At 40.6% G+C, this 72,089-nt stretch overlaps 1 non-coding gene across 1 annotated transcript; it reads right to left on the reverse strand.

The window, feature by feature from the left end:
- Window positions 1-38,802: 38,802 nt before the first annotated feature.
- TRNAH-GUG lies at window positions 38,803-38,874 on the reverse strand. The gene has a single exon. It is a non-coding gene; the product is annotated as a tRNA-His (tRNA).
- Window positions 38,875-72,089: the final 33,215 nt, after the last annotated feature.

Consider the following 72,089-nt stretch of genomic DNA (forward strand, 5'->3'; position numbering starts at 1 on the left):
CTTTGTGAAATTTAGGCCCTCCCAGAAAAACCTAGGCATGGAGTTGACTTTCTTTTAGGAATTCCTGGGTTACAATTCAGGACCGCATGCCAGACAACCCACACGTCAGTAGAAACTGGAATTCTTGCCGCGTCCTGAGTGGATCTCTGTCTAGATTCTTGTAGGCTCTGCTTCTCTCAGCTGGGCCATTTGAGAACGTTTGCTCCAGGTCACCGTCTCCTGAGTGACTGTCTCAACTTCACAGGCATGAACAAAGAGGGTCCCACAGTTTAAGGGCCGTTGATATATCCTTACAGAGCAAAGCAAGCTGTTAGAAATGAGACAGAGCAGGAACAAAGAGTTCCTGTACATGCAAAGTCTCTGCTCCACTCAGAATCAGGCTCTTAGATCAGTATCAACTCAACTGTAACATTCTAGAAAAGTCGTTCAGCCAATGTGTTTGAGAGGTAGGGATTTGATAATTTAGCCACTTGCCACATGTGGCTACTGAGTACTTGAAATGAGGCTGGTGTGAATTCAGATGTGCATGAAGTGAAAATACGTGTAGGATTTCAAAGATTTAGGACACAGGGAAAAAATGTAAAATATTTCATGTATAATATTTAAATATTGATTACATGTTGAAATCATATTTTGGAATTACATTACTGGAATTGATTTCATTTATTTCTTTTTCCTTTTTTAAAAGTGGCTACTAGAAACAAATTTAATGATGTGTGTTTATGTGTAAATTCACATTTAAGGCTTGCATTACACATTTCCACTGAACCTCATTGGTCCAGATAGTTGAACAGAGAAATAGAACACAATTTCATAGGCCAATGCAACACACTTTTAGAAATTACCTTTGCTTTGCTCTTAAGTTTGGAGTTGACAATAATATGAAACTGCTACACACACAATGAGAAAATATTTTACATGCACACGTTTGTATAGATACGTTTTTGACTAGCACTGAGTCATTTTTTTCAATTAAAAAATAGGCAAAGGATTTTTAGATACTTAAAATATCAGCTTGAAATACGGGCTTACAGATATATACTCTTTAGTTTTTAACTTTTACTTAGCATTCTCAGAGTCATAAAAAATGATTTTTCCTTCCAGTCCTCAAAAGATTAGTAAAATAAGTTTACTTGGATTAGATTTTTAAATTCTTTAAATGCAGAAGTTACGTTCAAGTGAAAAAAAAGTCAGTGTTATACATTTGGGGAATGTCACTACTCTGGAAAGAAATAAAATATTCAGCGGGAGATGTTTAAAGGTTGCATATATATTCTAGGTTTTATTGTTAGTCATAATTCAAGAAAGTTCTTGCCTTTTTGAATTAAGCAACTTGGTAAATAAATATTTAACATTTAATTTAGGCAACAGAGTATTGCCCAAATGTACTCTGTGACCAGCCAACGTGCAGGCTTCAGATTCTTTCACCCGCGTGTTGAAATCGTCTTATATGACAATTTTACCTTGGTGCATATAATAGCTAATCGGCTATAAAAAACAAGTACTAGATCAAAGCCAAGAACACACAATTTTCCTCACTAGCAAGTCCTAGGATTTAAAACTTCAGTATCACCTCCGAGGCATGCTTTCATAATGAATAGTATCACGCAAATAGCAGAATGGATTATAAACAGTAGCTTTATATTTTGTTTACTTAAAATCATTTCAATTTATACTTCTAATAAATACTTAATATTTAGACATAAAATGCTTTCACACAAGGACAGGATTCTTGCTTGATAAGTGGGCAGGGATGCTATTATTTCTTACTCAGAAAACTTAAAAATATGTGCATTCAGAAACATTTTGCCATAGTACTTGCAAACCTATGCTTCTTCATGCTAAAAGAGGTCAGTCCAAGGCTGATACCAAAGGGATGGTTTTGCAGGGAAAAAGCTCCATTTTTTTTTTTTACTTTGGAATTTTTTGTTGTTGTTTTGGCCCAACTTTGGATTGTTGAGGCATCAGGTAAGAATCTGTAAAATCACCCATCCTCCACACGCTGGGTGATACAGAGCGCAGCTGTAACTTAAGTTAAGCCATCAGCTGAGAATAAGAGCATGAGAAAGCAAACCAACCAAAACCTAAAGGAAACAACATGCTTATCACATAATAACTATTGAATAATGCAAATATTAACAGAGCAAGCCAAGCAGGGGGCCTCCATCTCAGGAAGAAGAAAAGCCAGCAAGGAGAAGGCAGTGATTGGGAAATCAGATCGGCTCTTCCTCCTAGGTAGAAAAAGTGGATCAGGACTGACATCTGCTGGCCTCGCTAATGGGATGTACCCATTGAAACAGGGTCTTGGAGAACAAAACATTCTGGTGGGGTGATATTGCATCACTGGGGTAGGGAGGAGGCAATGGCTTGGCAAAGCCTTTCTAGGGAGCCACCTGCAGAGTGGCCAATCAGCAGTCTTTCCTCTAGCCAGGAGTAGCCTCGGTTTTTTCCTCTCTGGTATTTCACCTTCGTTTGGATCCATGAATGTCTTTTAAAATTACCCCAAGAGGGGGCAAAACACTGTTTACACAAGTTTCAAGAAGTCGTGGTCAGTTAGATATTCAACAGAGATGACAATTTTGTGTCTTTCTCCAAAGGCTCATTGGAAGTTAAATTATTTTAAAAGGCTAAATGTTTACCCACAGCATGATAAGATTGGTGGTTTTTAGCAGTACCAAGCTAGTGTATCACTCTCTCAAGGCTTCATCAAGTCATTGTCCCAGCTCTGACCTTTGTCATCCCCTCTTCCACGCTCATCATTACTCCCCCGGAATCTATCTGACTGGGAGATTTTGTCCTCATGAGGCCTTGCTTCCAGTCTCCGGAGTCTTAGATTTCTGAGCACAGTGTCATCTATCATTGGGAAATGCAAGTTTCCATTGGCTTGGAAGGCATGAGAAGCCTGGGACAGGGTCTCTCTTACTCAAGTCATCTTCTGTGTACCTAGCATGGTTCCTACTACATTATAGTCACTCAACAAATATTGATTGCCTTACTTTAAAAGTTGAATATTCTATGTGCCTTCTTGTTGCTTTTAGGAATGCAATTTCTTTTCGATGGATCTGAACAGAACTAAATAGGCAAGTGTTTAATTAGATATGGGGCTTCCCTGGTGGCTCAGATGATAAAGTATCTGCCTGCAATGCAGAAGACCCAGGTTTTATCCCTGGGTTGGGAAGACCCCCTGGAGAAGGGAATGGCTACCCACCCCAGTATTCTTGCCTAGTTTTCATTGGAAGTAAGCCACGATGCTGAGTACTCTGAGTCTTTCCCCAGTGCTCATTTCCTTATTATTTCAGTCTCATCTCTTACGGGAGGCACAGCCCTACTGTTTGTAATAGTAAAATTAGCTCATGGATTATAGAAATTCTTCCCCAGAAAAATCCTTAACATGCTTTAACTCAATGATAAAAATGGGACTTGTGGGTCCGAAATCTTTCCCCCTCCACTCTTCTGTGACATCTAAAGTGTGTTGAAAGTGTATGTGACCGCTAGCATATACAGGTGGGTGCCTTCTGGTGTGTGTCTGCATAAATCTCTGGCTGTAAGCATAAACAGCTTACTTTAATTTTTTTTTATAAAACATATAGAAAAAAATGAAACCTGGGAAACTTTCCCCAAAGACAGAAGGAGGATAAAGACTGAAACTTTGACTAGCAGGGAGTTTCAGAGGCATAGTAATGACACACCGCTTTTAAAAACACTAGCAAAAACTGTTTAGCCTAGGACAAAGCTGAATCAAATTACCACCTCAAAGTGCATTTTGGAAGGTGGAGGCAAAGTAGTGCATGCAAAGCATTAGCTTTCAGATGAAAATTATTAGCTTATGCCAAATGTACACAAATCCCATTTTCCCTTTTCACTTTCTTTCAGTTTCTGTACTTTGTTCCCAGTTAATGCAAAAGAAGAACAAAATAGTTTCACAATTCTTAAGTATAGTTGGAGTAAAAGTTTCTTTTTTTTTTCAAGATAAAAACTCCAACGGGGTAATTCCAAGTGTTTATTCCAGTGGTTAACACTGTTATGGATTTCATAATTTATATAAATATATATATATATTTAAAATCCTCTAAACCCCAGTATTATTCTCAGATTTAAAATAATAGATCTTAAAGAAAATAAAGGGCTTAAATTATTGGGTCATATCATCTCAATATTTATAACTCTAACTTCAACAGTTTTATTGAAAATATGTTAATTTATATTTTGAAAGAAATCAAAGGGGGAAATAAAAATCATCTTGCTCAAAACCTGTGCAAAGCATTTTGCTTTTTATATACCATGGTAACCTAATAAAGACAACGTCACTTGGCAGATGGCGTGGCATGTTAGCCTCAAAATAAAATACTAGATGCCAAAATTATTAACTCCAACATGTTCAGAAATTTTTTAAAAATCAAAAATTAATTTTTAAAAACATTTTTCTCTTCCCTCATGTCATCCTGGAACAAAAAGTACTCAACTTGTTAAAAAAAAAAAAAAGAAACTCTCAATACCTATTTAAAGGCTAGTTGCAAATACCAAGAAGCATTTGAAATATGGAACCTGGAAAAGATCACCTGGGTTAGTAGTCTCAGTCCTATTTGAGACAATTTTGTCCAACACAGAGACTCTCCACTTTCACATAGTTTGAGCAGAACATCTCTTTTGGCTTGTTCTCACAGCTTTATTCCTGCGTGCCTCCCCATATATTGTCAGTGGGATAAAGACTTCCCTCAGCTCTGTACTCCTGAAATCTAAACCTCTTGGCTATGAAATGGTGTAGTATGAGTATGGCTGGCTCTCCAGGCCATGATGAGCCCTGCTCAAAGTAAAGTCCTGTTTCTTTAGGAAATAATAGGTTTTTACATGTGGCTTCAGTGCATTCACACTAGTTGGCAATGAGCCTATATCCTGGTTCAGGGTGTGAGAGAAGATGTGGGGTACCCTTTCCACTAAAATTTCTATGCTGTTTTGGAGGCTGACATTGTTATATTGTAATTTTTTCGAATCTTCATTCAAAATCTAAATGATATGAGTTCTTCCCACTCTCTTCCTTTTTTTCTCATCTTCCTAACAATCTCATCCAGTACATCACTTTTTAACCTTGTCTACATCAGTACAGGGTCTTCCCTTGTGGCTCAGATGGTAAAGAATCTGCCTGCAATGTGGGAGACCTGGGTTTGATCCCTGGGTTGGGAAGATCCCCTGGAGAAGGGCGTGGCTAACCCCATGGCGGGTTATAGTCCATGCGGTAGCAGAGTTGAACACAACTGAGTGACTCAGGACAAAAAAAGTGAGAGTAATGCATCTCATAACTTTTCTTGCTAACTAATACAGAAACAAAGGTTGTTTTATCTCGAGAGGGAAGGATTAAATGTTTTTGCCCCATGTTGGCTGACTGTTTTTCAAAATATTGTCATGTAATTTCAGTGCCACCCAAAATATCTACAAATGCAAACCTTTTTCTGCCCAAGAGATGTCATAACTCAGGTTCCCAGAAAGGGATTCTATGCTCAAGGGACACAAAGAGGTTCCCGTGAGAGACTCAAAGCCACTATCTTACTAAGCAGAAACCTCAAGGAGAACTTTCCAAATAAATGTGCCAATGATACGAATCTCCTCGGATATTTTTTTTTTTAATTTCCAGATTTAAATCCAGTATGTCCTTCCCAAAATAGGAAACTTAGAAAATCTTAAAAATAATCTGGCAATATTTACTGGTCTTTCCTTCCACCACTGGTATTCACTTTCTTTTCTATCATGTAGATGAATGCCTCTATCAGAAATCAGGCAGACACTGCTGAACTGTGAGCTTGCTATGTAATACTGAAGCTCTATTACTCTGTTTGATGTCTTTATAGGTTTCACCAGTCCCTACTGGCCATCAGAAGAGCCAGAAACAGATGCACTTACAATAAGAACACTTACTGGGCCAGGGATTCTTTAGTCAGTAAATATTTGTTGAGTGACAAATGGTTGGCTCTCCAGGCCATGATGAGCCCTGCTCAAAGTAAAGTCCTGTTTCTTTAGGAAATAATAGGTCATTACATGTGGCTTCAGCGCATTCACATTAGTTGGCAATGAGCCAACCATTTGTTGAGTGACCAATTACCAGACATTATTCTCGGCATCGAGATACAGTGGGGAACAAGAAAGGTCCAGATGAAGGCAACCTCAAAATTCTCGATGGATAGGAATCAAGATGATATATATATCATCATATATATCATATATATTTATGGCCTACTTTATTCTATATGTACGCATTTGTGTGTATATACATAATTAATATGTATATATATACTTGTGTATATATACATGCATACAGAATAAAGTAAGTCATTTCCTAAATTTTAAAATACTATCCTACCTGCCAGCTTGCCATTTTTGGCTGAAATTTGCATCACAGAATTGATTTCTTTGATTGAATTGATTCTCTGTGTTTAAAGAATATCTCATCCTAGGAGCTATAATTGGGGGCAGGATCTGTTGCTCACTATATGATGTAAAAATGGAGAGTTGTTTTCCTTGTCTGTTTTTCCTGTAGTAAGAGAGTTGCTACATGATCTAAGCTCAACCTCTAAGCTAACCTCTAATGTGTTTGCTCTGGCTTTGATTTGGGAGCTAGTGAGTTAAATTAACTAGGAACACACAGAACCCACTCTGGGTGTGGATGGTATAAAAATAGCAGCAACATTATCCTTTTACCGGCATCCATGTATGACATGTTGATGCTGGAGGCATTGGTGGTGAAGCTTCAATGTCCAGCCTTTAGCAGCGATGGCTATGGTACCCTCGCTTGTCTTTTGTTTGCCGTGATTTGGGCAGTGGTTCTAGTGTATAGGGGAGACTCTTTGTAGCTTTTCATCCATTTATCCATTCCTCCTCAGCATACCGCTGGACTCCATCTTTCAGTCTCCTTTCTGAGCTAGGTGTAACCTTATTACTAAGTTTTGGCTAATAGTTAAAGTGAAAGTTGCTCAGTCATGTCCAACACTTTGCGACACCATGGACCGTCCATGGAATTGTCCAGGCCAGAATCCTGGAGTGGGTATCTGCTCCCTTCTGCAGGGGATCTTCCAGGGATCAAATAAAAGGTTGGTGTCAAAAGAAAGATGCTCCCTTCTGCAGGGGATCTTCCAGGGATCAAATAAAAGGTTGGTGTCAAAAGAAAGATGCTACTTCCAAGGTGAATCCATAAAACCTCCCACCAGATCCTTTGTAATCTCTCTGCTTCCATCTGTTAACTGACTGACAATGCCCAGAATAACCTCAGCATAACCAGAATAACCAGATTATCACATGTTGAATATGGCACAACCTCCATCAGCCTGAGTCCCCAAATGACTGCAGGGAGTAGATTTTAGTAAATATGAAGCTTATATTGTATTATGCCATCATGATATTAGGATTTATCTCTATAGCAACTAAATTTTCCTAACTAATGTACACATTTGTACCAGAAGCGTAGTTCCATAACAAAAATCTAAATTCATGATTTTGGGTAAGCAATGAGGATGTGAGTGGCAGGGAAACTTCACTTTGGAGGCTGGAAAGATGAAGATCTATGTTATACAGTAGAAAAATCTTTGATAAAACTGTCTCTTGATATAAGTCAGAAGACAAGTCACGTGTATGCTGATTCTTTAGCTCTAGGGGAAAGGGTTGGAAAGCAGAATGTTAGTAGCAATTTGCAAAAGAGTGGATGAACTCAGGCAAGAATTGGCTTGCTTTCAAACAAAAATGAAACTGAATGTCAGAAACTAGAGGTGTTGAAAAGTTGGAAAAATTGACTGCTTCCAAAATTCAAACAGTAAGAAATCAGATTGAATAAGACTCAGCCCTGCAGTTAAGATCCAATCAAGGGTGTGGTCTTCCTATCTAAGCTTGATGGCCTTAGGCGGTAGATGGAGAGAGTCTTAGGCCCTGGGAAGCAACACCATAAATCAGACTTGAGAATTATGACCAGGAAAGAACTTTGGGTACAGTTACTAGCACATGAAACTAACTGGAAGCAAACAGGTTAAAAGTCTACTAGGTTTTTGATGGAATTATACTGCCAAAGAAACCATGAACTTGGACTAAAATAAGCCTTTGAGTATCAAAATAAATTTTCCGCCCCTAAATTTATTAGCAATGTATGAGCTTTGAAACTACACAGTCTCCAAGGAGGACATACTTTCTTCCAAATTAATTAGAAGTGGCCAAGGAGGGAAAGAACAAAGAGGAAACTTACTGATGGTGGAGCAAGGAGTCATGACGAACAATGGATGAGAGTTTCTCTCAGGAAGCAGATCTAGAGTTTATTCTAGAAGCTTTCCTTGCTCATTCCCAGGGTAGGGTTTTCAGGAAGCCTGCCAATTAGCATTCAACATCTTTACATACCACTGATCACTGACTATCTTCTCTTTTCCACAAGGGTGGGTTTGCCGCAACTATTTTTATTCTTGTTCTATCATTGTATATCAGATGCTTTGGTAGGAGGCAGTAGGTAATTTGTTTTTCTATGAAGAGGAAGCTGAACCATGATGAGCCATGAACCTGAACCTGATGGGAAATACTGAGCATCCTTAGAGAATCTGAGCTTTGAGCCAAATTCAGTGACAGTTCATGGCAAATAGATGGGGAAACAACGGAGAGAGTGACAAACTTAATTTTCTTGGGCTCCAAAATCACTGTGGACAGTAATCGCAGCCATGAAATGAAAAGATGCTTGCTCCTTGGAAGAAAAACTATGACAAACTAGACAGTGTATTAAAAAGAAGAGACATCACTTTTCTGATAAAGGTCTGTATAGTTAAAGCTATGGTTTTTCCAGTAGTCATGTATGGATGTGAGAGTTGAACCATAAAGAAGGCTGAACGCCAAAGAATTGATACTTTTGAACATCAGTTGGATGTTGGAGAAAAGTCCCTTGGATTGCAAGGAGATCCAACCAGTCTATCCTAAAGAAAATCAGTCCTGAATATTCACTGGAAGGACTGATGCTGAAACTGAAGCTTTAATACTTTGGCCACCTGCTGTGAAGAGCCAACTCATTGGAAAAAACCCTCATGCTGGGAAAGGGCAGGAGGAGAAGGAGGCAACAGAGGATGAGATGGTTGGATGGCATCACTGACTCAGTGGACATGAGTTTGAGCAAGCTCCAGGAGATGGTGAAGGACAGGGAAGCCTGGTGTGCTGCTCTCCACGAGGTGGCAGAGTTGGACACAGCTGAGCAACTGAACAGAAACAACAGTGACAGTATCTGAAGTTATCTTTCTCAGGGAGGAGAAGATTGTATTCTCTTTGTGGGAAGAAGCATGGCATATATTTGGTGATAAGAAGATGGGCTGGAACAGAGATCGACTAGCTGTTCCTCTTTCTTACTGGGCCCCAGCTGGACTGTATTTCCTGACCTCTCTTACTGTTAAGGGGGCTTCCCAGCTGGCTCAGTGCTAAAGAATCCACTTGCCAATGCAGAAGCCACAGGAGATGCCAGTTGGATCCCAGGGTCAGGAAGATTCCCCTGGAGGAGGAAATGGCAACGCACTCCAATATTCATGCCTGGAGAATCCCGTGAACAGAGAACCTGGTGGGCTATATAGTCCATGGGGTTGCAAAGAGTCAGACATGACTAAGCTCACACACACTTACAGTTAAGTTTGGTCATGTGACTGAGTTCTGATCACTAATATGAGTGCAAAAGTGATGGATGCTGCTTCCAGTCTTGGCCTATAAAACCTTCACACGTGGATCTCCATTCCTTCTTTTCTCCCATTTGCTGACAAAATATTGAAGCTCAAGGTGATCTTGAGAATCAGGTGTGGAAATTGTTAAGGCTCTCATCAACCCCAATTCCCTAATGATCGCATGGAGCAAGGCCTCATCTTCTTTCCTTTCAAACATCAACCGAAATTTGCATGAGAAATATAGCATCTGGTCTTAAAGCATTGAAATGTTAAAGTTTATCTATTAATACTGATAGTCTGTCAGTATTATAACTGATATACTCGTTGCTGCCTTATCATTTTTCCTGCCCATATTCTAAGCCTGGTGTGGTCTTGGCCGTCCTGTGAGCCTCTGAATATCCTTCCGATTTATTTTTTTATTTGTCACTCAGAATTGGTTTCTCTCGCTTGCAACTAAAATCTTTGATTGGTAGATTAGTGAAAAGTTAAATAGTGTCCTTTGCAAAATGGCTGATGCCTAACCATTTTACAAATGTTAAATTTCCCTTTGGTTTAACTGGAAAGACCAGTTTAAAGCTTCTATTTTGTGAGTCAATATTAGAACCAATAACAGAGTCAGATAATATTTCAATGAAATAAACTTGTCTCTGATTCACTGACCAGCCTTGAGGAAAATGTGACGTTATTGGTAAATTGTGATGAGATGGGGAGAGGAAGTCTCCAGTGTTGCTGGATTGGGGGAGACCTGATGACTAGTTAATCAGGTGCATGCCCCTGCTCAACTCAGGGGCTGAACTCAGGTTGGAATGAACATTAAAAGGAATCAGATGAAAAGCAACTTTATCCACTTAATTTTTCCCAAGAGGATCATTAATTATAAATAACACATAAAATCCAGATAGTGTATAATAAAAATTCAGAGCCTTCTCAAGATGGGAAGTGACAAGTGTTACTTGAGAATGAAACTTGATACCCAGAAACCATACTAGGATGTAGAACATTTACAAAGGAAAAGAAAAAGCCCTCAGTTCCTATGGTGTAAGTTTGTCTGCACAGCAAAATTTTAGTAAGAAAAACATGCCTGAAGGTAGGTAGAATTATACCTTTATGGTTATATTTCAGACCATAAGGTTTAGTTAGTTTCACTCCTCGTTGCAAGGGATAGCCAATTACATTAGTTCAAATAATTAAGGCTTATTATAAAGATTCACATGATAATAAGGGATATGGAATTTTCCAGAAATCCAAGAATAAGAGCCACAGTAGCTAAATTTCATAGATCTAGAACTATGAGATCATTCAGAATCTTAGTTTATCTCTAAAGATCTCTGAAACCTGATTCTGTATATCTTTCTAATTCTAAACCATGAACACATTTCAGCTACTTTTTATATCTTCCTTCCCATCAACTATGCCTGATTTATTCCATATTTCTTTGTCCTATCCCTAGGGTATAGCTTTCTTCCTCAGGGTTCAATATCATGGCTTGAGTTCCAGCCATCACATCCAAGATTCAGAGATCAGGATAGAAGAGGAAATAAAAAAGAAAAAGACAAAAAGAATATTCCACTGTCATTGTAAATTCTTGGAAGCTACCATATAATACTTTTGTTTATATTGTCTTCATCAGAATTTATTTATGGGAGGTTGACAAGTCTAATCTTAATTTTAGATGGTCATGAATCCAACAAAAATCAGATGTTTTATTCATGTGGGAAAAGAACATACTTGATTTTAAGAGGTGAGGAAACAAATGAGAATCGAAGAGGGAATAATAGCCCTTAGAATTGTAGTTTATTTTATTTAACAAACACTGAAGTAGTACTTATTAGCTTTCAGGCACTCTTCCAAAATGCTTTACAAATATCTACTCTTTTAATCCGCATGGCAACCCTATGAAATAGGTGCTGTATTATCTCTGTTTTACAGATGATGAGACTAAGACATAAAGAAGTTAAGCAATGTGCCCAAGTCACCTGTTAAATAGCAAAACCTGGCTTTAAACCAAGCCAGTCTGACTCAAGTATTTCCACAAACTTGGGATTAATAGAAGGATGCTACTAGCAATATACTGGTAAATATTTAACAACTGGTTCTCTGGTGGGGAAAAATCCCTTATTTATACTGTTGGCTGTTATCCATGGTGCAAATACTCTCATCATAGATAAATAACCTCAAGAACATAGATAATAGCAAAATGTAGCCAAATAATTAGGGAGTGGTGAGCTTTGAGTATTTATTAATGTTTTCTTTTTAATGTAATTGATTTAATTGTAAGCTTATATCACTTAATTTTTTAGCACTGGCTATGTTTAATCATAGGTTCACAAATTTTGTGAAAATCTAGCAATTGGCTCTTATGAGCAAGTGCAAGTACAAGTTACCTTCAGCCCAGTTTTGCACTGAAGATTGTAGTGACAGAAAGTCAGGAGTCAGAGAAAACAAAGAGGATAAAGGTTATGAGCAGAGAGAGGGTGTGGGTATTCCTGAGTCCCCAGGTAGATGCTGCTCTTGCCCACTAGGGGCATCCATCCACCCTGATGCAGCCATTTGGACACAGAGCAGCTTCCACTTTCTCGAACGTGACATGTCTCCTCTGATCTGTGGCCTCGAATACTTAGCTCATCCTGATTCAGATTCAGAGCACAGATGCACACAGAAAATTATGAATTTAAAGTCGAGTCTCATTAATTTTCTTATCATTTCTGTTGATATAGGGAATATCGGTTTTAACAATAACCAGTCTTTGGGACTAGTCTTTTGTTAGAGTTCTGTTATCTTGGACACCTTGCAAATGTCAGCAGTTTTTACCAGGCCTCTGATCCTTAAAAAAATGTTGATTAGTGATAAGTAAAAAGTAATGTACTATGATTCTTGGAGATGTCTGTTTCCATTTTGACAGTTATAAAAATGAGCAAAAATATTAAGATGCTATTCATTTAGAAATGTAAACATCCCTGACCTTCTATTACTTATCACAAAGTCACTGTTAAATGAAGACAAAAATAGGTTATAGTGAACACATATTACTGGATATTAGCAATTTTCGAAGATAGTTATGGGTACTGGTTCTTAGACTTTCTTGGTCTCAACATTATCCATATTTATGATCTACCTGTTGTTGTCAAGTCACTAAGTCATGTCCAACTTTTTGTGTCCTCATGGACTGCAAGATGCCAGGCTTCCCTGCCCTTTCCTATCTTCCAGAGCTTGCTAGAATTCATGTCCATTGAGTAGGTGATGCCATCCAACCATCTCATCCTCTGTCACCTCCTTCTCCTCCTGCCTTCAATCTTTCCTTGCATCAGGGTCTTTTCCAATGAGCTAGCTCTTCCCATCAGGTGGCCAAAGTACTGAAGCTTCAACTTTAGCATCAGTCCTTCCAATGAATATTCAGGACTGATCTCCTTTATGATTGACTGGTTTGATCTCCTTGCAGTCCAAGGGACTCTCAAGAGTCTTCTCCAACACCACAGTTCAAAAGCATCAATTCTTTGGTACTCAGCCTTCTTTATGGTCCAACTCTCACATCGTACATGACTACTGGAAAAATCATAGCTTTGACTATAGGGACCTTTGTTGGCAAAGTGATGCCTCTGCTTTTTAATACTCTGTCTGGGTTTGTAATAGCCTTCTTTCCAAGGAATGATAGAAGGATTAGTTCAGTTCATGCCTGACTCTTTGTGACCCCCTGGATTGCAGCACGCCAGGCTTCCCTGTCCATACCAACTCCTAGAGCTTGCTCAAACTCTTGTTCATTGAGTCAGTGATGCCATCCAACCATCTCATCCTCTGTCGCCCCCTTCTCCTCCTGCCTTCAATCTTTCCCAGCATCAGGGTTTTTCCAATGAGTCAATTCTTCACATGAGGGGGCCAAAGTACTGGCGTTTCAGCTTCAGCATCAGTCCTTCCAATGAACACCCAGGACTGACTTCCTTTAGGACGGACTGGTTTGATCTCCTTGCAATCCAAGGGACTCTTAAGAGTCTTCTCTAACACTACAGTTCAAAAGCATCAATTCTTTGGTGCCCAGTTTTCTTTATAGTCCAACTTTAACTTCCATACATGACTACTAGAAAAACCATAGCTTTGACTAGATGTACCTTTGTACTGGGTCTCAAATTTTATTCCTCCTTGTGATCTTGGTTTCTGTTGGTGGCCTTTCCCAAAGCTCCTAGGCTGGTGTGGTGGTCAATCTCCATAACGTCCTCCCAAAAACCTCTCCTGGTACTTATGGTTTGTATAATTCCCTCTTACATTGTGTCAGAGTTGATCTGTGACCGGTAGAATATAGCAGAAGTGATGGTAAGACATTTTCTGCTGTTAGGTTGTAAAAACACTGTAGCTCCTGGTTCCCACAGATCACTGATTCTGGGGGAGTATGACAGCCTGAAAAAGAGGCCCATATGTGAGGAACTGATGCCAACAGCCCTGTGAGTGAGCTTTCCTGGGAGAGGATCCTTCAGTCCCAGTCAAGCCCTCAGATGAGTGCAGCACTGGCTGACATTTTAACAGCAATCTCAGGATTGTGTCTAAGCCTGAATTACCCAACTAAGCCACTGCTTGAGTTCACTCCTTTACTCTCAAAATCTATATGAAATAATAAATATTTGCTGTTTTAAGTTGCCAAGTTTGGGGTGATTTGTTATGTAGCAGTAAATAAGTAAATTAGGGGCTTAGGTTATCTTTCCCTGTGTGTGTGTGTGTGTGAGTCACTCAGTCATGTCTGAATCTTTGCGATGCTATGGCTGTAGCCCACCAGCCCCCTCTGTCCATGGGATTCTTTTGCCATTCCCTTTTCCAAGGGATGCTCTTGACCCAGGGATCAAACCTGGTCTCCTGCACTTAAGGAAGATTCTTTATGGTCTCAGCCACCAGAGAAGCCCATCTTTCCCTATGGTCCCAGATAATTTATTACCCAAGACTGCAATCGCTCATTCATGGGTCTGACTCCTCCCTGAACCTTTTCTGCCTTGAGGAAAGGAATTTGGTTGACTGCTGAATCTCCATACCTAGAATAGGGCTTCACACAGTAGGTCTCAATAAATGTCATGGAAGAAATGAATAATATGAAATGAGAAAATGGACCTGGTTTCAGACCACACCAGGATTACCGCTAGCTAAAGAGTGAGTCAGCAGAGGCCAAGTTGGGTCATTCTCTTCAAGTGTGAGAAATTCACGCTGAACATTCATGTCCTTTCTTCTGTTTTTACTGGCCTCCCTACCATCCTCCCATATAACTCACAGGTCAAGTTCTATTTTTTGTCACCAGTCGGAGATCTTGGAGTGGTAGTCTGGGAGCAGGATTCAGGAGAAAATTACTGCCATAGTGGGTTTCTCCCAACTCTAAGTGAGAAGGAAGAGTTTCTACAATTCTCCAGACTTGGTAGACACTACCTAGAGGCTCAGGATGTGGGGTTTAGCATGAAACTAGACCAAGGGACAAGACAGAATTAAGGGTGGGACATGCGGCTTTTAGATTTTTTTTTTTTTAATTTAGGAACTTTTAAACATGCTTGTTAAGAAGAGGCGTAAAAATCAGTTGCTGCTCCAAGTGGTGTGGTGTCTGGTTACAAATGTTCTAGGACTGGAACTTCTATTTCAAGACCCGGCTCTGCTCACTCCAGGAGGGCCATGTCACAGACCAGCCCTCCTCTTTCCCTTAGACCATACCACTCTAACTGGCAGGATACACATGGTGGGAGGTTTTCAAAGAACCCCTGAATGGCTCTGAACAGCCAATTATCATCAAGGCACTAGTTTTCAGAATCTGTTGATAAAGTCTCAAGGAAATATTATGAAAATTCCAAAAAGCCTTTATTTCAAGAGGACTAAATCTCCAGTGGAGTGCGTGATAACAGAGATCCCATTTTAAGGCAGGTGGAACCTTCTTGGCGTGCTGAAAAACCACATCATTTGGGGAAAGCAGAATCAGGCACAGTTAAATACCTTCTACTTTATTTTTTCACATACTCAAGAATGTGGGGGAAAGGATGGCCCATCTTGTTATCATTTCCCATGTAGAACTTTTTGGGGAGAAATATAAAGCATTCAGCTTGATATTGTGTGCAGAGCCCTGAGCATGGAGCTGGATGGTTTGATTTCAAATCTTTCATCTGTTATTTCTAATTGTTTAACCACAGGCAGTTAGCTTTTCTGAATCTCAGTTTTTTAAATCTGTAAAGTGAAAACACTAGTAATTACCCCCAGCACTCACTAAAAACATGTTAGCTGAATCTGAATAGGTTTCTCAAGGCCAAAAGAAATAAAAAAAAAACTGCAAGTGGAACTTAGAAATGCTTGATTAAATCTAAGGCCTGGAGAAAAAAGTAAATCATAGGATGCCTACCCACTTAAGGATGTTGTGCAGCTATTTCCAAAGGTAATTTAATATCATTGCAGGACGCATAAAAACAGCATGACCCACGAAAGCCACAAAATGGTACTTCCATTGACCATGTCAAGCTCAGTCTTTTGTTTCTACAATTTCAAAAGAATATTAATAAAATTGAGAATATGTTGGTAAAAGCCACTAAAATAGAGATAGCATTGCAAATGTCTTGCCAGAGTTAATAGGCCTCAAATCCTATTTGGCCCAAGAGTCTGAGCTTCTACTGTTTCCAATCTTAACAGAAGTGCTGTTCACGTCTGTCTACTTGGCACCTACTATTATCATTAGGAAAAATACCTCTATGACGAATTCACACAGGCCCCCTCAGAAGTCTAATGAGGCCCAGGCCATGTCCAGGTTTCCTAATAGCTAGACATCATTCTAAAAATGAAGATACACGGAAGCCTAATTGGATATCAGCTGGCAAAAATAATTGTTTGCCTTTTGGGCCCCCTGTCCTTTTTCAGGTTGGATGCTTGAGACATAGTGCTCGGGGCTGGTGCACTGGGATGACCCAGAGGGATGGGATGGGGAGGGAGGAGGGAGGGGGACACATGTACACCCATGGCTGATTTATGTCAATGTATGGCAAAAACCACTACAATATTGTAAAGAAATTAGCCTCCAATTAAAATAAATAAATTAAAAAAAACAAATTAAAAAAGAAAGAGATGACCTGATAATTTTACTTGTGGGTGCCTCTGTTTCCTCATCTGTAAAATGGGGTTTTTTACAGGACAGTTAAGAGAATTAAATGAATTAATTTATATAAGCACTCAAAGTGTGACTGCTATATAGTACACACTAAATAAACAAGAGCTGTTATTCTAATGATCACTATTAATCTGTAATGGAAATGGCTTTTATGCAAATATTAGGGATGATTTCAAACACCTTCTCACCCACTAAAGTCCAAAATATTTACAAGGATATACAATGCTCATCGCAGCACTGTTTATAATAGCCAGGACATGGAAAAAACCTAGATGTCCATCAGCAGATGAATGGATAAGAAAGTTGTGGTACATATACACAATAGAATATTACTCAGCCATTAAAAAGAATACTTTTGAATCAGTTCTAATGAGGTGGATGAAACTGGAGCCTATTATACAGAGTGAAGTAAGCCAGAAAGAAAAACACCAACACAGTATACTAACAAATATATATGGAATGTAGAAAGATGGTAATGATAACCCTGTATGCGAGACAGCAAAAGAGACACAGATGTATTGAACAGTCTTTTGGACTCTGTGGGAGAGGGCGAGGGCGGGATGATATAGGAGAATGGCATTGAAACATGTAAATTATCATATGTGAAACGAATCGCCAGTCCAGGTCCAATGCATGAGACAGGATGCTCAGGGCTGGTGCACTGGGATAACCCAGAGGGATGGGATGGGGAAGGAGGTGGGAGGGGGGTTCAGGATGGGGAACACATGTACACCCACGGCGGATTCAAGTCAATGTATGACAAAACCAATACAATGTTGTAAAGTAAAATAAATAGATTAATTTAAAAAAATACTTACAAGGATATAAATACGAGGTCCCCTTTGATCCTGGCCCCCCAAGGCTAAATATTTCTCTGGAGGCCTTCTCTCATCAGCCTTGTATACGTCTCCCTATACACTGCCAGGTAAGTAAAATCTTTCCATTCATTTTCTATTGCTGAGTAATAAGTTACCATGAAGTTACTGCCTTAAAAGAATACATACTTGTTATCCCACAGTTCATGTGGGGCAGGACTCTGAGCACAGCTTGCATTGATCCTCTTCTTAGGGTCCCCCAAGGCTGCAATCAAGTCTCACGGGAAGGTTTGACCAGGGAAGAATCTGCTTCCAAGCTCATTTAGGTTGTTGACAGAAATTCATTTTACCAAATTGTAGGACTGAGGGCCCTAGTTTCTTGCTGACTGTTGCCTGGAGACTGCCCTCAAGTCCTCAAGGCCACCCATGTTTTTTTGCCACATGGACTTTACTAAACCAGCAAGCTGAGTCTCTGGGGCCATGATCGCTAGGCAGCTGGGGTCTCATAAGACCTGACATCCCACCAGCTTAACTGTATTCTGTTGGTGAGAAGATGGTTACAGGCCCTGCCTGCACTCAAAGGGAGTTGATTATACAGAACGTGGATGTGAGGAGGCCACCTCAGAGGTTTTCCATCACTGCCACAGAGAAGAAAGGCCATGCCCAACTTCCATTTAAATTCTCCAATTCATTTTCTGTTCCAACCACAGAGGTCAGGCAAGGTTTTATAGTCTGTTAATTAGAGGGATGAAACATAGGGAAGGTGAGGGAAAGTAGAAAGAATTGAGTTTAAGAAAAGGTCAAAGAAGAGACAGTTACTCTCTCCATGTAAACTGTGGAAGTGGTGATGACAATATCCAAAAACAACTCCTTAAATTCCCAAAGTCCCTCCAAGATAGCTTTGGGGAAGGCAGTCTGAGCAGGCGGGTACCTGAAGTATTTGAAATCCAGGCCTAATTCAGCCATCCTTGGACCTACAGATTGGAATCATAAGAATGGAAACTGGCCCATGACCATGAACGAAACTATTTGCCACGTGGATTAATGAGAAGATACCTTTGACTTTCTTTAAATCCTTAAAGGATTATTATCAAGATGTGTGTGTGTGTGTGTGTGTGTGTGTGTGTGTTAAGTTGCTTCAGTTGTGTCAGACTCTTTGTGACGATATGAACCGTAGCCTGCCAGGTTCCTCTGTCCTTGGCGATTCCCTAGATAAGAATACTGGAGTGGGTTGCCATGCCCCTCTTCAGGGGTTCTTCCCAACCCAGGAATCGAACCTGAGTCTCTTACATTTCCTGCATTGGTAGGAGGTTTCTTTACCACTAGTGCCAACTGGGAAGCCCTATTTTCAAGATACTACCCAATTATTCTCTATATCTTCTGAGAAGGGAATAGGGAGAAATGCTCTCAAATTTCAGCAAGAAATTTGTATAGATCTAAGGGAAAAAAGTCTTAACAGTAATGATGATTAATCACTGAAAACAGGCTATAAAAAATGCTATAAAATATCTGTCTTCTGAGTTGAAAAAAATAGGCTAGACACCTATCTAGATGGTGGTCCAAATTCAGTGAAGGAGATGGTCCAGACCTTTCCTTATGCACATAGTAACACCTCAAAAATAAACACTTCGTAATGCCTTAGTCATTACAGGATGCTATAAACTAGGCTGAGTGGCTTATAAAGAACAGAAATTTATTTCTCAGTTCTGAAGGCTTGGAAGTCCAAGATCAAGGTGTTGGCAGATTCGGTGTCTGGTTAGAGCTTGATTCTTAGTTCATAGTGGCTACCTTCTCCTTGTGTCCTCACAGGGCTAAGGGGCAAGAGAGCTTCCTGGGGTCTCTTTTTTAAGGGCACTAACTGAACTGAATCTCACTCATGTGGGCTCCACCTTCATGACCTAATCATCTCCCAATGGCCATACCTCCTAACACCATCACATTGGAGGTTAGGTTTCAACATATGAATTTACAGGGAAACATTTAGTCTACAGCAATTAAATATAATGAAAATGGTTTGTTGTTGGTGATGGTCAGTCCACTAGTAGTATTTTTAAAACTGAGATCCTTGGGCAACCTGTGTCAATTTCACCTGAGGTATTATTTAAAAAGCTGATTCCCAGGTCCATCTGTGGATATAATGAATTAAAAATCTCTTGAGGTGGAGCCTGGGCATTGGCTTTTTTAACAAGTACCCCAGGAAGTGTTTATACAAATTGAACCTTGTGAACCACTGTAAATGAAATACAATTCATATCTGAACTTGAATTCCTTCATTCCAATCTTCCAATCTCATCCTTACACCACCACCCCCAACCCTAAATTTCAAATGCACAAATATTGTCTCCTCCTTTGAGCAGCCAGAAAGCACCCTGGATCCCCCTGACTTCCATCCCAGATACAGTCAAGCAACCAGACTACATGGATGTATTCAATGCTGCTGCCATGCTGGTTCCCCAGGGAAATTACGTAATAGGTTTCTGGCACATATCACAGTTACTAGAGTTACAAATGAACCTCCATCCCATCTCTCCAGGAGACCTACGTTCTGAGCAAAGCCACAACAATACGCCTGCTGCCTAGACCTCAGGGTGGGAAGTTGGGGCATGCTTGGAAAAGTGTGTGTGGTTTGCTGCGTGGAAACTTGGGGTACACCGTCCCACCCACTGCAGAGCTGTAGTCTGAAGTGTGTCTCTATAGACTCTGCTTGAATTTTTGCAGGACCCTATTAGGGTCCCCAGGAGAGTGCTCATATGAAGTCCAAGAAATCTGAGGAAAATGTGGAGCTTACATGATGGACTAATTTCATTTCAATAAAATTCCCATATTACATTCAATGCGCCTGGCTTTATTAAGTTTTGTCATAAACGCTGGGAACACTTCCAAATTTAGGCTTGCACAATTATTTTTATTGGTGCGTTAACTAAAAATGGTATATGCATAAGTCAGAGTGTACATTTGACTTCATCTGGAGAGCTGAAATAAGCTTTAGTTTGATTTATAGTCATTTTACCCCTGTAAATGAGATACAGGAAATCGGGGTTAGAGTTTCTGATCACAGCATTCCTAAGCCCTCTGCCGGTTCCATCCACAACTCTGCCATGTATCTAATGAATTTAAATTCCAAATGTCTATCGGCAACCCACAAAGTCACCAAACAAAGAGGCTGGCTTGTTTTCAGACCCAGGGCCATCCAAACTGGTCCAAAAAAATAGAGGTTTGTTGCACTAAAGTGAGACTGGGGAGCTCTCGGTGCTTTGAAAGTTTTTAATTGCTATGGAAAAAATCCTTTCAAAGATTTTTCCCTTAACATGGGCCCCTTGGAAACTTTTCATAGGGGAACTGTAAAATATTTATACAGCTAGCAGCCCTGAAGAAAAAAAAAAAAAAGCAAGCAAGAAAGAAACAGTGCTGAATGAGAAGCAGACTTGGAGTGAGCCCTGCAGATTCAGGGCGTCCAGGGAGGGGAGGTTCCTGGGATTTCAACCCCTGGGAAATAGAATTAATCCCTTCCAGTTAGGTCCGCAGACAGGGTCGACAGGAGAAGGCCCTCTGTTTAGTTTAAAGCTCTGCCAGTGCCATTTTGAAATGTTCCGTCTTGAAACAAGGAGCCCCACATTCTCATTTTGCACCCATTTTGCACCCAGTCCTGCAACCCCGTCCCAGACCAGCCGTGCTGGTCCGGCTCACAGAACTCTCCCAGGGCTTCTGTCTTCAGGCACGTCAGTGTGGTGGTCCCTTCTCTTCTACGTTGCTTCTCTCTTGCTTTTCCTTTTCTGCAGGAATCCGTGATTCGGACCCATCCCCATGCCAGTCCTCAGAGGCATCAGCTCCGCTTCCCATTGGTCCGTCAGGCTGGCATACATTCTGCCTGCGCCTCTTTGTCACCCCAGGGCATAGGAGGTGAACCATCCATATTGAGAGTTTCTAAAAAAACATGGCATGGTCTTTGTGACTAGACCAAAAACTGGAGAATTTTAGAGTTGAAAGGAACTGTGGTGATCTCATTTTATAGAGTAAATTTAGTCCTGGAGAGAGGAAGGAAATTTGCCAAGGCTACTTTGTTTGTGAATATCAGGTTAGGGACATGGCTAGCTCATTCTACAACATCTGTAAAAAGGGGTTAGCATGGACAGAGTCTCCAAACAGCCCCCAAACTCCTGCCAACTCCTGCTTCAGTATTTTCTCAACACTTTAATCAACAATGACTTTATTAAAGAGAAGGCTGAAGAGATAATCACTTTCTCCACATCAACCTCTCAAATAATTTTACTTCCTCCCCCACACACTTTATCTTTTACTGGTGAGGATATTTCACAGTTAAAAAAAAAAAAAAAAAGCCAACAGATGTAAATTGCATGACCTCTTCATGGCTCCAGCCAACCCATCAGTGGCTGACAACCAAGTAACCAATGGAAAAGGAAAAGAAGAACCCAAGAGCTCAAAAAAATCCACAAAGTAGATAATTAACGTCAGAGAAATCAAGATTTGGCTACATTACAGTAGCTAAAGTACTAAGGGGCAAGATGAGCTATGGTCCTGAAAGTTTCTAACAGAGGAGAATGGGTTACAGAGTTACCACAATCTTGTCCATCAGAAGGGACTCTCTTATCTCAAGGCTGACTTAATTGCCATAATTCAATTAACATACTTCCACTAATTATATATAAGCTTTTAAATGACAGTTCAACAGCAGCACCACAGAGAGTAAGCCAATTTTTTTTTCGTTTTTAACTTAATCTTAAATTAATTATAAGTAAATTGCATTGATTTTTTTTTTCACATCCTGCCTTTAACTGTTTTGTTGCAGAACTAGCACATAATTTAAAAACTCTGGGTCTTATGTAAGATGCATTTAATACCATGTGAAATAATTGAGGTATTCATAAATATAGAAAAGCAAGCTTTTTCCTTCCTTCCTTTTTCTCTATAGATGACAGTTCTAATCAAATGCTAAATGAGATAATAACAATCACACCAATGGAAAGAGCATTTACTTTGCAAATTCTTGACCTAGAAACAGTATTTTATACATGTCAAGAAATATTTGTTAAATTAATATTGATTATTGGATAAGATGCTTTGGGTATGATAGAAAAAAGCTGAAAAGGCATCAAATCCCTAGTCCCTGATCTCAAAAGCATAAACATTCTTTCAGAGAATAATATGTGAGTATACGAATATGACAGGTCATTCAAAACCTAGTTGAAATTTCATACACTAAAGGAGTCCATAGCATATAGTATATAATAAAAATATAAAAGGAATGCATTGGATGCTAAGAGGAATACCTAGTATACAATATAAAAATGGTAAATCAGATTACCTCTTCCACCAAGGAAGATAAGAAGATGGGTTATCAATATGAGTTATAATATCTACATACAAATGAGAGTTGACAAATGCAGATTACTTGCTAGAAATCAGTGGACAGTGGATGTATCACAACTAGAGACATTTTAACAAAGCAAAGAATGCCATACTAGGATTGAGCAGGTGCTAATTTGAGCAGAAGCACAGATTCATTCTTTAAAAATAATTTTTATCAGAGTTTAGTTGCCTCCCAATGTTGTATTAGTTTCTACTACACAATGGAGTGAATTAGCTATATGTATACATATATTCCCTCTTTAGATTCACTTTTCAAAAAAATATTCTTTATTGAAGTATAATTTGATTTACAATGCTGTGTTAGTTTCAGGCTTACGGCAAAGTGATTCAGTTACATATATGAATGTGTGTGTGTGTGTGTGTGTATACATATATATGTATGCTATATGTATATAGTATATATATATATATATATATATATATATATATATATATATATGTATATATAGTTTTGGGCTTCCTTGATGTCTCAGGCGATAAAGAATCCACCTTCAGTGCAGGAGACCTGGGTTTGATCCCTGGGTCGGGAAGACCCCCTGGAGAAGGGAATAGCAACCCACTCCAGTATTCTTGCTTGGAGAATCCCATGAACAGAAAGGCCTGGTGGACTACAGTCCATGGGGTCGCAAAGAGTCAGATACAACTGAGTGACTAACACTAGATATAGTTCTAGCACAGATTCCCTGTGAGATACATTTAGAGTTGACTTCCAACAAAAGTATATATTCTTTGTGCCAAATTATACTCTGTTTTGTGTATTTTCATGATTTTTGATTGAATAAAAAATATAGATATGTCAGAATTTTTACAGGTACTTAAGAATCCAAAGACAATTAATTACAGAAGAATTCAAAGACATTTTTTTCTCAAAGGTTATTTGTTCCACTTTTCTATCTACTACTTCATCTTATTCAGATCAAAATTTTCTCTTATGCATTTTCCACTTAATAATGTTACAGGAAGTATGGAAAGCACAGGAAAACTCACCTGCCCAGTCACAAGATCAGATAAACTGGCTGATGTCAGCTCAGTAGGTTGAAAAAACAAGAGACATTTTTAAACCAAGGTACCTACCAGGCTATGCGAGGTTTGAATAGCAAAGGAAACGTCGGACAAAGAGGATGGGCCTAACCCCTGTCAGGTCAGACTCACCATCACTTCCTTGTGGAAACTGCCACCTCTTCCCCATTCAGACCTGAGGCCTCTAGTTATTGGCTACTTTTCCTTATAGAACACCAAGCACTTGAACTTGATTAATTATGAGCAATCATTAACTGCTAGCTCTTCCCAATAGGCCACCATCTCCCTGACTGTCAGTAGAGCTTATGTTTGCTCACCACCATATTTCCAGTCTGGCACATGGAATGTCTTCTGTAAACATTCTTAGGGAGTAAGAAAAAGAAAGTAGAGGTTTCTCGCTCTGCTAAGGTCTCTGTATTAGTTGGACATCTTTCAATTTCACCTGATAAGCATCCTTTTAAACTTTAAAAGGCAATAAGGCTTAAAGGCCAGTAGGTTCATAAAACCAAACCTTGGAAAGGCTGACCTAGAGACAACATTGCCTCACCTTCATTTCTAGACATTCCAGGGAGGGATTCCAGCTGACTCAGCGCAGATCATGTGCCTAGACCTTGGCTAGAAGGACATGGTCCTTAACTGGCCCAGTCTGGTCCAGTGACCACCCCTGTGGCCAAGAGAGAGTGCAGAGTGCAGTTCCTATCTCCCACCAGTTGTAACCCTGTGCTGTGAGGGGAGGAGGACATTAGGAAGCAGAGAGGGGAAGCTGATATGTACATTAAGCAGTGATGTTCACTGCTTCCAGAGCAGGCTAGCAGAGGCAGTGTCTCCATAGTTCTGGTTTCTCAACAAAACAGTAGTCTTGGTATAGATGGCTTTTATTTTACTTATTTAACAGCCACAGGGGTTCATGACAGCTCAAATTACCATTCTTATTTATATCAACCCTTTCTTGAGGAACAAGTATGCCCACAGGCCAATAGCAATTTCATTATACAAATTAACTCAAAGAATGCTACCAATATAACTACTTTTGATTGAATGACTTAGAAAATAAAGCCTATGTCATGTTTTGTCTTGGGGAAGACTGAGGGAGCAGGAAGTGGCAATAGGGCTAGGGGGCAAAAACCTTCTACTTCATTCTGAAGGATGCTTTATTGCATCTATCCATGAAAGCACAGAATGACCAGTAATATCTGATTCTTCCAGGACTCTGGAACTCCCAACTGTTTTCCTGTGTGCTCACGGTGTTTTCTCATGCTGAAGCTACTCATGTAAATCAATCCCGCTTGCACAGAGATGTATATGATGGGAGGATTTTTTTCTTTGTGAGTTATACTTTCAGTCCACATGTGGCTGCACATGAAATATCAATTTTTGCCCCACTTTTACTTTGCATGGAGAGTCAGGCCTCTCCTCTGTTTATACAAGGACAGAAGAAAAGTTTGAGGAAGGTAAAAGGGTCGCTGGGCCCATTATCCCGGCCAGCTACGGTTTTCTCTTGCCATTTCCTCTCATCCATCATTGTCCTCCCTAGAATCTCATCTATATCCCTTGAGATTTGGTTGTTTTTCCTAGGTAATGCTCCTTTTAAGGAACCTATTTTAAGATCATTATGTTCTCTGCAAAGCACTTTTGCCAGAACTTTCCTGTTGATACCAGTTTTCTCTCTACTCAGGTTCTGTTTTCACTATTGAGGCCGTGCAGGGAATATTTGCATTCCTTCTGATTGTGGGGAATGGTGCAGTAATTTTACACCATATATATTTTTATATTGAAAGTCATAAGATCTTTATTTTGCATTCCTTAACCATGAGCCATCATCCACTTCCCATCCTTCAAAGGGGCAACTCAGGAAGGCCTGTATCTCCACTAGACAATTCCCAGAGAAGACCAAGAATTGGGTTTTTTTACTTCTCATTTTGGCATAAGGGGGTTATTCTTGTTTACTTTGGAATTGTTGTTGTTCTTTATTGCTAAATCATGTCATTTTCTTTGAGACCCATGATGTGTAGTTCCTCTGTCCTTGGGACTTCCCAGGCAAGAATACTGGAGTGGGTCACCATTTCCTTCTCCAGGGTATCTTCCCCACCCAGGGATCAAACTCGTGTCTCCTTAAAATTTCTAGCATCTCCAAGTATCTAATTCCCAGGTATTTCGTGCTTACAATACTTATGTCAAATATGTTGTCATTAAAAATAAGTACAGGACTTAAAGAGGGTAGAGGGCTCAGTTAGGAAACAAATAAGATATAGAGATATGGGACTTCCCTGGTGGTCCAGTGGTTAAGAATTCGCCTGCCAGTGCAGGGGACATGGGTTTGATCCCTGGTCCGGGAAGATCCCACATGCCATGGGGCAACTAAGTCCTGTGCCACAATTACTGAGCCCATGGGTTGCAACTACTGAAGCTTGTGCACCCAGAACCTGTGCTCCACAACAAGAGAAGCTACCGCAATGAGAAGTCCAAGCATTACAACTAGAGAAAGTCCATGCACAGCAATGAAGACCCAGCATAGCCAAAAAAGGATAAAAAAGCTATGGATACAGTTGCCTTAACACTTTGCTTTGCTGCCTTAAGGAAGGTAAGATGCAGGAATAGAGATTTCACTGATTCTGGGGACAAAAGATTTCAGCATCTTTCATCCCTATATTCTTCAGGACACTGTTTTCAGATGTGAAAAACAGTGTTCCATGGTCAAATAGTTTTGGAAAACAGTGTTGCAGAATTCCCAGAACACATTAGTGTATTAAAGGTTCTGATGGTTTCCCATTAAATAAACCTATTTAAGTTTATCTCAGCATTCCCTAAACTTACTTGAGCTTGAAACACTCAGCACAGTTTACCCAGAAACCACCTGTAGAATGGCATTCCTTGGACCACCAATTAGAAGACAAGGAAATACAATTCTATTATCTTAAAACTGATAATGCTCTATGTAGGTACTGAAGACATGAAGAATTTAATTGCCTTCTTAAAATCATTGCATCAGTACCTCTGTCAGAGACTTCAGCCCAAGGGCTTACTGACTTAGAGGCAGACCTCTGAGGGTAGGTTCTTGGCATCTTCAGCAAGATAATAGGTGGGAAAGACAGGTGTTACAGAGAGGCAGAGGATTTTTAAAAGTTTTCTTTACCTCCAGGTTGACCCTGTCTGGGGTTAGGTCTGATGGACTAGGTAGAATTTTACCTAAGGGACATCTAGGCAGGAAGAGGAAGTAGAGAAGGGAAGTCCATTTTTCTAGGGCTGGGAGCATTTCGGGGACAATTAGAGAAAGATGAAGGGCGAACTGATCAGATCTGTCCCAATTTCCCCTCATGAGCCTTTGTACTAGAGAAGGGGGAGGAGACTGAGTAAATACCGAGTGCTCAGGTCCCCAGTCCTTACTCAGGGGAGGTGGGGCTTATCCTGTGGCAGGATCAGGCGGAGTATTTAGAATGAGTACTCTCTGTTCTGAGTTTCTGAGTGACATAGATGACCCCAAAATTCCTACTGCACCCAGATGAACAGTGAGTCTTCCATGGGGCCAGATAGGTCGTGTGATAGGGCTTTAAAAGTACCCTCAGCATCCAAGAGAGCCAAGATGTGGCAAGTCAGCCAGGAAGGCCGTGAAACCCCGACCAAGATGAGAGGAGTCAGAGTACAAGGTTTACCACCGTCACCTTCAGCACATGTCCCAGCAGGAGTGGAGGGCAAGACAGAGACACTGTGTGGTCCACCCCCCTCCTTCTACCTTAACAAGATCGTGTGAGCCCTGCTCCCTGCCCCAGCTATGTACCTGGGCCACTTTGTAGAGAATTGGGAAGAAAGGGGCAGAAAAAAACCGAAGACTAAACCACTGCTTGGAAAGACTGAGCTTTACCTATAGGGAATATCTACCTTTGGGGACTGGACTAAAATTTAAACTGAGTTAGAGAATTATTTCCTGCCTTTCCACCCATAGGGTGGGGCTTACAAGAAAGGTCAGGCTGATAATAAGCAATATAAAGAGATTACATTTTCTCTGTACATCTAGATTTTAGTGTGATTGAAATTTCAGATATTGCTGTGTCCTTTTTTGTGCATATATTCACAAAGCTTATCTCAGGCCACCTAATCTCTAGTTTTATTTTACCTCAAACTGAAGGATTGCCATAGTACATCAAAAGTTTATTGTGTGAAACTGTAATATTAGTCTGCTTGGCTGTCTGTCTTATTGGCGATGAGCTATTTCACTGCAAAGGCATGATTTCATTCATTCCCTACCCTGCAACACACACATAGAATAACACCTTACTAGATACTCAGTAAGTGTTAGTTGAAATGAATGAATGAGTGAAAGAATGAAAGAAATATGGTCAGCCTCTGCATCTCAGTTGATTCTCTACAAAGGGATCTCACCTGGGTATTCTTTTTTGTTAATTGAAGTATAGTTGATTTACAATGTTGTGTTAATTTCTGCTATACAGCAAAGTGATTCATTATATATATATATGTATACATTTTTTATTATCTTCCATTATGGTTTATCACAGGATATTGAATATAGTTCCCTGTGCTATACATCAGCCCTATGCTCTTAGCAGCACTATTCACAATAGCCAGGACATGGAAACACCTAAATGCCCATCAATAGATGAATGGATAAATAAGATGTGATTCATATACACAATAGAACACTACTCAGCTATCAACAAGAATGAAATAATGCCATTTGCAGCAACATGGATGGACTTAGAGATTATCATATTATGTGAAGTAAGTCAGATAGAGAAAGACGAATTCCATATGATATCACTGATATGTGGAATCTAAAGTATGGCATGAGTAACCTATCTCTGAAATAGATTCACAGACATAGAGAACAGACTTGTGGTTGTTGGAGAGCAGGGTGGGAGGGATGGAGTGGACTTTGGGGTTATCAGATGCAAACTGTTATGTACAGAATAGATAAACCTGGGTGTTCTTTATGATTGCAAAAAGAGAAATGAGGCTTCCTTGGAGAGCCTGGTGCAGCCATTTTTCTTTATAACCACAATGTCCTTTCTTCTATCTCCTTCATCTGTTTGCAATGGTTTACTTTCTTTTCCCTTTGCCTTTCTTCCCTGGGAACTCTTTGGAAATGAAGGTGACACTGGCCTGGAGAATGGAGAAGTTGTCTTGTCTGGGAGTGTTCCCAAATCCTCCTGAACTATGACTTAGGAAGTCTTAAATTTGTATGACAATTTTTGGCTTAAAGTAAAAAGAGAGTATTCTATTTGTAGTCTGATAACTTGCTAATCTCTACATAAATTTTCTGCCTCTGCCTTCATCTTGCACCTCCTCTCCTTTTATCATTGTAATCTCTGTAGGTCAGATGCTGGCTACATGTCTTGTCTGTAGGACTTCTGTACCTCCTCTGTGTTCCCATGAGGCTTTATGATGATACATTCTGATGGACTGCAATTGAATTTATGCCTATTTTCTCCTTTAGATTGCAAGCTCACTGAGAGCTTTCTTTTTCTTCATTATTGCATCTCCAGGTTTTATAGCATGGGCACTTAACATATGCTTGCTAAAAGATTAAACCAGATATTTTGAATCTTTAAAAGCAGGAAAAAGAAAAACTTAATTTCCATTGCATATAGGTCTTTATATTTCTAGCTGCTTCATCAAGCCTACCACATATCAGAGAATGTCCACCCTCATCCTCACTACTCCTCTAGTTGAAGAGATGCCCGGGTATTTCAGGGAGTGCCCAGGAAGACAATAAGAAGTAAGTCTATTTCCACCTTCTCACTCTGACTGCTTTTATATGTGCCTTGTTCTGGGAGCCTCCTAGAGTTCCTAAAGATCCAGAACCCCAAGTTGTTCAGTTGGGCTGGGCTCCCTTCAAGATTCACTGCATTGGAGCTAGGCTGAAAACCCAAGAAAGACAGGAACAAGGTTCCTGCCTTTCTGTTTATGCCCCTCCCACAAAAGCTGGAAGAGATGTGCATTGGTAGCTATCTCTGAAAAAGTCAATCCTTGACCCCTTTTGGGTCTCAGTGCCAAAGGGAACCTTTCTCTAGACTCCCCACTGGGGGTAAAGATCTGTGTGTACTGGTGTCAGACCTGGTGTTCCTTGACCTCATCTTATTATGCTGCATGGCCAAGTACCGGTTGACTTAATTGTTTCTTCTATTAACCTGAAAGCTTCATGGAGACAAAGATATAGTCTATTTGTATACTCTTACCATCTCTTTGGGCTTCCCTGATAGCGCAGTTGGTAAAGAATCCACCTGCAATGCAGGATACCCCAGTTTGATTCCTGGGTCGGGAAGATCCCCTGGAGAAGGGGTAGGCTACCCACTCCAGTATTCTAATTGGGCTTCCCTTGTGGCTCAGCTGGTAAAGAATCCACCTGCAATGTGGGAGACCTGGGTTCGATCCCTGGGTTGGGAAGATCCCCTGGAGAAGGGAAAGGCTACCCACTCCAGTATTCTGACCTGGAGAATTCCATGGACTGTATAGTCCGTGGGGTCACTAAGAGTCAGACGCGACTTTCACTTTCACTTTTCACCATCTCCTTACCTTCTTCACTTACCATTGTGCCTGGCATGTAATAATAGTAATAATTTAGCAGTTAGGATAATAACAGAGCTACAGTGAATACTGTACTCTTTCTGAACCAGACTCTTCGAAATGCTTTGCTTATACCAGTTCGTTTGGTCCTCACAGCAACCCTCTGAGGGACAGACTGTTAAGGCATGGGCTTCCCAGCGGGCGCAGTGCTAAAGAATCCCCCTGCCAGTGCAGAAGACAACCCAGACATTCTCTGGGTTGAGAAGATCCCCTGGAGTAGGAAACAGCAACCCACTCCAGCATTCTTGCCTGGAAAATTCCCATGGACAGTGAAGCCTGGCAGGCTACAGTCCATGGGGCTGCAAAGATCAGACGTGACTGAGCCCACAGCACACACAAACAGAGGCACAGAGAAGCTCACTAACTTGTCCAAGGTCGTCTCAAAAGTAATGAGTAGAAGTGGAATTTCAACACAGGAATCTGACTCTACAGCTCATGTGCTTCACCATTAGACCACACTCCACAGCATCAGCTAGAGAACACAGTACTATATTCTACATTGTTACCTGGGGTGACAGGCTCATTTGTGAAAGCAGATATAGTCAGACTGGCCTGAGGACACCACTTTCAGGGGGTTGAGGGGATTCCCAGCATGTCAGAGAGCATGAAGTTTATGAAAGAGATAGGGAGTCCGAACAGGATGTCATCGGAGTAGAGAAGAGTATAAAAGAGTGAATGGTTTAAGAATATAAAAAAAAAGTAAGGAAGGAAAGTAAGGGGTACAGTTAGAGGTTGATATAAATGTGTGAAATATGAAGGGTACAGAGATATGTCTAAAGGAGATTTTTTTTAACAAATTTCTATGTGAAGCTATCTCTAGAACTCCCCCACCACCTCTTCTAGAAAACCTTTAGTTAGGACCTTTGTTATTTTTTAAATTTGGCTTTCTTTAAGTAAGATCCCTTACTGAAGCTGGGAGTCTTACTACATGGAGTTCCAGAATTGACTTAACTTTATAAGCAGTCTGAGTTACGTGAGTTAACTGTTATGGCCTCAACCCTGTCTGCATCTCTTGGGGGAAGAATGAGAAATGGTGATGGTTAAAGCTTGAAAGTGGCTATACTTAGGATATCCGATCAAATTCCCTCTTGTTTTGGATTTTGGGATATGTGCATTCAAGAGACTTTGAAAGGAAAAGAGGGAAGGAAAGGAAAAGATGTGCCAAAATAAGAATAAGAGAAAGTGAGAGAGGATGTAGAAAAACCCGCTTCTTTGATTTGTATGGTGTGATTTCTGAAACTGCTCCAGCCTCTACATAAATCTATAGGATTTATGTGGCTTCATTAATCACACTTTCTTTGAAATGGAATTTTCTGCCTTGGAGCCTTTGAACATTGACATCCAAATACAATATATTCTTTTAAAATCACCTCTGGATAAAGGCAACACTGTTGAGGTAATTCCCCCAGATTGTAGGTGGAGTCTGTTTGGTCCTCAGATCTTGATGATAATATGTTGAAAATAGAACCTCCCTTCAGAGAACAGAAGATTAGGATCCCAGTTGCAGACACTCTGGGCCAGGAATCCATGGAGAGGAAAAAAAAGAAAGAAAAAGGGTTCCTTGTCTTTGATGAATAACGACAAGCAGCGCCATCTAGTGACAACTCAAGTTTATATTGGAGTCACTTGATGGTGACCTCTGCCAATCTCTTTGCTCATTATCAAACAGGCTGGAAAACATAGAGTTCATCTTTCTGATGGCAAAGTGACTTGAAATCAAAAGCCAGGGCTTAGGTGAAGACATGAGTGTGTTAAAACTTCTGACAATCAGAGTTCGCATCCAAGGCATGTTTTTCGGTTTGCTTTGGGTGGGGGGCTGACTTTTGAATGCTGTCAAGTTCAAAAAAACAACAGAGAACAAAAACTGCATTGCTGGGAAGGGACGGAAGGAAATGCTGTCATCATCACCAGGAATCACACTAGACATGCATTGCCTTCTCTGCCTCCTCATATTCCCCCTGTTCTGCTAATCAACTGAAACACAGAGAGGTCAGGTGCAAAGTCAAACTGTCAGAGCAGCAGCAGTGGGATTTGAATCCCCACCTGCCCAGAAAAACTTTCTCTCTGATTCAGCTTTTGTGGGAATTTTTCATGAGTCAGTTCCCAGGAAGGCTCACATTTCCAGGCCTGGCCACAGATTTTCAGCTTTTCAGGGTGAAATGATTGAGACAAGTCACAACACCTTAGGACAGGTAGGGGAACTGGAGAGGTGTCTCATACTTCCTACTGGCTGAGCTAGAGAGACCAGAAACAGCCCGCACGTCGGCTCTCTGTGTCCGGATCCTATGGATGAAGTTGCAGCAGCTGGTGGTGGATAAGTAATCTCTTTTTGCCGCTCCTGGGGACACTGCTGCTCCAATGAGTTGGGCCTTAAGACCTCCTGCCCCCACAGAGGAGATGGCAGTCACATCCTAGCCCTGCAAGGCTCCCTGAAAGTGAATTCCACCTATTTTGATTTGGTTCTAAGAAATCATTTTCTATAAGTTAGTGTATTTTTATTGTACAAAACAAACTACCTTCTTTATAATTAGGGACTAGATAGAGGTCCAGCCCGTTTATTGGAGACTGTTCAATTAATGACTTGACCAGAAAATGCCAATTTGTTTTATTTATGGACACTCACTAAAGCATGGAATCAAAAAGACTGGAACATAAACTCTCTTCAATTCAAAAGGTTAGTGGTAGAGATCAAGAAGATAGGGTAAACAAAAAAGAAGATCGGTCTGGCCTACTATATTGTAGAGAGCAAGAAAGAGGCATTCAGCTAAAGCCATATGCTTATGGTAATAAAGCAAGCATATGTAGTTTTGCCTTTTTAGTCACTCAACTACAGTTACACAGGTAAAATAGTTTATTTGAACAAACTCCATAGGCCACTATAGAGATATACCAACATGAGGGACATAGATAACTTATACAGAGAATTAATACTTCCTCTTGCTATTTTAGTTGATGCCCAAGAAAAGAAGTACAAGGAATTTTCCTGACTTTTCAGTGAGCAAAATCATTTCACAATTTGAATAAAAGCTATGGTTTTTTCCAGTAGTCAAGTACAGATGTGACTGTTGGTCCTTAAATAAAGCTGAGTACCAAAGATTTGATGCTTTTAAACTGTGGTTCTAGAGAAGACCCTTGAGAGTCCCTTGGACTGCAAGGAGATCAAACCAGTCCATCCTGAAGGAAATCAGTCCTGAATATTCATTGGAAGGACTGCTCCTGAAGCTGAAACTCCAGTACTTTGGCCACCTGATGCAAAGAGCCGACTCATTGGAAAAGACCGTGATGCTGGGAAAGACTGAGGGCAGGAGGAGAAGGTAGCAGCAGGACATGAGATGGTTGGAGGGCATCACCAACTCAATGGATGAGTTTGCGCAAACTCAGGAGATAATGAAGGACAGGAAAGCCTGGCATGCTATAGTCCATGGGGTCACAAAGAGAGGGACATGACCTAGGGATTGAACAATAATGAGGCAATAACACTGTCATTGATTGGTGAAAACTATAGCTTCCAAAATCATGTGATCCAAACAAGGATTCTGTTAAGAGTGTACTATTTCATCCATAAAGTTAAAAAGTTGTCAGGGACTCTAGTTTGTGAATGGCTTACCTTTGCCCTGCAATCCTTTATAGCTGACTTTTATTTTTTTAAGTTAATTTTTTAAAAAGTTGGAGGCCAATGACTTTACAATATTGTGGTGGTTTCTGCCATACATCGACACGAATCACCCATGGGTGCACATCTCCCCATCCTGAACCCCCCACCTCCTCTATCCCCACCCTCTCTCTCTCTGGGTTGTCCCAGAGCCCCAGCTTTGAGTGCCCTGCTTCATGCACCAAACTTGCACTGGTCATATAGTTGACATTTTTGAGAGATATTTTTTGAGAGATATTTTTTGAAAGATTAGATCAGAGTCACTCTATATCAGCAGGTATGCCTGCCTGCTAAGTTGCTTCAGTTGTGTCCGACTCTTTAAAATCCTATGGACTGGTAGCCTACCAGGCTCCTCTGTCCAAGCAATTCTCCAGGCAGGAATACTGGAGTGGGTTGCCTTGCCTTTCTCCAACAGGTATAGGCTTTGGTATAAAATGCAGACAATGTGAGCATGGAAGCAACAATGGGGTCTGTTGAGATATTTGTAAAATGTTTTTTAAAAAACCAAAAGCAGATATTGTCTTGAAATTAATATAACTAAAAATTAGAGTTTCTTCTGATCACTCAGGCTTTAACATTTCTGAAAACCAATTTGATATGGGTTTTGGAACTAGAATTCAATTTACTTTAACATGACCAAGAAAGTAAGATAGGAAACCCAGTGTCAGCAAACTCTCTGTTGATGAAAGCAAGCCCTGATATTTATCATCTGCAATCATGGTAACATGTGAAGAGGAATGAACCAGGATGGTAAACTTGAATAATTATCTGGTCACTGAGTGGATTCTGACTTGTGCTATCCCTGGTTCAGAGTCTATGTTATCACTTTTTAAAATTTCTGAAACCATGGCAGGACCCTGTTTCCTAATGGAAATCTCACTCTAGAGTTTCTACCAATGGAGGCTGATGGAGGAGGAGAGCACCAGGCACCTTGAATGAATAAGAATAAATATTATTTGTTACAACCCTACTACATGCCTCAGTTTGTATTACAAGCCTCAGTACTACATGTTTTTTATTTGTTTGTACATTATTCTTTTAATTCTTGCATGAACTGCCTCCTCTTCATTCATTTATTTAACTCTGAGTACTTAGGTAGCTTGCCCAAGTTCAAGGGGATTTTTGCCAGAAGACTCAGAAGACTTCATACTCACACCTGGCCAAGGTGGGAAAACAGTCAGCCAGGGCAAGAAGTCCCCCTTTGGTGGGCACAGAGGAGAGAAAACATAAAATGGTCTCTCGTTCAAGCAGTTCCTCCAACTATGTCCCTAAGCTCCAAAGCGAATCCGGAAAGTCTGACACCTTCCACTCCCCACTCCCCAACTTCTTTTCTTTTTTCACAAGTCAGTAGAGATGTTAATAGTTTGGGAACTAAACTCATGAGTTTGTTGGATTAGACAGCCACCAAATGGTGAATCAAGTAATGCAATGGGAAAATAGTGAGGTGGTTCCAGGGCTGGCAATTTCCTCACTTTGGGACTGGCCTTCAGACCAAGGGAAGGGCACCTTTTGTGCTATATCACTCTATCCCTGTGGACGTAGCTGATTGGTCCAGTAATGGACACCTGACCCAAACTAAGCCAATCAGATCTTTCCCCAGGACTTCTGTGTACCAGCACTCAGGGGCTGTCCTGCAGACAGTAATGCTGTAAGTATAAAGATTAGGTTTTGCTGCCACCTGCCACACTTTCTGCCATGTAGAAGTTAGTTTGAGAGAATAAAGATGACATGCTGAAACAGACATGGGATGAGATGGAGAGACTGTGTTTTGATCATCTTTAATAGCCTGGTTCCTATTGTTTCTGAAGCCCCATTGTTCCTGTGCCTCCATCCATGCCTCTCTTTAAATCAGTACACGTCGTGTTTCTGTCACTTGCAACCACTGAATCCTGGCTGACACAGTCTCCTTCCTCAAATAATTAATTCATTGCATTTTCAGTCTCTTAGCAGAATACAAATAACCTTCAGTCAGTTCAGTTCAGTTGCTCAGTCGTGTCCGACTCTTTGTGACCCCATGAATCGCAGCACGCCAGGCCTCCCTGTCCATCACCAACTCCCAGAGTTTACTCAAACTCATGTCCATCGAGTCGGTGATGTCATCCAGTCATCTCATCCTCTGTTGTCCCCTTCTTCTCCTGCCCCCAATCCCTCCCAGCATCAGGGTCTTTTCCAATGAGTCAACTCGTCACATGAGGTGGCCAAAGTACTGGAGTTTCAGCTTCAGCGTCAGTCCTTCCAATGAACACCCACGATTGATCTCCTTTAGGATGGTTGGATCTCCTTGCAGTCCAAGGGACTCTCAAGAGTCTTCTCCAACACCACAGTTCAAAAGCACCAATTCTTCAGCGCTCAGCTTTCTTCACAGTCCAACTCTCACATCCATACATGACAACTGGAAGAACCTTAGCCTTGACCAGACAGACCTTTGTTGGCAAAGTAATGTCTCTGCTTTTTAATATGCTGTCTAGGTTGGTCATAACTTTCCTTCCAAGGAGTAAGCGTCTTTTAATTTCATGGCTGCAATCACCATCTGCAGCGCTTTTGGAGCCCAAAAAAATAAAGTCTGACACTGTTTCCACTGTCTCCCCATCTATTTCCCATGAGGTGATGGGACCAGATGCCATGATCTTAGTTTTCTGAATGTTAAGCTTTAAGCCAACTTTTTCACTCTCCTCTTTCACTTTCATCAAGAGGCTTTTTAGTTCCTCTTCACTTTCTGCCATAAGGGTGGTGTCATCTGCATATCTGAGGTTATTGACATTTCTCCCGGCAATCTTGATTCCAGCTTGTACTTCTTCCAGCCCAGCATTTCTCATGATGTACTCTGCATATAAGTTAAATAAGCAGGATGACAATATATAGCCTTGACGTACTCCTTTTCCTATTGGGAACCAGTCTGTTGTTCCATGTCCAGTTCTAACTGTTGCTTCCTGACTTGACTTGGGCTTATTTTTTATTTTCTTAAAGTGTTTTAAATTAAACAACAATTGCAATTCAACAGTCTTCTTAAAAGCATTATTAGTATCAGCCAGCTGAGAAGTTCATTCAGACATGAAGCAGAGGCCAGGCTTGACCCTTTGGAGATGGGGGAGCAGAATTCCTGAGAAATACGGGCCTGAGGGGTGGGGTGGGTCAGGGCAAGAGAATAAACCACAGGAAGAAAAGATTCAGAGTATAAAATGGTTTTGAAAGTGAGTCTGGGAGGAAACAATAAACACATTTTTTAGAACATTACATTCTGAGGCTTATCAACCTATGTGTGTATGCTAAGTCACTTCAGTTGTGTCTGACTCTTTACCACCATATGCATTGTAGCCTGCCAGGCTCCTCTGTCCATGGGATTCTCCAGGTGAGAATACTGGAGTGGGTTGCTATGCCCTCCCCCAGGGGATCTTCCTGACCCAGGGATCAAACCCTTATCTCTTATGTCTCCTTCATTAGCAGGTGGGTTCTTTACCACTCTCACCACCTGGGAAGCCCTGGTCAATCTAGGTCCAAAATCAAATAGAAACTGCTCTCTTTCTTTTTTGTTTGTTTTGGAGGAGACAGACGGTATTTATTGCAATTTTTCTAGAATATTATTTATAAGAATTCACTGATTCTGGAAGAACTAAATAGAATCTGTGCCTACTTCTGAGCATATATGTTTATTTGAAATCCTTTTTAGTGTTACATAAATAACAAACATGAGTTTTTGATAGGCCATCCATGAAACAGAGGCTAAAGGCTTTAAAAAATACCTTCTAGTGAGCAGTAAACTTCATTATAACATGCTTACATTTGACATTTTCAGGCTGTATTGTTCATGTTTTTAAATCCTGGAGAAAGACCCATTAAAGCTGTGTTACTCACATTAATTCAACATTTAGCCATTTATATTACAAACCCCAGTCTTTTGGAAAATGTCATTAAAAAAGTTTCACCATATATGGACATTATTTATTGCTTCAGCCCCATTGTCTACTTAGAATATGCCCTTTATCAGACCCAAATGCCCACTTCAGAGAATCTCATTTTGCGCAACAACTGGCTCCTTACATTATCCAATGAGGCAGGAAAGTTAAATTACAGCCAGTTCATATCATAGAAACAAAATGTTTCCTGCAATTACTGATAAGGGACAGTTCATTTTCTCTCTGTCATCCTGAAAAAAAAAAAACCCTCCTAACAACAATTCATGCCTGGTTAAACAGGATTTCCACATCTACCGCTGATATCTTTCCAAATAATTCAGGGTTGTTATTACTGTACAGCCCTGGCAAGGCTCAAAAGCAAGCAGACTTGACGAGTCTGCTCAAAGCAGAGCTTAAGTAGTTGTAATTAATAATAATTACATGCCCACTACACTCCAGTCTTATCATATTATCCGTCAAGACAAATAAAAAAACCCACACACAACACACTTGCAACAGGGTTAATGCATTAATAAAGACACTCTGCATATGTCATCTTTCTAAAGTTTAAAATCTTTTGCAGCAGTTTCTGTTTTATTGATTTTTATTATTTATTCTATGTCTGGTTGCAAAATTTTATTGGATGGACTTCAGCTTGCAACCTGCGCTATTCTCTTCCAAAAGTTCTCTCTCCTCCTGCCGTGACTCGGATTCGAACCGAGGTTGCTGCGGCCACAACGCAGAGTACTAACCACTATACGATCACGGCAAGCTACAGGGGAGCTGAGCACCAGGCTGCCTTTAAGAGCCATTGCAATATTAAAATTTGTGGAAACACTGCCATCTATTGCCTAAATACATACATTTTCTTAACACCAGCAAAGAGGTTTCAGTAATCTCCAATTATTGAAAGGAACAATAACGAAGTGATTGAACGTGAAATGAATCTTGTCTCCTTGGCTAATGGGCGAAATTGTATTATATAAGACTCACTGGACTCACAGTCAGGAAATGATAATCAAAGTAATCGGACTGCGAGAACCCAGCCTACTGACTCATGCTTCCTACTTTTAACCAATTATGAATACAGATTTCCCACCCTCAACGGCCACCACCAATTACATTGCATTAAACGACTTATGAATCTGAGCCTCTTTTGTGGTTTCTCCACCACAAGCCTTCTTTCCATATGCTTAGGCAGCAGAGATATAAAAAAAAAATATGGCAAGAACAAAATGGGACTGAGAACCTGAGTGAGTCAGGAAGGCTTGCTCTTCTTATTAGAAGAAGCCAGGGTGAGCACGCTCTGATAAAGGAAAGGCCTTCTTTCAAATCCATTGATCCTTAAAGTTGTTTTTTTTTTTTTCCTGAAATATTTAGGTCTTGAAGTCACAATAATGCAAAAAAAAAAAAAAAAAAAACCCAGCTTCCTAATAACATTAGCTTCCTAATTTCTTCCACTCAAAGAAACTGGAGAGCTCCATGCTAAATAAGATTCAAGGAGGCATTTTTAAGAAATTTCTTTGTTTCAAAAATAAAAGTAGTCTGGACAACATACTCCCCAAAGGTTGAAAACCATAAGAAAAAACACATCAAAATCCTCTTTCTAATCACTGGAGTGTTATGGGGTGTCTCCTTTAAGCCTTCTGAATGGAGAGGCCCAGAATGGCTGGGGTAGCTGGCACTGCATATAGGGTGGCAAGAACTGAATTCATCTGTTGAGTGGGTGCCAAGAAATCCAGTGCTTCTGAAAAAAGGGTATTTCTGCAGATAAAAGCTTCAGACACAAATGGTCACTCCCTCCCTCCCCTCTGACCACCTATATAACACCTGCACTTGTGCATGCTAGTCTTTTCAGTTTTGTCCAACTCTGCAACGTTATGGACTGTAGCCTGCCAGGCTCCTCTGTCCATGGGATTCTCCAGGCAAGAATACTGGAGTGGGTTGCTCCCCTCTTCCAGGGGATCTTCCCAACCCAGGGATCGAACCTGAGTCTCTTATGTCTCCTGAGTTGGCAGGCGGGTTCTTTACTACTAGCGCCACCTGGGAAGACCACAGTCCCTTCTGTCTTCCTTCAAGCTCTCACAAGTCCATTTTCCTTCCATGGTCACGAAAGTACTGCCCTGAGTCCCTGAGCCTTGTGTAAGCAAGGCATGCTCTCTGGCCTCAACAGGAATACAGGTGGGTGAATCTGGTCAAAGGTCACTCTGTGGCAGGGTGCAGAACACGTCTCCTTGCAGGCCAAAAGGAGGTTCCTGAAACACCATCTTTCATGTTCCACCCTCAGACTCTTTGCTATGGGTACATACCAACAGAACAAAAGGGACATCTCTGATTTTGTTTTTGTTTTAATTTAAATCAACTGTCAAGAGTACAAATTGTGGAAACAGATTTTCTAAAGTCTGCATGCAGGTCAAGAAGCAACAGTTAGAAAAGGACACGGGACAATGGACTGGTTCCAAATTGGGAAAGGAGTACGTCATGGTTGTATATTGTCACCCTGCTTATTTAACTTATATGCAGAGTACATCAAGGGAAATGCCAGGCTGGATGAAGCACAAGCTGGAATCAAGATTGCTGGGAGAAATATCAATAACCTCAGATATGCAGATAACACCACCCTTATGGCAAAAAGTGAGGAGGAACTAAAGAGCCTCTTGATGAAAGTGAAAGAGCAGAGTGAAAAAGCTGACTTAAAACTCAACATTCAAAAAACTAAAATCATGGCATCTGGTCCCATCACTTCATGGGAAATAGATGGGGAAACAGTGGAAACAGTGACAGACTTTATTTTCTTTTGCTCCAAAATCACTGCAGATGGTGACTGGAGCCATGAAATCAAAAGACGCATGCTCCTTGGAAGAATAGCTATGACAAACCTAGACAGCATATTAAAAAGCAGAGACATTACTTTGCCAACAAAGGTCCATCTAGTCAAAGTTATGGTTTTCCAGTAGTCATGTATGGACGTGAGAGTTGGACTATGAAGAAGGCTGAGCATTGAAGAATTGATGCTTTTGAACTGTGGTGTTGGAGAAGACTCTTGAGAGTCCCTTGGACTGCAAAGAGATCAAACCATCAATCCTGAAGGAAATCAGTCCTGAATATTCTTTGGAAGGGCTGATGCTAAAGCTGAAGCTCCAATACTTTGGCCACCTGATGCAAAGAACTGACTCATTAGAAAAGACCCTGATGCTGGGAAAGACTAAAGGCAAGAGGAGAAGGGGACAACAAAGGATGAGATGGTTGGATGGCATCACTGACTCGATGGACATGAGTTTGAGCAAGTTCCAGGAGTTGGTGATGGAAAGGGAAGCCTGGTGTGCTGCAGTCCATGGGGTAGCAAAGAGACGGACACGACTGAGCAACTGAACTGAACTGTGGCTCTGTCACTTATTAAATGGGGGAACTTGGGTTGCTTCTTAGCCTATATGCCTCGGTTTTTTCATCTGCAAAGTGGAGATATTATGGTACCTACTTCATAAAATTCTTCCGATGATGGAATAGGTAATGACATGTCTAAAACTTAAAGTTGACCTGTCACATAGTAAACACTGTAGAGATGGTAGTTCTTTTGTTTAAATAAATATATTCTCAAAGGAAATTTTGTAACATTCCATAAATTAAGGAAAAAAAAAACAAACCGAACAGGAGCATGTTCCCCAGAGGCCATTATAAAATAATCTATGAAAACAAAATAGAATTAAATTCTGGCCAAATATTCTGAGCCCAAGCTCAGCTCTCAGTTCAAAAGGAAGGTGGGCAATAGTAGGAAAGCTGTTAAAACATAATAGCCTCTAATCCAATCTTTTCCTCAACTCATCTGAATAGCTGGGAAGAATGTGAAAAGGGAATAACTTTCCCTTCAAAGGATGCAATACTATGATGTCACAGTCATTACCACCCTCAGATTACCTCACACATTATATCTGTCAGGCTAGGTTATGCTATGGTAACAAAACCCAAATCTTAGTGGCTTAGAATAAAGAAGGTTTTTCTGTTGCTGGTGTTCCATGTTCATTGCTCTATGTCTCCTGACTCAGAGACTCAGCCTAAAGGAAGAACTTCTTCCAGGAACACCCCTCACTGTTTTACACATGGGAAGAGCTCTGCAGTGTCTGGAACCAGCAACGAAAAGCTCTTCTCAAAGCTCATTGGCTAGAACTGGTCAACAACCCTGCCTGCTACAGAAGCACCAGGAAGAGCACTGGGCCAGATGCCTGCAAGTCAGATTTGACAGTCTTGGGTGAACAGCATTCTTGACTTCCAGCCACAGTACTAGTGGAAAAGCAGCTTGGGGAAGTCTGGGAGGGTGCGGATGTGAAGACAGATATGACTACAGAACAACATTTCTGAACACAGGAGCGAGGTCCAGCCTCTGAATGGGGTTCACCACACAGAGCTTCTCTTTGGTGTGTATATGGGCTTCCTCTTAGTTAGCAATGTCAGTCGTCTTGTGGTAGACTCCAGAATGTTCCCACCTGTTAAAGTGGGGTGGGCTTTTGTACAACTACCAGGCTTTCCTCCTGACCAGCACTGCCTTGTTAGAGATATACATTCAGATTTCTTCTGTAAACACCAATATGTACAACCCACCTCAAAGGGGTAAATTGATGGAATCAAAACATGGCTTCTGATTGCCTTTTCAACTTCTTTGTAATTTATTGATGACTTTACTGTGTCAGCACGCATGTTATTATCACCCTCCCACTAACATATCTCCCACACACTTTGATTGGGGACCAGCTATAGTTCAGTCATTTTTCTGAATATTAAAGATTCAAGAGAGAATCAGAGAGACATGTATCACTATTTCATGCAGTTCTGTTTAGTGAGACAGTTACAGGTGAATGACAGATAAATAACAAGATAGAATATATAAGGTGATGTCATGAAAAGGAACACGCAAACACACCACACATGTATGTTGCTTAAAGTTAGCTAAAATTAGACTGAAGTAGAGAAAGCCAGGGAAGGCGTGGTACCACTTGGTGGAGAACCAGAGTGAAAGAGCGAGAGTGAGTGAGCCTGCTTTGTCTCATGTCCTTCCTCCAGTCCTCCTACCTGTGTGACCTTGGGCCAGTGACTGGACCTCTCTGGATCTCTATTTCCTCATCAGTAAGGTGAGGGGAATTGGTCTAGAGGAGTTGTCATATTGTTCACACTTCGAATGCAAACATACATTTAATATAGAGAAATACAGTCACAATCTGTGCATAGTCACTAAGTCATGTCCAACTATTCATGACCTCATGGATTGTAGCCTGCCAGGCTCCTCTGTCCATGGGATTTTCCAGGCCAGAATACTGGAGTGGGTTGCCATTTCCTACTCCAGAGAAACTTCCCAACCCAGGGATTGAACCCGCATCTCCTGCATTGACAAGCTGATTCTCTACCACTGAGGCATCTGGGAAGCCCTCACAAAGAGTACCCAGGTGTAAAGATTTTGAAGGGAAGAAATCAATCAAAATAGAAGCATCCTTATAACTATACTGTTTTCCTTATCACCGAAGCTGTCCTTTTTGTCAGCTTCTAAATGCCATGAACCTCATTTCCCTGCCCTGGCAACATATTTTAAATACAGAGGGGTTGGTCTTTTGATTTAAGTTGTGTGTAAAGAAGAATTTCTTGCTGGTGAGGAGCATTTAGCTATAGGTTTTATTCCCAAAGAAGAAGAAGGCAGGCCTCCCTTTTCAGGAAGTTCTTAAAAATAAGACTTTTAAATAAGAAAATAAGATTCTAACCTGCGTTGTCTCACTGTTAGAAGTGATGGAGCAACAGCCTTCCTGCCTTTCCTCTCACTGCCAGAACACAAGACGCTCTTTCTGATGGAGTCGTTACTTCCCCTGATTTTTCATAATGGATTCTAACAGGGGAGCGGGGACTGACAAGAGGCCCTGGGACTGGGGGAGGCCTCCACCTCCCCAGCTGAGTCCTTCCTCCAGTGTCGCCCCTCCTACCTTTTTCCCAGACTCAGCTCTGCTTTCCTCCTCCTCACCCCTCTTCTTAGCTTGCCTCCTCCCTCACCGGGGGTAGGGAAATGACAGTCAGATCCATCACTGGGCTGGAGGCCAGGCAATCCGCTGGGTTGGAACTGGCCCAGTGCCCAGTTTTCAGACAAAGACAGGTTGGGAACCCCCTGCAAAGAAGTCCCCTCTGTCCCCTCCCCTCCCAAGCCCCAACCACTCAGGCCCCAACCAGCCGTGACTTTATAGGGACCTTAAAACCACTTTTTTTTTCTTGGGTTCTTTCTCTGTAACTTCAGCCCCATACCAGGGAACAGGGTTTGTGTGTCTGTGCGTGTGTGTATGTGTGAGAGAGAGGAGGGGCAGGGAGGAAGGGAGGGAAAAATGGAGGGAGGAGAAAGCTGAACAAACTGGGTACACACACGCAAGGGCATTCGGGATCTGTAAGAGAAACAGAGATGGCTCGTACACACCCCTGAGAATATTTTCAGGGGGAAAAATAACAGTGGCCGACAGCAGAGGAAGACCAGGTAAATTGTAGCTGTTGGTTTTAAACTTTCATGCATGTTATCATTACTGTAAAGAATGCTGAAAGTGAAATGACCTTACATGTGACCATCTCCATAGTGTTCCCTGCATGTATCAGAAAATCTTTGATTATGAGATATCACAAAACATGAGAGAAAATGCGTTCTTTTTCATAATGCTTGTAACCACAAAATGTTTTAACAGTTTACATTTTGAAGGGTAAACTGCCTGGAGTGCTTGTCCCCCTTGCTTATTAATGAATTTGATTTAACCAAGTCAGAAATCTTGCTGTGGGGAAAGCAGGAATGGTGGGGGGGTGGGGGGGGTAGGGAGAGGAGTGGAGGGAGGGGTTGTTGGCTTAATTTTAATTTTTTTTGCCTGAAGGCACCATTAGAAAACTCCAGATGCAAAGCTTTCTAATAGAATTCCTCATCTGACACGGCCCTCTGGAATATGTGGTCTAACCTTTACGATCTGGTGAGCCAGGCCTCTGTTTGGAAACCTTATGAGGGGGGCTGAGCCACTAGTGATCATATGAACAGCTGAAGGCCTGGGGCAGCAGAAAATTAGGGAAAGTGGTGGCAACAGGACCCCCCGAGGAAGGGGGAGGGTAGAGAATGGGATTGCCTAAAAGTGGAGAGCCAGGGCATACCTACAATCAGATTTTCTTTTTCCATCATATTAGGAACTTGAGGTTTTAAGGAAAAGAAGTGTTGGCAGGATGGGGACCAGTTAGCATTCTGGAGTTATGGCCATGAGGGTTCTAATCAATCACCATGGAGCTATTTTTCTTAAAGAAACTTCAACATAGGCTGCTGAAGGTTCTGGGGCTGACAGTTTTGGAAATGATTTAATCTCTCTGTGCTGAAGTTTCCTTCATTAAAAGTGGATGGTGATAACAGTGGGCTGTGCTTAGCCACTCAGTCATGTCCAACTCTTCGAAATCCCATGGACTGTAGCCCACCAGGCTCCTCTGTCCACGGGGATTCTCCAGGCAAGCATATTGGAATGGGTTGCCATGCCCTCCTCCAGGGGATCTTCCCAACCCAGGGATTGAACCTAGGTCTCCCACATTGCAGGTGGATTCTTTACCATCTGAGCCACGAGGGAAGCCTGATGATAATAATAAATAATAATAATATCTACTTTACAGGTTTATCGTGAGGATCAAATAAACTTGCATTGTGCTTTGAAAGAGCACTGGGTATATAGTCAGTGCTTAATAATTATTAGCTATGCTTGAGTCAGACCAGACATGGGAGGGAGCCGCTCTGAGCTTCAGATCAGGATGAGGGGTCATCAGAGGAGTGGAAGCATGCCAGGACCCAGAAGGGGCTGAGGTTTACCAACTGGACTCTGATTCTGACGATTAGTGGCTTGTCAGATACCAGAAGGAAGAACGCCTGAGGGTCTGTCAGAACGGGCAGCTCCAACCCCAGAGCTGGGGACACACAGTGGGAATGACAGAGGCACAGACGCAGCATCGGAAGCAAGGGGGCCCCCATAGCGCAGCCTGCTGGCCCCGGTTTCAGACAGTCACATTGTCCCTTCTGCCCAAAGAAGCCAACATTGGGACCGGTTTAGTCAGGAGGTGAGTGCGGGGATGGGAGGAAAAGAGCTCTGGGGTGGGAGCTGGAGGAAGAAGGGATAGTTTAGACAAGTAGGAGCCTTGAGTCATTCCTCAAAAGCCCTCTGCAGAGAAAGCTCAGGGCCCTGGCTCACCAGCTGGGCCTCTTTCTCTAGATCTGTTCCTTACAGTGGCAATGATAAGTTGCTCTTTTTTTTTTCTTGTAATAACTTTTAATGGAGTTTCCAGTGGTCATGTATGGATGTGAGAGTTGGACTGTGAAGAAAGCTGAGCGCTGAAGAATTGATGCTTTTGAACTGTGGTGTTGGAGAAGACTCTTGAGGGTCTCTTGGACTGCAAGGAGATCCAACCAGTCCATCCTAAAGGAGATCAGTTCTGGGTGTTCACTGGAAGGACTGATGCTGAAGCTGAAACTCCAGTACTTTGGCCATCTCATGCGAAGAGTTGACTCATTGGAAAAGACCCTGATGCTGGGAGGGATTGGGGCAGGAGGAGAAGGGGACGACAGAGGATGAGATGGTTGGATGGCATCACCAACTCGAGGGGCATGAGTTTGAGTAAAAACTCTGGGAGTTGGTGATGGACAGGGAGGCCTGGCGTGCTGCGATTCATGGGGTCACAAAGAGTCGGACACGACTGAGCAACTGAACTGAACTGAACTGAATCTGTAAAAATACTGAATCACTATGTTATACACATGAAGTTAATTTAACAATGGAAATTCATTATACTTTAGTTAAAAAATAAAAAACAAAACAGTACTTACTACTTACTGTTGTATGAATTAAATTGTATGTACTGACCTAAATTGTTATGTATGTTAAAGGAGATAATGCAGTAAAATATTTGCATAGATCCTGAACCATGTTAAATACACAAAAAATTATTACATTATGGCATCAATATTATTACAAGATAGCCCTACTCTAAAAACTTTTAACATAACAATATTTGCTCTTATAGTGACTGAGCTCTCATACATATAAGATACTTGGCCCCGGTCAGTGTGGGGTTGGGACAAATCCTTGACACGTCTCTGCCAAGGTGTGGCCTATATCTTACTCATCTTTCTCTCTCCCCAACACTTAACCTTAGTGCTTAGGACAGAGCATAGGCTGACTAGATTAAAAAATTAGTTGGCTTGGGTGTGGATTGGAACTCTAAAGTTCGGTCTCCCTTTAGAGCTGCAGGATGAGGTACTAAATATTTAAGACCTTTTAAATTGACCTCTTTTCCTTAAGTTTAGGTGTTTTGCTATCAATGAGCTTAAGTTTGCCTTTCCTGAAATAAATTTCACAAGTACACTTATGTTGAATGGCACATGGATCTTTGTCCAACTCTGACCTCCTCTGTGAATGTCAATAATTCGGGGGGCCATAATCTCCCTGAAGTGGGGCTATGAAATAAATAAGCACCACTGCAGATCAGGAAGGGACTGCCTACCCAACAGATCAGACCTCAATAATATGGAGATTAGAAATATAGGGAAATACCATTAGCATCCCCTGATCTCAATTCTTCGATCACAAGAAAGACAGACAGACCAGGGAACTGGACAGCTTGATGGATGAACACTATATTACCTGTTCATGCTTTTTTCTGCTTTATTCATGATGAAGTTTCTAATCTGAGAATATTCATTTAACCTCCTCTGCCTCATTGACTTTAAAAGGAATAATAAATCTGCTCCTTGTCTACTACACAAAAATATTAAGAGAAAAATGTGAAACATTGACAGTGATTTGAAAGATGCTACACAGAGCATACAACTTCAATTATTTTTACTATTATAATCATTATGGTAGCCACTGCTGATGTGGAAGATGGATATTAAGTTTACAAGATGAAACCAGATTTCTACACTAGGTAGCCCTAGAATCATAAGAAATTTTGGATGAAATACCTGGCCTCCTGACAGCTTTCCCTTAATTATCATCAATTCTTTGAGTGGGCTGAAAACAAACAAAAAAAAGAGACAGAAAGAAAAAAAAGGAGGGAAAACCAGCCTAATTGAATGTAGGATAAACTATTCATTAGCAAGCTAAATAGCTACGACATTTAATAACCTATAATGCCTCATGAAAAACCAAGACATTGCCAAAAGTAATTGAAGATTGTGATTCTCTAAACTGTTATTTAAAGCAGGGCTTGGCAAGGCTCTGTGGGTCTGCACCACTTTTAATTGCATTTTTAAAATTCAGGATGGTGATTGAGTTCCAGTACTTGTTATTTGTGTGGTGAAATCCCTTCATAGTAAACTTCCTTATAGTGAAAGCTTATGCAATGATTTTAAAGTTCAAAGCATGTAGGATCCATCTATATCAACAACTGAGCTTTACTTTTTGACCTTTTAACCGATTGATTCCCAGCTGCATATAACTTCCAATCCTTTTCCTTTCTGTCCTGACTGATTTCTAATGTGATGGCCTGAATACTTATTCCTACCACGAAGTGTTGCTGGAAGGTTACGATGGACTCAACCCAGAGAGAGAAAATCTCCCATTGATGACTGAATGGGCCCTGGGGCAGAATCACCACCTAGCTGGGTTTGCCTGTGGAATAAGGAGCAGTTGACATGAATCCTAGAGACCATTAAATATACATAATGCATTTAGTACAGGTCTTTCACACAGTACATTTATGAGAGGCGTCTATGAATCCATGACCCTCATAATTACTGAAGGGCTTCTTCACTCCCTGCAATTTCCCATGAATAATTATTTTAAAATAGCTACAATTTGTTGAGCACCTATTAATATAGCAGGTACCACATGAAACATTTCACAAGAATTAGCTCATTTTATCCTCATGGGAACCTTAGGTATTACCTTGAGTTGCATGCCTGCTCAGTCATGTCCAACCCTTTGTGACCTCATGGACTGTAGCCCACCAGGCTCCTCTGTCCATGGGATTTGCCAAGCAAGAACTGGAATACGTTGCCATTTCTTTCTCCAAGGGAGCTTCCCAACCCAGGGTTCAAACCCACGTCTCCCCCATTGGTGGGTGTATTCTTTACCACTGAGCTACCTGGGAAACCCTTATTACTTTAAATGTTATTATTTTCTCTTTGGTACCAAGGTGCAGAATTGGTTAATGACCTTACTCAGGACCACACAGCCTCAGCCACCAGAGCTGGAAGTCAAACCTACAATGTGCTTTAGCAACATACTCCACTATTTATTGGGTTGGCAAAAAAGTTTGTTGGGATTTTCCCAGATGATGTTCTGGAGAAACCCAAAAGAACTTTTTGACCAACTCAGTACCATTCACATAATGCTGTGCCCCATGGGTAAAATGTCCTAACTTTCCATTAAAAATTTTATGCTTCTTTCCATTAAACAGATTTAGTTTCCTCTCCCAGAAAGGAGATTGCTAATAATGGCTTCCACAGGAGACTGCAAGGATTCAAAGAGAATAAGCAAAAAAAGTATTTGATAAAAAAAATTGAGCAGTACGCAACCATGTGTTGGTTTTCTGAGGCTTCTATGACAAAGTAGCCCAAGCTGGGTGGCTTCAACAACAGAAGTACGTTGTCTTACAGTTGTGGAGTTCTGGAAGGAGTCAGCAGGGCTGGTTCCTTCTGAGGCTGTGAGGGGGAGCCTGTCCCCTGCCTTTCCTGCAGCTGCTGGTATTTGCTGGCAAGCCTTGGCTTTCCTTGGCTTGCAGACACATCACCCTAATTGCTCCCTTCAACTCCATTCTCCACAAGTGCATATCGGTCTCTATGTCCGAATTTCTTTCTTTTCAAATGCTGCAAGTCATATTGAATTAGGATCTATCCTAGTGACTTCATGTTAACTTGATTTTTCAATAAAGACCCAATCTTCAAATAAGGTCCCATTGTGAGGTACTGTGGGAATTATGACTCCAACATATCTACTAGAGGAGGATATAACTCAACCCCCTAAAACCAAGAGCTGTTAGTTTTATTTGTAATAATGGTATTAATAATGGTCCTAACAACAAACATGTACCTTTTATCCAGTACAGTGTTTGCAACCTGCCATGGAGTGTGGCACCCCATGCTTACAGGGAGGGAGTGTGTGTGACTCAACCAATTCTGGGTGAGATGGCAGGCAGAGTTTTCAGAAGGCTTTAAACCAATTTGACTATCCTGTGACTCTTCTATTTACGTGTAGTTTTGGCTTTCTCCATCCCTGAAGAGGTAACAAGACAGTAGGAGGCAGACTCACAGAAACTGGGGAAGGTAAGTCAAGTCTACATAACTAGTTGTGGCAACACTGGGACTAGCTGGCTTGCCAGTGCCACATTTTTTCTTGCATGTGATGTGAGTTATCACTTTCTTGCTCCTTGGCAATCTCCCACCACCCACTTCCACCCATCATGCTCAGCTAACTTCCTATGGATGGAATCCCAAACCAATACCTCCATCTTCAGTTGCTTTCCTACAACACAAACCCACATGTCTAATTAGCTATTCAACCTCCTTACCAGAAGTCCCAGAGTCATCTCAGGTTCAGGGTCTAAGATAAGACAGGTATCCCCAGCCACCCACCTTTCCTCTTTTTCTATATCACCTTCCACAGGTAAAGGCACTCCATTCCCTCAATATCCCAAGCCAGAAGATAACTTGGTGCCATCCTCAGTCCTTTTGCCTAGCCATGCTTCTCATCCCATTTGTTCTAACTTGACACCAATTCCAATGCATTCTACCTCCTAACACTCTCAAGAATCTTGAATAACTCTGACTTATATACAGATGTATCCCCCAGTGCCAAACACAGTGTCTAGTGCATACCAGATCATCAATTACTATTTATTGCATGAACTAACAGAAAATAAAAATCCCTCTGTGACTACCCATTATGCACAAAGTCCAAACTCTTAAGCAAAACTCTTAAGTATTATATGTCCCCAAACTATTATCCTAATTACATTTTTTTACTTTAAAAGAAATTATTGAAGTATAGTTGACTTATAATGTGTTAATTTCTGTTGTACAACAAAGTGATTCAGTTATACGTATGTACATACATTCTTTTTCATATTCTTTTCCATTATGATTTATCATAAGATATTGAATACAATTCCCTGTGCTATACAATAGGACTTTGTTGTTTATCCATTCTATATATAATAGTTTGCATCTCTAATCCCAAATTCCCAATCCATTCTTCCCCTACCCCGTTCCTCTCCCATCCCATATGAATATACTTATTAAATATGAAATTTATTGTATTTATATAGAATGCCATGAATATTGTTTTCATCATTATTTTTTGAATTTTTCTTAGCCAGGTGAGATAAAAAAGTGAAAGTCATTAGTTGTTTGCCAGTGTTGAATATGTGTTTATATTTTCTTACTTTGGACTCCTATTTCCAAATTCCTTTCCTGAACTAGTTACATTTTCTACATCCCTGTGCAGTTCCCCACACTAAGACCAGCAAAACAAAACTATTTGCCATTTTCCAAGCATTGCTTATGATTTTCATGCCTCTAGTTATGAAAAATCGCATATTCAATATGCTGGCTTGAGAAACCAGTGAAACAGCCAGATTGAGATATCAAGTAGTCAACTGAATATATGAACCTAGAACTCAGAAAAGAGACTTCAGGTTGAAATAAGATGTATAAGAGACATTGCATGTATATAAGTAGTATAAAAATCAAGACAATGAATGAATTTACCTAGAGAGTATACTAGGAAGAATGCTCACAAACTCAACACAAGTTCTCAAACCAGACCTGTGATTTTAAGTGACAATAGATCATTCAAGTAGAAATACTAGAAGGCAATGTCCCAAAGGAACTGACACGTGGGTGGTGGTTGTTTAGTCACTCAGTCATGTCTGACTCTTTGCAACCCCATGGACTGTAGCCCACCAGGCTCCTCTGTCCATAGAATTTCCAAGGCAAGACTACTAGAGTGGGTCACCATTTTTCTTCTCCAGGGTATCTTCCTGTTTCAGGGATTGAACCCACCTTTCCTGCATTGGCGGGTGGGTTCTTAACCACTGAGCCACCAGGGAAGCCCTACACACATGTTATAGGAAGCAATGAAAATAAAAGATTTGGATGTAAACATCATAATGGCAATTGCTAAAGCTCTGGCCAAATAAGAGTAGATTATCTCTGAAGATATTACCAACTTCATGCCAGACAGCAAGATTTGTTTTCATGATCAAGTGCTGGAAAACTCAGAAATGTAACCAGAAAAACAAAATAAAAACAAAATGTAGATGAAACAGCCACCATTTCCTTATGTAGACATTTGACATTGACTGATATTTCTTCCTTATCCCCATTCCCTCTTTGAATTCTAAAAAAAAAAAAAAAGTGAAATATGTCCTATGTACATTTTTAATAATGAAAAACTAGAAATAAGGTCAACCAAGTCAAAAAAATAACACTGCTGGGACCACCTCAGTTCTTATTGTACATTCTCTGCCTTCTCACTGGGATAATCAATACCCTCATTTTTGTGATAACCTTTTTCTTGTTTTTCTTTATTGTGTTACCATTTATGTGTGTATTCTTCAGCCATAAATTGTTTAACTCTTCTTGGTTTTGAACTTTATATAAATGGGAGTACAGTATGCATTCCTTTGCAGCTTGTTTCCTATACTCACTGTTAACATTTGTGAGCTTCACCCTCGAGGCTGTGTGTAGCTGTAGACTGTTTATTTGCAGCAGTAAGTATATAGTGCTCTTTTGTACCCATAATTTTTGGCTGGTATTTAGGAATGTAGTTTTTCTATATTGATTTTTATTTAGAAACCTTGCCAAACCGCTCATTAATTCTACTAATTAACCTGTACATTTAGGGGTGAGTTTCTATGTTCATAATCATATATATCAGTTGCAAATTATGATCATTTTGATAATTTCTGTTTCTTTTCCTTGTCTTATTGTGTTGGCTCATGTATACAGTACAAGTTTGAATAAAAGGGGTGATAACAGACATTCTTGGTTTTTCCCTGATCTTAAAGAAAACTTTAACATCTATTACTAAATAAGATATTTATTATTAGTTTTTGTAGATATCTTTTACCAGGTTAAAGAAGTTACCTTCTATTGCCAGTTTGCCTAAGAAATGTTTCTCTTTTGTAGAATTTAGATCATGAAATGAATATTGGATTTTAGTAAATACATTTTGGTATCTACTGAGATGGTCATGCACCCTTTCTTTTAGTCAGTCAGTTTGTATGCTAATTTTTCAAATGTGAAACCAAACTTGCTTTCCTGAAATAAACCCAACTTGGTCCTTAGGTGTTTTGCTTTGAAGGCACTACTGGTTTGGTTTTCCAAGGTTTTCTGTAGGATTTATGCTATGTTCTTGAGTGAGATCTGAGAAGGCAATGGCAACCCACTCCAGTACTCTTGCCTGGAAAATCCCATGGACGGAGGAGTCTGGTAGGCTGCAGTCCATGGGGTTGCACAGAGTCGGACACGGCTGAAGCCACTTAGCCACAGCAGCAGCAGCTTGAGTGAGACTGGCTTGACATTATTCACTGTTTTATGCAGCCGACACTTATTTCTATTCGCTTACATATTTACCACTTTCTGTGTTCTTCCTTCCTTCTCAAATCTCAGATGTTTTCAGTTCAGTTCAGTCATTCAGTCTGACTCTTTGCGACCCCATGGACTGCAGCACGCCAGGCCTCCCTGTCCATTGCCAACTCGCGGAGTTTACTTAAACTCATGTCCATTGAGTCGATGATGCCATCCAATCATCTCATCCTCTGTTTTATTTGGGAGCATTTTCTTAATGCTCAAAGAATATCCTTTAGTATTGCCATTGGAGAGTCTGCTATTTTGTGTGTCTGAAAAATGTCTTGATTTAGTCTCCATTTCTGAAGTATATTTTTACTAGGCCTAGAATTCCAGATGTCAATCTTTCTCTCTCAGTTACTGGGCTGAGTTCCTTCCTTTCTTGAAAGTTCATTGATAGATTTAAGATGATAATATATTTTAGACAAGAATTTTGATTGTATATAGAAGAAATGTTGATTTAGGTACCTACTTTGGAAATGGAAGCTCTCTATTCATTCTTTGAGCTGTACTGATCTGTGTTTCTGACCAGTAAAGTCAGAGAAAATTTAACCAAAATTCAAATAAGTACACAACTTGTGGTTTGACCATGTAAATGGGATTGAGAAAAAGCCTGGTTCTTTGCAAACAATATAGTATTTGAGTACATGGATCTCAAAACGTAAAGGCCAATGAACTGAAATAATTTTTTAGAAGTTAAGTTCATGAGACTTATAATCAATCTCCTGCGGTACATATACTTTAGCTATGTCTTACAAGTCTGTCTTACATCCTTAACTAAACTAATTCTTCCAGGAAAATTTGCCATCCATTTACTTTACATATCTCTTACTACCTACTATGGTATGGATAAATACTGGCTGAATTAAGGAGCTAAATTATTGTAGCAAAAAAGTTTTTATTTAAAATCTAAACTAATTTAACTGTTTATGTATTCTAAGGAGTTAGGAAAGTGAAAGTGAAAGTCACTCAGTCATGTCTGACTCTGCGACCCCATGGAGTATGTACAGTCCATGGAATTCTCCAGGCCAGAATACTACTTCTCACCAGGCTCCTCAGTCCATGGGGATTCTCCAGGCAAGAATACTGGAGTGGGTAGCCTTTCCCTTCTCCAGGGTATCTTCCCAATCCAGGGATCGAACCCAGGTCTCCCACATTACAGGCAGATTCTTTACCAGCTGAGCTACAAGGGAAGCCCTTGTGGTTTAAGGAGCTGGGAAGGGACTATCGTAATTCCACAGAGAGTGATAGTAAGATTTCCTTAGCACTTTGTTTTCCTTAAAGGATTTTGGATGGAGGTGCGGGGAGGTACTGCCTGGAAAAGATATTTCCTTGTTTATCAGAAGACAGTAAGGAGTCCTTGGATACACGAAGGGGATTCCAAAGCTGAGAATGGGGACTAGGCTGGAAATAATTAGAATGCTCTGTGTAAGACAATGGTAAGAATTTTTATTTTGCCTTGCGAGAAGAGCAAAGAATAAGGAGAGTGGGAGAAGAAAGGCAGATGGGGGTGGTAACTGTACAGGATGCAAAGTGGCCAAACGACTTCTCAGACCATCCATATCTGATATTCCATATTAAGCTTTTCATGTTTCTGCAATGAAAAACCTCTTCTGTCTTTCCAGTCTCCAGCCATGTCAGCTACCCTTGCAGGAGTTTGACATGAGCATGTATGTGGAGTGGGGAGGGGCTAGGATGGTGGGGTACAGGTGCAAATCAAAGAAATGGAGTGATTCCCTGTTTGGGTTAATACTAGAGTAGAATATAGGAAGACCACTATGATAAGACAGTAAAGAAAAGGAAGTTGGTGGAATGGATCCTCAAACAGGAAGATTGCCATGAACTTTAAGTCCCTGAGAAATTTGATGCAATTTGAAGTCATATTTTAAAGGGCAGGATGTTTGTCCATAGCACCTCTGTCATTATTAATATTTATACTAAAGTTAAAGAGCATGAAAGGGATTCCCTTGTAGCTCAGAAAGTGAAAGTCAAAGTCAAAGAAAGTGAAGTGAAAGTCAAAGAAATTGAAAGTGAAAGAAAGCTCAAAGAATCTGCCTGTAATGCAAGGGACCTGGATTTGATTCCTGGGTTGGGAAGATCCCCTGGAGAAGGAAATGGCAACCCATTACAGTATTCTTGTCAGGAGAATCCCATGGACAGAGGAGCCTGGAAGGCTACAGTCCATGGCCTCACAAGAGTCAGACACGACTTAGTGACTAAACCACCACCACAACCAAGGGCATCAGAGTGATGCTCCAACCTTCAGTGGTCAGTAGTCAGTGTCAGGGTCTAGTAAGAGTCTTATAATTCCCCGGCCAAGGTTTTATTTCTCCAGCTAGGTGGCAAGCATTCTTTCTCAACCTTAGATGTTCATTGAAATCACTGGGGGAGTTTAGGTTTACTAACACCCAGACTGCACTCCAGATTTAATTGGCCTGAGATGGACCTGGGCTTTGGGACTTTCAAAATATCCCCAGGTGATCCTAATGTGCAGGCAAGGTTAAGGACCACTGGCATTAAGCTACAAGAGTATTTTAAGGACAATCAGAAACATTCAAATGAGGGACAAAAAGCAATAGAAAATGTATGAGTTGCAAGTATAAGCATAAAGGAAGTTATTTTTTTTAATGCATTATTACATCATATAATCCCTGCATCTGTTAGGGTCAAAAAAATAAAACTGCAAATGACAAAAAATATTTCTTAGAGCCTCTATATAACCAAGAGCAAAGATCACCTATACCTATTCAGTCTACTGTTTACATTAACACAAGTTAGTATTTGACAGCCTTAATTTAACTTAACTTTTTTAGGAAACTCTGACTCAGAAAGCTGAAGTGGCAGGTAATGTTGTTGTTCATTTCAAGAACTTCCCTCAAATCCATTTATTCTTTCTCCATTCATCACCCCTTCCTCAGGGCAATTTGTTGTCATTTAGTCACTCAGTCATGTCTGACACTTTTGCAACCCCATGGTCTGCAGCCTGCCAGGGATGGGATTTCCCAGGCAAGAATACTGGAGAGGGTTGCCATTTTCCTCTCCATCTCAGGGCAATAAATATCTTCAAAAGATGATTTACTCCTTGACTCCTTTTGAAATCTTCCCAAATCTGTGTATACCAATATTCAACCATAACATAACAAATGTTGCCCAATTCATATTAAGTACTCCCTTATATTGCATTGAAAGATCTACCTTAACTCAAGAGTCCCCAGACTCATAAATAACCTAACTTTGGCCTCCCTGCTCCTGGGTGCTATTAAAACTTTTTCAAAGTGATAATCTCTTTTCCTTTGATTAGTAGCAAACTGGACTTTATTTTATCAACTAGGTGTAAACTATTTATTTACTGCTTATTCAGGGATGCTCATATATTTCAGTTGAGAAATGTCCAAATGTCTTCTTTCGAAACATCAAATAAAATAGCTACTGTTTGGCCAGTGCCAACTATGTGACTTATAGACATTGACTGTAATCCTTCAAGGTTAGTATTACTAAACATAATTTTTATATGTGAGGAAATGGGAGTCAGAAAGTTTGGAACTTGATGGAAGGTCACACAGCTATAGTTAGAGCAGGGATTTTGATCCAGGGTTTTGGATTCTCAGGCCTGAGTTAGCTCCAGGGCAGGTACCACATTGCCTTAAGGCCTGAAACCAGATCTTCTCTATCTAGCTGGAGTAATCATCTGAAGTCTTACCAATTTCTAATGAGTCAACACTAGCCACTACCCTCCCAATGAGACACCACAAATATGTCCAGATAATTGAAGTAAAAGAGTTGATTTATAATTTTTTCAACTACATTTCTATGTTTTAATTCTTCAGCTGGACAGTGTTTACCAGATTATTTTTTATTACATCTTTGTGTACCTGACACACTTTATAATATTCTTCCTTTTAAAATGTTATTATGAAACATTTTTACGATAAAATGGTCAGAATAGTATCCTAAACATTTAATGTGTTCATCATCCAACTTCAATATTGATCAAATCTTGGCCAATCTTGTTTTATTTATATTCCCATACACTTCTCCTCTCTGACTTTGAAGCAAATCAAAGCTGAAATATATATATTTTATGAATATTTTACTATGTACCTATAAAATATTAGGATTCCTCCAGTATGTATCTCTGAAAGATAAATATTTTTAAAAAAAACAAAACCACAATACCCTGGAGAAGGAAATGGCAACCCACCCCTGTGTTCTTGCCTGGAGAAATCCATGGGCAGAGGAGCCTGATGGGCTACCATCTATGCAATTGCAAAGAGTTGGACACGACTGAGCAACTAACCCTTTTACTTTCTTTTCATCTATCTATCTAACTCTCTATCAAAAAGAAAAAAAAGGAAAAAATAAACCCAAAAACCACAATACCATGTCAGTTCTAAAGTAAGTTTGTTAATGTCCAAACACACAGTTGCCCCATAACTTTCATAATATTTTAGAATTTGTTGGTATAATTTAATTAACTTCTAGTGACTCAAGATTTCTTTCATCTTCCATTTAAGTTGAGCGTGAAATCTCATCCTAGTGGGGATATTTTTCTTATGACATCTTCTATTGTCCACCCTCAGTCCCACCATGGTTTCAGTTCTCAGTGTTTTAATTTGAATTTTCAGGAAGCCTAGTTTTTTCGAGCATGGCCTTATTTCTTTCAAGTTCTGAACTTATGGTCCTATTTTAATTTGCATGTCTGGGCCAGATAATATCTTTATGGGACTCAAAGCTCCTTGAGGATGGGAGAGGATGCAGTTAAGAGGTATTATCAATACAAATTAATCTGGGAGGTCTGCTCCAATTTTTCATGTTTAAGTCAATAAGTACTTGGACATATAAATCTGACATTTTTTTCTGTAGCAATTTACATCACTGTTCTTAGAAAGCATTTCTTTCTTATTCCTTCATGGTTATCTGTGCTTCTAAGGAGCAATAAAAGGTCTGTCAGCAGCTGATGTGAACCAAGAGGTGAAAACTGAGGGTTTATGTGGTTAAAGACATGAGCTCCTAAAGTTTCCCAAGCAGTTTTAATCAAAGCTCACCTTTACTGGTTTGTTGTCTCCATAGTGTTTTTACACTAAAAAATTACAAAAAGAAAGAAAAAGAGAAGGATAGGAGGAAATGAAGAGGAGAAGAAGGAAAAGAAGGAAGCAGGAAGTTAGATGATGTTAAAGTAAGTTAACATCCCAACCCAGGGATCGAACTTGGGTTTCCTGCACTGTGGGCAGACACTTTACCATCTGAGCCACCAGGGAAGTCTAAAGTATGTTAGGTGATGATAAATTCATCTCGCCTTTCTCCAGGCGTGATAAAGCCTTACAGGTCCCCTGGTGGTGGTAGTTTAGTTGCTCAGTTGTGTTCAACTCTTACGACCCCGTGGACTGTAGCCCGCCAGGATCCTCTGTCCATGAGATTTCCCAGGCAAGAATACTGGAGTGGGTTGCCATTTCCTTCTCCTGGGGTATCTTCCTGTCCCAGGGATAGAACTCGGGTCTCTTGCATTGCAGGCAGATTCTTCACTGCTCAGGTGCCAGGGAAGCCCTTACAGGTCACCTGGCAGGACAAAATTAGGAACTCTCAGTCCTGTGTCTTTACAGTCTATTCTGCCCTATTCCCTATTGGAAATGTCCATTCCCGATGAGGAGTCCTAACTTGGTAGTAGCTCTACAAGCTAAACAAATTTCTGCCAAAACATGAGGCAGATGGTTATCAAATGATTTTGCCTTTCCCAATACACAGATCACTGTGCCCTGCTGATGACAGGATTACATCAGGACTAAAACAAGTTAATAGGCAGAGGCGGAGAATCCCACTTGGACCACACGTGTGGTTAAAATCAGAGCACTGGGTTTTCTTTAGATCTGTATGTGCTTTCTCAAAGGGATTGAAAGTGTTTGCCATTTGATTTGTCCTTTTCTACTCACACTAACTGCTCTGTACCATGGTGCTTGTTAGGAAACCTCATGGGTGCAGAACCCCACTAGAGTGTGGCAATGACTTTAGAAGTCTCATTAAAGTGGGTTCCTGCTCCGACCTCCGGATCTCGTTCAGGGTGTTTTTTGCATGAAAAGCTACTTGGTCCTCTCGGACTACCTCTGCTCAGAGACAACATCTCTGAAGCTACTCTTAGCAGGGGATAAAAGCAGACACCATCCAGGCTGTGAATTATATAACGAACACTTGGTAGATTTCTTATTCTGTGCTTAACTTTGACATGAATCTAGTCAGTTATGTTTCAAGATCAAGTGAGATTCCTGCCCACCCCACTACTAGATAGGGAGGATTTATCTCCAACCATACTATGATGTTCCCTTAATACCTTTCAAAAACACAAGTGCTTACATCCTAATAGGTTTTTAGCTTAAGATCTAATCATCCACTCTTGAATTAAGATGCTTGAATGAAGCCAACTCATTTGGAACTAAGCACTTTAATGTCAACAGAGACATATGGTATGGAGACGGAATTACAAAGGCTTTCTTCTTAGGCATCCATTAGGAAAGCAAGACTTAGACTCCAGCGTCTTTATTAGTTTACCCATTTATTTCTCAGTAAATAATTGAGAGTAATATCATCTTCTGAAAGTGGAAATGGTTGAATAATTACATGTTAGAGATAGGGTACATTCCCATTCAAAATGATTAAACCATTCCCTTGCTCTATAATTACCACTAAGTTTTTTTGTGAATGGCATTACATTTTTAGACCGAAGAAAGTACAACATATATTGCACATATTGTGTAAATATACAGGTAGCCACATGTGGAACCAAACATCTCAGTCTAATTACAAGCTGTCACTGAGGGTCCCTCAAAACCAATGAAAATGTCAACATAATGCAATAATGAAGTTATATCTGACTTGTCATATGGGGAAAACACATTAATAAGGAATTGCAGGATACTGAGACTTTGAGAAGATTATCTTATTGAATTTAGATACGGAAAATATCTCCAAAGTACAAGTATTAATATGTGAATTTTGCTTATCTTGGTCAAATTAGTATGTTCAAGAGTCTTGCCTTTTCTCCTGCCTATTAACGTCTATTAACTCTGAAATATCCCTTGGTGATAGTAGGAAGGGGGTCTTTTAAACCACCCAGACTATGTTGGCTAAGCCATTTTGATATCCTCTCCTTCTGTTTTGGAGCATTTGTCACAATGATGTTATTTAGTTAAAGTCCAAATTTCTTGCTACTTTATAAGCTCTCTGAGATTAGTACTATTCCTATCTCTTTCACTATTTTTAGTGAAGTGCAGTACATTTTACTACCTGTTAAGAATATTAAATGCCTTTCACTAAAGAGCACCTTCCTCCCAGAATAGTCTGTTTCCAGTCCTATTGATCTCAATATTAGTTACATGCCATGTTTTGGCCAATAAAATATGAGTAGAATTGACATGTGCCACTTCTAAGGAGAGACTTTAAGAGTTTCCACATAGTTTCACCATTGCTCTTTCTCTAGCCAGAATACTGGAGTGGGTAGCCTTCCCTTCTCCAGGGGATCTTCCCATCCCAGGAATTGAACCCAGGTCTCCAGCATTGCTGGCAGATTCTTTACTAGCTGAGCCACCAGGGAAGCCCAAGAATACTGGAGTGGGCAGCTTATCCCTTCTCCAGGGGATCTTCCTGACCTGGGAATGGAACCGGGGTCTCCTGCATTACAGGTGGATTCTTTACCAACTGAGCTATCAGGGAAGCCTGCCACAAGACCAACATAGCCCAAATAGGACAGCTCCTTTAACCTGAGTCCTAAAATAAAAATCTGGAGTAGAATCACAGCTGAGTGGGGAAGAACCTGTAACAAAGGCAAAAAAATAAACTTTTATGGTTATAAACCACCATGACAAGGGGGTATCTGTTATTGCTGCTTTACTTGCTTAATTTGATACAAATATCCAGTGACTATCAGAATGTCTGGCACATGGTGGGCATGCAGAACATATTTGTTGACAGATTGAGTGAATTGGTAGAGATTATATGATCTAGACACACAAGAAGTTCAGGCATATGCAGGTCTAAAGTAATAAAAATCTGAGCGTACATATTATTTCAACCACAGAGGTTTAGCTTTAATGTAAATGTAATTCAGTGTTTAATTATCTGCCTTTGAAACCTAAGCCACTTGGGTTAAATATATGTGTGTAAAAAGAGTCATGCATAATTGAGTGCCAACTGGTGAGGGAACAGTGGAGTGTCACCAGTAGCCAAGAAAGATTTCACTTGAAGATGTGAACTGGATGAACAAGTGGATTTATCAGGGCTTTTAGTTAGTGAAGGGGTGAGAAGAGGACATGGCAGATTTCTGAAGGGAAAATGCATGAAAATAAGAAAAGGGCTGGATTAGAGAAACTCAGGAATGGAATTTAATGAAGATGGTGCTTGAGGCAGATTAGTCAGGTGGCAGAGTGCAGATGGCATGGATTACAGAACTAAGAGACTGGAAACCCTTAAGAAGCTAATTCAGAAAACGTTAACATCATAAAAGTGGCAATTCACTCTCAACTTATAAATTCAAAGTCATCTTAATAAAAATACAAACAAGATTGTCATTAAGTTTTTTTTTAAGGAACTAGAGTAGAAAATTCTAAATTCACATGGAGAAATATATAAGACAGGAAAATTCTGGAAAAGAAAAATAAGGAGATATTAAAACATATAAAATCTACATAATTAAAAGAGCAATTTGAGCAGGTAGCTCAATGCGAGTTTTGGTATTAGAAACACATATAACTTCAATTGTATACAAGAGATGGTGTTAAAAAATCAATAGGAATATATCAGAAACCAACGCAATATTGTAAAACAACTATCCTCTAATTAAAAATAAATAATTTTTTTTAAACTAAATAAGTTTTTGAAAAAAATCAGTGGGAAAAGATGGTTTAACTAGTTACATGGCATCTGCAAAAAAAAAAAAAATTAAGTTGAACTTGATCTCACATCTTGCACCAGAATAAGTTCCACATGGTTTCCAAGAACTGAACATACTAGATTGAACCATATGACCATCTCTTGTAGGTAAAAATAGTGAAACATTGATTTCCTACTTTTTACTTCACAAAAACTGAAGTTGTGGCAGTACTAAAAAAAAACACATTTTTTTTTGAATCTTGAGATGGGAAAGACTCTTTGAACTGTTACACAAAATTCAAAGGCCTATAAAACAATAGATGGTTAAATTCAACTACTTAACAATAAACTTTTTCTGCATGGCAAAAATCACCATTAACAAAATCGAAACATTAAAGACGAACTTGGAACCATATTTTCAATTCTTATCATGAATATGGGAGTAATTTGTCTTTAGATAAAGAACTTTTATGAGTATGTAAAAGGCCAATAACCCACTAGTAAAATGAGAATGGAATATGAATAGATACTTCAAAGGACAAAAAGATCAGGTGGCTCTTATTCATATAAAAAGAGGCTCAGCCTACTCATTATATGCAAATACAAATCAAAATCAAAGTGATAGCATTTCTTTTTTTTTTACCTTATCAGATTTCAGAGATCTAGCAGTTTTATAACACAATGTATTGGCAAACTCAAACCTTTCTAGTGGATTCTAAATTGATACAAATTTCTATGGAGAGAAATTTGACCTCAGCAGTCAAAATTACTTTGTATACTTCAGTATCTGACCCAGTCATTCCATTTTTGTGTGTGAAATGACAATGGTGACATCATTAACTGCAGCACTCTCTACAAAAGCAAAGGATTGGAAACAATCTGAATGTCCATTACTGGAAGATGGCTAAATAAGTCACTGTACATGACCCAACACTATGCAGTCATAACAACCTATGAGAAAACTAAATCCTGACATAAAATCAAATCCAAATCCTGTTACATGATGAAGGAAAGCAAATGCTACAAATGGTAGCATTGTGCGCTACCATTAATTTTAAAAGGGTTATATAACAATATATAAACCCATATAGCTTATAAAGAACACCTGAACACATATAGTTTTCATAAATATAAAACTTCTAGATAAGACTATACAGGATACTAACAGCATTGATTACTGTGGGAAGGGGAAACGGATAGCCAGGAACAGGAGGAAGTTACACTTTTCTTGTCTATCTTCTGTGCTTTTTGAATTTTGAACCATTTTCACATATTATTTTTCACAGAATTAAGTGAAAATTGATTGATCAGTTAAAACTGATGCCAACCTCTTATGAAAGAGCTGTTTCTACCGTAGATGAAATAATATCTGACTTGTGAAAAGCAAAACAAAACAAATCAGAAAACCCAAACCCAACATAACAAATAACCATAATATTCTATGTGTGGATCAAATATGTAATTATAATAATTAAATTTTAAGTAAATTAGTGTGTAGATAATTCATTTCCCACCTTGTAGTTAGAGTGAACTGTCTAAAACATAAATTTGATCATATCATTCCCTTGCTTAAAAATCCTCCCACGGCTCCTCACTGACCTAAGCATAACAGCATCTGAATTCCTCAGTATGACAATCAGGCTTTCTGTTCTTCTGGACCGTGCTCACTACTCCAGCTTTATTTCTCACTCTTCTCTCTACTTCTATTCTGAATTTGCTATTGTCTTTAGGAACCAAACTCCACACTAGACCATAACACGTATCTCACGTGTTAACGTGCTCACCTGCCACTTTCCCTTTTTTATGCCTGAGAAAGTTCTCACTCTCCCCCGCACCTTGTTTTTCAGTCATTATATATCAAGTCTCCCTGACCCCCTAAACTAGCTAAGTCCAGTCTTCTCAACAGTCTCTTAACATCCCACACGGTTCACTATGGTTGGTCTTCACCCCATTACAGGAGTCTCCCTTTATCCATGGTGTATCATTCCAAGACCCTAGTGGATGCCTGAAACTGAGTCTAGTACAAAACCCATACAGATTGTGTCTTTTCCTATACTGATGAGTGGGTGGGATATACAGCAGGAATAAGCTGGACAAAAGGATAATTCACCACCTGGGCAGACAGTGCAGGAGGATGCAAGATTTCATCACTCAGGATAGTAGGCAACTTAAAACATGAATTGTTTATTTTCGGAATTTCCCATTTCATATTTTTGAACTGCAGATTGACCATGGGTAACTGAAATTGCAGATTGGCAGGTGGGGGGGAGGTCACTAATATTGGTAGCTGATACATTTGTCTCCTTCAGTAGATTGTGAGTGCTTTGAGGGACCCCTATGCTTGGTCCAAAAATCAGCAGAGCTTACTCGCGCTAAATGTTTCTTGAGTAAGACTATGGATAAACCAGTCTGTTGAAGGAATCCAACCATGGGGTGGCAATGGGGATGGAGTAACACAAGTGATAGGGAAAAGTCACCCAAATACAAGTAGATAGGACTTGGCCACAGATGTGCCATAGCCAATGAATCGACTTTGTCAAATTCCACCATACCGGAGATTCTCTACCAGGCCTAATCTTACAGATCAATAGCAAGCAGGAGTCCTTCTGGTTCAACGGTCTTTCTTTCTCCATAGAAAAAAACAGGCAATAATTGTGCTCCCCTCCACATTCCATCAGTCAGTTCACCCTGGTCTAAAGTACTGACACAACACACAGATGCCGAAGGCCATGCTCTGTGATCTAGCTCTGCACTTTGTTCTCAGTAAGCTGTGAAACTTTGGCTGTGGCAGTTATTCTATCAGGTTTGAAGCAGGTTCTCTAAGGCCACTGGCACCAAATGGTTCAAAGGTGTACAAAAAGCATCAAAGGATCTTTCAGAAGAGTCCAATAAGCAACCAAGGGATGGCAGAGCAGAGGGCGTACTGGGCTGGGATGTCATGCATGTACATTCTTGCTGACACTTCCTCCCAAGATATCCAGGCATTTGCCCCACAGAGCAACAAAAGTAGAGGGGACTGGCTGAGGGCTTCTGAGAAACCTGGGCAGTGTGCCCAGGTACTTGGAAACATTTGTTATTGTTTAGTCAGAAGTCATGTCTGACTCTTTTGCAACACCATGGACTGTAGCCCCTCAGGATCCTCTGTTCATGGGATTTCCCAGGCAGGAATACTGGATTGGGTTGCCATTTCCTTCCTCAGGGGATCTTCTTGACCCAGGGATCGAACCTGTGTCTCCTGCATTGGCAGGTGGATTCTTTTTTAAAACAAATTAATCAATTTACCTTAATTGGAGGCTAATTACTTTACAATATTGTGGTGGTTTTTGCCATAGATCAATATGAATCAGCCACAGGTGTACATGTGTGGCAGGTGGGTTCTTTAACCACTGAGCCACATGAAGTGCCCTGGTACTTCAAAAAATACCTACCTGCAATTTTGCATTCTAGTTCATAAGATACCTGATTATCTTAATAGAAATAGGTTTTAAATTATTTGCAAACTACATTATTCAAAAATATTGATGCGCAATCAATCTTATAGGTTGATATACAAAACACATCTCTAATTTCTACATCCCAGTCCAGTATACTCTGTGGCACACGACTGGATTCTATCAAAATGTGCAGAATCAGTAAGAAAGGTGTAGGCCTATTGGATCCTTATCCTTGACTTTTAGATTTTTCAAAAGGACTTTCATCTGGGAGAATTCTCTCTCCCCGAAAGTGAGACATTCTTGTCCACCAGGTCTGTGGGGCCACCGTCCTGATAGAAAGTTCTGGGGCTTTAAGCACAGACTCAGAGCCCATCCATTTGCTGTATTAATTTTTCATTGAGCTATAGTCATTAAAAATCACGCAGCGCTGCCCAAAGGCAAGAGAGCACGCTGCATTCATTTGTTGCCAAGGCTGACCACAGTGGTTCCAGTGTGGAGAGCATGTGCCCAACAAATATTAGAAAGTTAACATTCAGACAATGGAGCAGTTTTTACAAAACAGAAGGATGCGAAATCTGTGATCATAACTTATATAAAATACAACTTGTGGCCGTGGCACAAAAAATTGCAACTACCCAGGAATGAATCTAACAGAATATATAGAAGTCTTTATGGGCATAAGCATCAAAGGATATAAAATAAGATTTGAATAGAGAGCTAAACCATGTTCTTAGAGAGATTCAATATGTAAAGATACTATCTCTTTCTGAATTGGTCAATGCAATTCGAGGGAAAATCCCAATGGGAATAATTCCCCTTTGCATTTAGTAAATACCCTAGAAAAACAGTCACTCTCTTCAGCTAGTCAGGATGGTGATGCTGTTAAAAAGAGATATGTAAACCCGTTTCCCATGGTAAGTGGCATAATTAAGCGGATTTTCCTCACATTTTACTAAAATGTGTATTTTGGGGGATTACAGGGCCATTCTGATAGTTTATACCACTGAAGTCATTTGGTTTTATTCCCTTCTTTTCTAAAAATACAAACCGTGGTAGCATCTGATGCTGCCGATCACATATTGCATTTCTGCAACTAAAAGTCCTGGAAAACAGGAAAGAAAAAAACAGCACACTTTCTCTCCAACTCATCACTAGTGACCTGCTTCATACACTATCAAACAAAATTGGTGGGATTAGGTAGAGAAAATAAAATATAAGTAATAAAAATGGGAAAAGAAAGATCAGGGTGATAGTCTAACAACACCATATAGGTGACAAGTTAACAAAGTCTTACAAAGAGTTTTCATTTGCATGATCTCATTTATGTATTGCAACAATCCTGTGAAGTGGATTGGGTATTTTAACTTAGTCTGCCCAGTTTATTTTGCAGATAAGGAAGAAGGCACAGAAGAACTTGCATTGCACAACTAGTGAATGGCAGAGATGGGTTATTTTTTCTCTCTAAGGCAAGGCAGTCTGTGGACAGAGCCAGAATTTCAGATTCAGGCAGGCTTGCATCCAAACCTAGAGAGTGTGTTTTCTCAAAATGGAAAAGATAAGGGAAGTCTTCGTGGTGGTGGTGGTAGTGGGAACTGGGCTTTGAAGCAAAAACAAAATTTGAAATGTTAGAAGGAAGAAGGCAGGCGTTTCTGGTGAGGAAAAGGAGCATGCCAACCAGAAGTTAAGAAAGAACCAAGGCCTGGCCAGGAAATGATCTCAGAAGCAGAGGGCTTATGAAGACAGGATCACACGCAGGGAGGCTGGATGGAAGGGGTTGAGAGATTGGCGGAGACCCTGTGGGCCAGCTCTGAGAGCTGTTCTGATTAACCAGAGCCCTGAAAATTTCAATAGGAGAGTTAACTTGCTTTGGGCTCTGCCACACCTTGATTCGTGTCCTGATTTCTTACTATCTGGCTCAGTGTTCTTGTGAATTTACGAATCTTCTTATGTTCCCAGTTCCTCATCTGTAAGAGGCAGTAATATTAGCTCATATGACTCTTATGAGTTAATGAATGTTACACAGTACCCGCCGTGTGGGATTTACTCAATAAATATTGGGTTGGCCAAAAAGTTCATTTGGGTTTTTCTGTATCATCTCACAGATGATAAACCTGAATGAACCTTTTGGCCAAACCAATACGATTATTGTGACTATGAACATGAGCGTGACATGAGGACAGGTTACTAGATAAACGAACGAGAAAGGTCAGTGAGATGTTCAATAATCCATCAAAAATATTGCTTGCTCCCTTTTCTCCACCCCCTGTCCAATAGAAAATTATATTAAATACAAAAAAAAATAAGAGTAGCTAAAGGCAAAAACAAACAAAAAAAACAATATCACTTGGCTGGGGAACCAGTCCATCACAGACAAGACATGTTTTACAAACTCTGCACCGCAGCTACACTGGAGAGGACTGTGCAAGATTTGTACTACTTAGAGTTCATATGGTCAGAGCTGGGATCTTACCATTGCCTTCCACCGTCTACCCTCACCCCTTCAAAAATATAAGTGGAATTATTATCCACAAACTGCCCATTCTGGCTGCTTCTAATGTATTTTTTCCAAAAGAAGGACGGACTAGGAAACATGAGGGAAGGTCTTGAGGATTTCATTTAAGGAAGAAAACAAACAAAAAGAAAGCCCATGAATTTACACTCAAGTGCTCCTCTAAATGTGAAGAACATATTTCAAAAAATAAACACTGACTAATCACAAGGAAATCTGCTGTCAACTCAAAGGCCTCGGCGTAGATATTAACAACATGGAGAGAAGAAAATGGCTCATTAATGATTCATGAAAATTGCTGTCACCATCAAGCAAAGCATATTTTGCAATGGATAAAATGACTTGTTTAAAATGCACACACAGGCTCGCTCGCTCTCTGTCTCTGTCTCTCTCTCTCTCTTGCTACCCAAACCCCCTGCCGCTTTTGTGCCTTTCTCTCTGCCTGTCATAGTGTAAGTCACCACTCGAGGGAGCCCAAGTTTCTCCCGTCCTGGGCTCGCTCCAAGCACCAGGCGCACTGAACCGCTATGGGGGGAGGAGGGCACGCAATTCTGTTTCTCGACTGCAGGTGTACATTCTGGGTGAGATGATGCTTTGTGGTGGATGTTTAGCAGCAGCATCCCTGGCCTCTACCCAAAAAGGCCAGCATCATCAGCAACGCTCTCCCAGGCATGCCACCCGAGCATCTCCTGACAGCGCCAAATGTCTCCTAGCGTGGGGGTATATGAAGCTGTCCCACTGCCCCCCGGTTTAACCACTTCTCTGATGGCGCTCGTGGGTCTCCTCCAGACTTCGGTCTCTGATGGAAAAGTGTTGCAGAACCGAGAGAAAGTCGAGACACCAGCTCTATTTGTCTCGCACTCCTGCCAGCAGCCTGGGGAGAAGCAGAGCCCGGCAGGGGACGAGTGGTCCCTTGGCGGCCTTGAGCTGTTATCAGAGCCCCGGTATTTCAGGCAAGTTTTATTAGAAGAGGAAACACTGTCAAGGCCTGTCTGGGGTGCTGGGAGCTGAGGCGCTGCTGTTCTCTTCAGGCTTTTGGTAGCAGCTCAAATGATTTGTTAATTATTCATTACTATTTGTCATAAAATCCTGAAGGACTGCCAAGTGGTAGCGTGTGGGCAAGGAGAAGGCAGGGGACATGTCTTTTCTTATTTTCCAGTGACTGTTGGATGTGGAGGGGCTGGGCCGCCTGGAAAATACACAGAGGAATCGTGGGCGCTTGCCCTGGAGCATGCACATGGGGGGCTGGCCCACGCTCTACACGGCACCATCCTCTGGGCCCCCTCACACTCCCTGCTCCATTTGCAGTGGAGATCATAAGGCCGGGGGGAAAAGTGATGGACACAGGGGCTTCCCGCACAAACACAAAATCTGAGACACTGAGACCCTCCATTTCAGAACTTTCCCTCCTCTTCCCCCCAGGAATGGACACAGTCCACCAGCGAGGTTCCTTTCTTTCCTTTCTCTTCTCCCCCATCCTCCGCTGCTTGCACCCATGGCCCCCTTCTGAGATGTCCCCTCTGTCTTTATTCTCCTTCATGGCTGCATTTGATGTTCATTTTAATCACATAAAAATATGTGCTTTATGGCAGGGTCACTGGGGCCGAGGTAACAGGAGACACAGTATAATTTGCCCCAGATCTTGAAAACACCTAAGGAAGGATGCCCTTGCTTTCTTTCAGCCCTAGTAAAAGAAAACTGAGAAGCTGAACCCTACCTTGCCTTTCAAGGAGCCAGGGCTCTGGAATTCAGTGAATTTTAGTGAACTTAGAAAGCAAAATTCCAGAGTTATAGACTCCCCACCCCAGGAGCTGGAACCAAGGCTTTGATGTTCTGATGTGCAGGAAGGGGCTGCAGGACCCTGGGGTGTCAGGCAGAAGAGGCAGGCAAACAGCAAAAGCCTGTCCTCACTAATGGTTCATGAGGTTGGGGGAAGTAGTGGCTGTTTTCTTGAGAATTTCAGTAGAGTGCATTACTTGGCAAGGTCACCCCAGCCCTGGGTCAGCAAGGACACCACAGGCTGTCCCGACTGGAGGAAAAGGTGACACGTTGTCTTCATTCCAACACAGCCCGTGCACAGTAGGTGACCGTCTCACACTTGGATCCAAGCACATCATCACGGCATGAAGAGGCCTTTAATATTTGCGGATGACTCAGTGGGAAAACCACTGCACAGAGCAGCCTGAGAAACAATGGGAGAGGACGGAACTGGTCTTAAGGCTGCCAAATGAGACTGTGGCCACTGGTTCCATTAACAACTCTTTCTGAGTGTCTGGAGGTGCCTGTCTGCCTTCTGGTGCTACAGAATTTTCTAAACTATTTATTCATGCAGTATTTACTATTTATTTATCCAATAGTCATTCATTTGTATAACATATATTCATTCATTCATACTTACTTATTCATTCAATAATATTTACTCATTCACTGAGTATTATTGATTCAATATTCATTCAATAAACACCTACTGGGCACCTCCTATGGGTCAAGTACTGTTTTTGTCTCTTGGGATACACCAATTAAAAAAAAACAAAAAAACAAAGATATGTGTTTGTGGAACCCTTGCAGGATACCAAGTAACTTCTCTTTGATTTAATCCTCACAGTAAATGTTTATGAGAGGCATTCTTGTTCTCATTTTACAGATGAAGAAACTGAAGCTTAGTGAGATCAAATAACAATGTCGGTATTAAATGGTAGAAATGATAATCAAGTCAGGTCTGCGGGATTCCCAAGTCTGATGGTCATCCTCTGGAAATGTCACTCTACCCAAGGAAAATTAGTTAACTTTGCAATAGGAATTCAATAGTTTCTCTAGATCTTATGTTTGGAAATTAATCTCAGAGAGGGACAAACCAGCTTACACACCAACTGCCAAATGCAGAAAACCAACCAACTTAGCCAACCCACTCATACTGACCAAGAGAGGATGGATGTGTGCTATGAAGCACTAAGTTACCAGATCTTAGTTCCAGAACAAGTATTTAGCAAGACTTTAAGTGAATGAATAAGGAGCTTTCAAGAAGGACTTGATAAACTTACAGCGAAGGTAACCAATGCAGGGCTTCCCAGGTGGCACTAGTGGTTGAGAATCCACCTTCCAATGCAGGAGACATAAGAGATGAGGGTTCAATCCCTGAGACAGGAAGACCCCTTTGAGGGGGAAATGGCAACCCACTCCAGTATTCTGGCCAAGAGAATCCCATGGACAGAGGAGCCTGGTGGGCTACAATCCATGGGGTTGCAGAGTTGAACACGACTGAGCATCTGAGCCAAAAAAAAAAACCAATGCAGATAAAATTCTTATACTTATACCTCCTTATGGGAGAGAGGAAAAAGCTAATTAAAATAAACATCTTTGCCAGTAATAAAATGAGAAGATATGATCTAAGGCATTCAGGGGCAGTGAACGTTTCCAACATCTAGCATAAAAAGACACAAGAAGTACATACTGGTCTGTGAACGGAGGTTCACTGACTGGGACCCCGGTGAAGTCGAGGGGTGGGAATGGGTTCCTCATTTGGTTCGGAGAACCTTAAATTTGTTGTATGTTTCTGAGTGTGTGAAAGCCACTGCCATAGGGCTTCTCAT

The sequence above is a fragment of the Cervus canadensis genome, chromosome 14, assembly GCF_019320065.1.
Source record: "Cervus canadensis isolate Bull #8, Minnesota chromosome 14, ASM1932006v1, whole genome shotgun sequence".
In the NCBI taxonomy this organism is placed as follows: Eukaryota; Metazoa; Chordata; class Mammalia; order Artiodactyla; family Cervidae; genus Cervus; species Cervus canadensis.